The 72089-nt window shown below is 37.7% G+C and overlaps 1 protein-coding gene and 1 long non-coding RNA gene across 2 annotated transcripts; one reads left to right on the top strand and one right to left on the bottom strand.

The window, feature by feature from the left end:
* The first annotated feature begins 34511 nt into the window (after positions 1-34511).
* LOC148649400 (uncharacterized) lies at positions 34512-57945 on the top strand. The gene is made up of 3 exons (XR_015926549.1): positions 34512-34942; positions 37098-37268; positions 56735-57945. It is a non-coding gene; the product is annotated as an uncharacterized LOC148649400 (long non-coding RNA).
* A 4738-nt stretch (positions 57946-62683) lies between these two features.
* On the bottom strand, positions 62684-68617 carry en1a (engrailed homeobox 1a). Its single transcript, XM_088606010.1, has 2 exons — positions 67773-68617; positions 62684-64398 (listed from the first exon to the last, which is right to left on the bottom strand). Exons 1-2 carry the CDS (start codon positions 68281-68283, stop codon positions 64079-64081), a joined length of 831 nt encoding a protein of 276 aa, XP_088462136.1. The 5' UTR covers positions 68284-68617; the 3' UTR covers positions 62684-64078.
* Between the last annotated feature and the right edge of the window lie 3472 nt (positions 68618-72089).

Below are 72089 nucleotides of genomic sequence, written 5' to 3'. Positions count from 1 at the left end.
AACCAGTGCTGGCGCTGAATGAAATCACCGGCGTAAAGCGCTCGAAACATGCCGTGCCGACGTCAGTTCTAATTCAGTTCTGTCCTCGGACTGGAAGGTTTTATTTCACAGATGTCTTTTTATGTGGCTGGACGCATCAGTCGCTGAAAACGGGATATTATGAGATACGAAAATAATGAAGTGACTGCAGCACGCGGGGAATGTCTGTAAAGGGTATCTTTTTACGTGGCTTCGCGCGTCTTGATTTTTAAAAAGGAAGTCAACCGTGCCAGTGAGTGTATGAACAAAATAAATAGGTAAGTCACATCGGTTTCAGTGAGGGGCACAATTACCCAGAAGAGCCAGAAAAAAATGATCTCAGAACTACAGAAGTTTTTTTTATTATTATTATTATGTGGAGGGGGAGTGTGTGCTTTGAATGTAACCATCATATAAAATGTCAACATCTATTTGTTGATTAATGGAATATTGACTTTCAAAGACAAGAAAATGATGAGGCTCTTCACATTCACCAGGGGGCTGTGACTGCTTACAAACAATGCAGGGTTGCCGTGGCGACGGTCTCATGACTCCAACATTTCCGCATAATCAGTAGAACTAAACACCTTCCACTTGTCCCCTCTACAGCATCCCGCAGAAAGACCCTGACATTTTTTTGGTGTGTGTGTGTGTGTTTTTTCTATTAGGCTTTCGCTAACGCCTTATTTCGTTTAGGCTAAATACAGTATAATAACAGGATCACCATTTACTTCCTGTCTTTGTACCACTTTGTACGTTGTACTGGAACCATTGGACTGGAAATTATTTCTGACCAACAAAACAAACGAACAAGCACCGATCACTGAAGTGATGGGAGTTTGTGACGTCCAAAGGCCCACCGTTCAAAATCAGGCTTTCGTAGTACAAAGCACTGACGTGTAAACAAGGTGCTATTTCTTATATACTGTACTATTAATATAGAGCAGATCTTATTAGCTGTATTTTCCAGGCTGTAGTACTTGTTTCATTCTGTGCTCCCCTTGCACAGAAATGCTACCCTGGGCAGCTTCTTCATACAGTGACACTTTGATACTTGATCTCCCAGGCGTCCTCTCCAGCTATAATTCCACAATGCACGTTTTTTATTTACACCGCGCGTGTGTCTCGGCACTCTGTTCTCAGATGCTGAGCACATATCCAGATCGGAGGAATTTGCCATACAAACTGAACCGCTTGGCCCCCACTTGTCAGCAGTTCCCAGACCTCATTGAGATATAAGATATAATGTTCCATAATTTCTTCAGCTGTGTAATTATGACAGAGGCCTGTTTCCAGAATCTTTTTATAGAGATGAGCTGCTTATGAAGTCATTTAAAAAAAAAAAAAAAAGATCTCCTTCTCCTACACTCACTCAGGCCATCTCCTCCGTGTAAATGGACCTTCATCCCTTTAAAAAAAAGGCAGGTCTGAGGGACTGTCTCGGTTCTTTTCACATTAACTGCCCTCTCTCCTTTCGGGTTCATGGGATTGCGCATAAAATCTAAATTCTCTCGGATGCTATTACATTTAGCCTGTGTTCCACATTATACTTGTCCCATTAAAGGCATTAGTATTTATATTACAGCTTGTATTGAGGAAATAAAACATTGGATGAATATTGAAATGCTATATTCATGTTTCCTTTTTTTAGGCTAGTATCTTAAAAGAAACCAGAAAGCTCTGCAGTGTTTCTCAAGCTGTGGCCTCTACGCGGGTAGAGGACGGCCTATTTTCTGTCTTCGCTGTTTGCATTTATTCCCCTTCTGCTCTGGCTCAAGCTGTCGTTCCTGGGCTCCTCCTCGCCGCTGTCCCTTCTGCTCCTCTGCTTGCGAGGGGCGCAGTCTGACTCATTTGCATGAGAAAGTCCTGAGTGAATCATGTGGTGGGGGTGCCGCGACAGACAGCGAGCCCCCATTCAATTCTCATTTCCTCTCCAACAATCGCCATTGAATCAATCATGTTTACTTGCCCCTTCCATGACCACCTAGGAGAACCCTGATCACATTTTATTTGGAGTGTCACTCACACTTTGGCTGTGTCCACTTCTCATTAGCGGCTCTGCGGTCACGTGACGAGCCAATCTGTCATGTGGTGACAGTGGTTAGAGTGCTGATTGATCTAATTAGCAATCAATTAGCTTGTTACTACTGGATGTAATTACCTTTTATAGAGAAAAGGAGTGCAGCTGGTCAAAGTAATAAAACTGCCTCTACCAGTCCCTCCCCTCTTGCAGTGCCTAACAGGAGTGTCTGACAGAATTATAGGCAGAGGGCTGAAGAACAAATATGGTCTCAAGGGACTACTTTCCTTGTAATGTGCTAAAATCCCATTTTAATGAACATTAAATCACTGAAAAATCAGAGACAAGCACTTTAGGTGAAACCTCATGCTGGAATTTCTGATATTATGATTTACAGGGCTAGAATTATCCAGTAAGAAGGATTTGAATGTTGCTTGGAATAATGGCGTTAAACACTTGAAGTATAAATGTTGTACTTTACATGACCACTTTGGACAAAGGACAACGCTGGATACAGATGGAAATAATTGTATTTTGTAATAAACTAGACATTGTTGCACCATAAATGCTTCTAGATGGGTTTTTTTTGTTTAATAAATAAGAACTCTTTATTTGAAGAAATGTGCTTGCATGTTTTCAGCACTCTGCTGTGAAGTGCCAGCCCCTCTGGGGTGTGAAACAGAGGAAGCTTGGTTTCTAAGAGCCTCCTCCCTGCCTAATTGACATTCTTCACTCCAGTTTGGGATTTCAATAATCAGAAGCACATTTTGCTTCAGCATTTCTGTCTTTAGGTTTCATTTCTGCATTTGCTTTAAAAAAAACAACACTGTGTTGTCGTCTCATTCTGTCCCTGTTTTGCTCTCTTTTCTGGTCCTGATTTTTCCAAACCTTAGAAAGGCAAATACCATGATGTCCCCCCCAAAAAAAACACATGCAAAAGTGTTGCTCTTCTTCAATCCTATTCTAAATGCTACACTTATCCCAGGTACCAAAATAAATCATAAACCTAATATATACCAGTTATAAATATCTCTTTTCACCAGCCTGTTTACAAGCAATAGTATTTGGATAACAATAGTTTCAACTGACAACTAGGGTGAATCCTATATACTCACATTATGCAGGGTCAACCTCCATATCATATATTTTGTATGTCATTAATTCCAACCTGCAACATACTCCCTGAGCGCACAATGACTCGCAACATTAGCTAAATGGCGAGCAGTAGAGTCAGTAATGAGATGAGTTAGTAGAATTGTAGCCCATTCATCATCCTGTTTGCTCCAATATAAGTGTTCTTTTATCAGCCCACTTGGAACTGATGTCATCACAGTGGGCATAAATCACTTGTCAAGGAAGCCAGGGCAACTGATAATGCCCTATTAGTGATCATGTTCTAAAATCATTATTGACAAATGAACGACCATAGATAGCCTGGGTATACTCGCCATCTGTATTACAATTCATAGCCATTTTTTTTGCCTTATTACATACTGTAGCTGCAAGCCCGGCAAGAGTTTTTCAGACAGGCTGTACAGAATCTGGGTGTAAAGTGGCGTGGGGTTTATATACAGTAGCAATGCATCACTCGCATTCGGTTTGTGTGATATTAAATACCAGGATATGAAGCAAAGTTCTAAGGTTTGTAATACCCAAGCTCAGTTGTGTATGCAACTGATGAAAAATAGCTATAGGGTGTTTGCTTTTTAAATAGTCACTTTCACATCCTGGGGATATTTCCTAAGAACACATTTTCTACAGAGACAAGAGCAAAATCCAAACCCAGAAAAATATGACCATCTTGGTAAGAAAGCCAAACATGAGCAATTAATTTAACAATTTGAACAGAAGAAAATGATTTTGTAGCTTCTGAAAGATTTTCAGTATGGTCCTATGGGATACCAGTTAAAATGTAAAATATGTGTAATACATCTTTAGATTTTTATGAACTTTAAATAATAGTTCTTGAATAAGTTTGTGTTTCCTTGCTTCCTCTTTGAGGTCAGAAATGTTACTTCCTGCCTTTGATTATCAGGCTTCTGGGAGTTTAGAAAACATGTATAGTTTTATAAAGTCCCAGAAGCCAGGGTGTATTAAGACCATCAGAATCTGAGTTTCCCATCTACTCATGCTATGTAAAATATTAAAATGCCATTATTTTCTGAAATGCACATTCCCATGATATGAAGGGAGAGAAACTATGAATCTGATCATTCTGTTTTGATCTAGAACTTTGTTTTCAGGGGCTTAAAAAGTGACATCAGTGACATCATCAGCTTTAAACAGATTGCAGAGGAAGGGAATCCACAAGACTTTTTCACCTCCCACTGCTGGTGATCTCATATCAGCTGCAGGTGAGGGAACACTGTACTGCAGAAGCATAAAGCACAGCAACCTCACTCCTTTGTCAATGACTTCATGCTTTTGCAGATGGGCTGTGGTACATTAAAAAGCTGAGCTTCTCTGCAAGTTGTTGGTTTGGCATTTCATAAAAATGTAACCTGTGCCTGCAAAAAATACCAATATTATTCAGTCTCTTATGTGGAAACATTATGCTTGGCAGAGTGCATCATTTTTCGGTGTTCAGTGAATTCAGCTGCCTCTGTTCTTTTTTTCCATCAGTGGATCTGTTCCTTCTAGCATCACAATGAGTGAAAGAATCCCTCAAGCGCTTTAAAGATTGGACATTAAAAATCATGTACACCCTTCTTTTTCAAGGCGAAACTTTTGCATGGCCATTTCAGGAAAGATGTGAACCAAAGGAGATTAAAATAACATCAAGAATGTCCTTATTAATTTTACAGGTGAGAAGAGAACACTGACAGCACAGCATCTACCAAACAAATGACATGAAGTCCATTAATCCATTGATTTATCTCAGTCTAAGAAAAGACATTATGTAAGGATGCTATTGAGGCCATTAGAGCTCATCTGGTTCTTAGAAGGTTAGTAGTTGATTAATTAATTTGTGGGTCTTTCTGCCTGCCTTCCTATTTGACTGTATGCATGTCTGTGTTTCTCAGTAAAACAAATTATTTTAAACAATGAAAATTAATAGTGTAGACAATAGAAACTGCAGACAGTGTTGGACAGCCCTCAAAAATTCCCCACACACAAACATTTTTATATTCATCTTTTGTTTCTGCTGGTGCTGGATGTGAGGTTTTTATTTTAGTAATCGGCAGGAAGACAGAAATTATTTATATCGAGAAGGAAGGAAAAAACGTCAGCAGGTCACTAATACGAACAAGTTTTTTTTTTTGGCTGACATGAATTTTTATCTTAATTACGGGAAAAATTTCTACTCCCCCTATTTAATTCAATTTGCATGCATGAGTAGGCACTTATTAAAGGTAATATTACATCTGTCATTTCAAGACCTGAGAGAATTTTATCATGAAAGCTCTTTAAAATAGCCCTTGATGATATAGAGAAACAGAAGAAACACAGAGCGATTGGGAGGGAACACAGTGAGGACAATGTGTTCATTGAAGCAGCAGTATCAAGGTTTCATACTGACATGCTGTTATCGTTTTCTTTATGAATGTGTTGTACAGTATGTGAAGACATACAGATAGATAAATAGACAGAGAGATGTAATGTTATTTTTAGTGATTCTCCAATACTTATTGAAGTTGTTAACATGCTTATGTCATATACTGTATCTAACTAAGTTGTCACAAACTTACAATTTTCATTTTTACATTTGAAGGGACTATATGTTGCTTTTCAGGTTTTTTTTTTAAATTTACATTTGACTTTGTCTACAACAAATAAACACAATAGAATCACTCCACGTGAACACCTTTATGTTTATACCTTCTTTTCTGATTTTATCAAAATTAAAGGGCTATTTTGTCTGCAACTTCCTTTATAATGTTACAACATTTTTGGCCATGGGTTAACAGACCAATACTACCGTTCATCAACATTCTTGCATTAACATTAGCCTAAGGTGTCCTATAGTTAAACTAGTACAATAGAGCTGTTCATCATAAAACACAGACAAATGGAGAGCAAATGGAAGTCTCTTTTTATTCATGAGAGCTCAAATAAACTTGTCAAAATCTGAACTGCATTTAAATATACTTAAACGCAAGGAGGGCTCCAAACCCAGAGAACAGCAATCACCATGTCCAGCCTCTCTGCCTCTCTCTCTCTATGTACTCATTTACACCCGCATTGAGCCTGAATATCCTTAGCAAGAAGCTGTGTTCAAGGAGTGACTTTGCTATGCCGTGCATAGCAGTGCAACCATAAAAAGACAAGTAGCCACTTGGGAACTTAGGGAGGCATTGTAGCGAAGTACACAGGCACGTACCACTGAATGCTCTTTCTGCTGCAAGCCAATCACTAGTGGAGGACAAGTCGAAAAGAACAGGTTTTCCATTCTTACACTTTGGTACAAAGCCAAATGCATGTTGCCATTTGATGGTAAATGCACTGTACACCTGTTCCTACCAGCTGGCAAACATAACCTATGTCACAGGGATATGTCATAGCAATGCGAGTTCAGTCTACTACCCATGTCTGCGTGACAGTCAGAGCAGACAGGAAAGGAACCATGGGACTGAGTGGGGCGGGGCTTGCCGCTCGACTGCGGGGGCACAGATGTGTGGGGAGAGTGATAAAAGAAGGGAACATCTGAAGGAATAAGCTCAAACAAAAAAAAGCAAATGTCATTTGCATTATGTAATTATGGACAGCCAGTGAATGCTTTGTAATGAAACTCACTGGGGCGCTGTTGAAAAATTAACCTTCTGAGGGCCTGAATAGCTCTTGAAAAAAGGTCAGTAAGAATTAGACTATTTACTGATTAATTCTGAATTTGCCAGCATAAATTTCATTGGCGCAGAACATTGAGGAATTGTTGAAACCGAATGAATTTCAAGACCGGCTTAATCCTAAAATGCAAAGAGGGTGTGGAACAAAGAGACGGGTTTGACTTTCAGACTGATTTGGGATTTCCTCACAAGATGAACCTTCTCAAAAGACAGAGATAATTTCACTGACCACCCACTCCATACAGATGGTGGTTTGTGTGGAGCTACAGACTCCCCTGAGGAAGAAAATTAATAAGCCAAATGCCTGGTCCCGTAAGGAGAGCATCACTTTATTCTTCTAATGTCCTATTTGTGACCTAATATCCCCCGTTCAACAATACAAACTCTGTTGCATTTCAAAATACACAGAAGTGCAAAATGAATCATATGCCATAGCCTCTGCACTGTGAAGATAAAGGAAATGTGATGTCATGGCCTGACTCGTGTGTAGGGTGATGGACCATATTTTCGTTGGTGAGAAGATACGTTCTCTCCTGTCACTGCCTCTTGCAACTGAATGCTTGAAAAAGTATGTAGTGGGATTTTCTATCAGCTTGAGAAATATGTGAAGCTCACTACCACTCAGACATGACAATAGAAAAACATATCACTGCCCTCCACTGCTGTGCGCAGTAAGTTCTGTCAAGCAGAGTGCAGAGGATACCATCCAGTTTCACAATTTTTACATCAGGAGTAAAAGCCACCCCTGCTTGATCTAAAGTGAAACTGAAACCCCCTGTGAGAACACAATCAGCTGTACAATTTAAGTTTGGAGTCTTCGCATAAGTGATTGAAATCTAGAGACCTGGTGCTGCAGACTGATCAGTCTTAAGCTCCCATAAAAATAGAGACAACGACTTCACTCCTGACACAAAGCTCGGCAAATCAGGTTTCCTACCAGTTATTAACAAAAAAAGAGAATAGAAGAATATATTTACTTTCATTGACAATGTTTGTCTTAACAAAATTCTGTTTTATGGGTTTACATATTCATATATAATATTTTTTGCTTCGTTTCCTTTTTTAATATATAGTATATATTTCAGGCTCATTCAGAACCGCAATCTTCCCCTGCCAGGTAATTTTCCCTTACACAGCTTGAAATTGCTGTAGATAATATTACATACCAGTGTGTCTGCATGTCAGCATCATTGGTTGTTCTGCTGAATGGCTCTTCTGAGCTGACAACTGGATAATAGCTTTACGTTCAACCAAAAGTGAGACTCAGGAGCAGGAGACTGTAGAGATAATGTGATTATAATTCATTATTCAAATAGGCAAGTGATGAGCTGAAAACAAAAAAGAAAAGAGTGATTATGGTGTCATTTTTTTTTTTGCACGTCGTGTTTTGCAAACTTAGCACGATGCTGAAGTGGGGCTTGGAGAGGTTTTCTGCTCCACGGCTACACGTTTCTTTGAGTAACAGGAGAATGATAAACAGTGCAGATCTGACAAGCCATGGGGTGAGTCAGGGTATGTACAGGCAATAAAGCTGAGCAAAAGTTTCCAAGAAAGAAAGAGAGGAACTTTCCTTTGGGTCCCAGTACCTAAGCTTTGAGCTCTTTTTAGAACATCTTTACTGCAGTGCTTCAAGATTGCTCAGGGCTTATCATTTAGGATGGTCAAGATCTGGCTTACAGATTAAAACATTTACAGGGAAGAATTATGTGTCAAAACTAGCTTGTAAATTCTACACTGTACTTCTTCCTAGAAGAATTTCACATTTGTCCTCCAGCTGATCCTTTTTTTTTCCGAGGGGCTGGTCTGTAACTTTATTTTTGGCCATCCGTAAAGCAGTAGATTCTTCTTACCATATGTCAAGATTAACTCTTAGGAGCTAAAAATGCAGTTGGACTGACAAACCCCCCCAAAAAAGTGTGAGAATCACAGAGTAGTAGGACTGATATTAAACGAGCATCATTCATCTAACAGCATGGCAAAAAAACGATTGAAAATTATTTACTGAAACAAATACATTTTGAAGTGTGACATCCACAGCTTCAGACGGATATACTCAGACTTTGCAGATGCAGTGTTTTCATCCCAGAACCCCTCTCACTGCTTAGTTTTATCTAACCTGTGGTGGTTTGTTTGAATATCTCTTCTGCTTTAGCACATGGATTAAAATTGCAGATATGAAGCTAGTAATGGAGGAAATTAAAACTGAATTAACATTAGTTTGCATCTGGGTAAAGTATGTGGTCTTTGATAGTGATTTCCTTTGTCACCTCAATGGATTTCCTCATACAGTACATACAGTATGTGTCCTCAACTATCACCATCTGTTCAATGATAGCATTATTTGTTAAATCATTGCTAGCTTACTCAGTATTTTGGCTGAACACAAGGGCACTACTCACATGATGCTTTGCCTGGGTGTAGATGTGACAACACAACCTGAGTTAAGATTAAAGAGGTATGACCTCTACTGTGCTTTATGACATTTCCAAGCTTGTCGGTGTTAATTTTATCATTCAAAGTCTGTTCATAAGTTTGTGCTCAGTCCTTCACAATATTACACATCTGTTAGTGTCTTGTGATTTTCATCCACATTGCTACTTAATGCAGCTAAATTATCTCAGAGCAGTAGTTCGAACCCATCTTTTTAATTCTCTTAAAAGATGTACACCCCCCACAACCTGTTTTTTTTAGCTTTGAAAGGAAAACCTGCAAGAAAAAATTGTGATCTCATAAGTTAAAATCATTACCTGTGATTCTTTGGATGTAACTGCTTTGTATCTTAATGCCTGTTTGAAGAGACTTGAGATTATAATGTGATGCAATAGCCCACACACATGGGTTTATCTTTCTATTAATAATATTCATTGTTCTGTTAAATTTCACATCGCATTCATACCGCTTTACATAAAAATTAAAACCAATATAATAAAGATAGTTTTTAAAAAAATTTAAAAATAGGGTGTAGGCATTGGGTACACACATTTGGCTGAAAGTTTCAAACTTCAGGTTATTATTTATAGATTTACCGTTTGATTTTTTAAATATTGACTTTGCATACTGAGAATGAGACTTATATTTATGTAAATATGCACTGCTGTATGTACTGTAAATATGTACTCATGTAAATAGTTGAATGTAATTACTGTATTTCAAAAAAAAGTTTTTTTTCAATCAATGATTTCTGTATTTATGCCCATTATGATTAGTCATTTTGTTTACTAGGAATCAGGGATTTTGCAACATTTGTGGGAGATCTCCCATGCTCATGACATTAGTTGTTAGCACACTGATCGGAAATAATAAAACTCACCTGAGTTTACACCCATCTCTAGGGATGGAAGAAGAGACCTAAGGAATGTTTTGTGATCTTTACCATTTCTCTATGTAAAAAGACTGCATACTGTATATCAAAAATAATATATGCACAACAATAATAATTAGATGATAGCAAGTGGTGTCATGACATTTGTTTTATTTATTTTTGGGCTTTCTCAATGGCAAATACCAGCAAAAGATCTACTACAACTAGAAAAGAGAGGAAGAAAGAATGTCGTGACTTGCCTTTTTCAATATTTTCCATGCGGACTGTGAGCAATTTTCACAGCAATAGTCCTTAGTCCTTCTCAGAACACTGAACTTTTCAAATAAGCTAATACACATTAGCACATATGAAATGAAAAGTCACATTCAATGTTCTTTTAAAGTGAATCCAAATGATCATACCTCTAAGAAAGCAGCTACTGATATGTTCCCACTTCATATGATATTTGTGTATGAAAATAATGAAGAACAGATGTGCATGGTGTCCTAAAATGGCTTTGATCTCTGGAATCAGTATCCAGAGACAGCAGGGTAGAAGTATCATTATGAGATTGATGGCAGACAGCTTTGGGAAAAAAAGAGCTACTGTCTTGGAAGACTAGGAATGAGCCTTTTCATACTGTATTTTTATACTTTCCTATCTGTCAGAGACAAAAACACCTTACATTTAATTTTTGTCTTTACACTCAAACGTTTGTTTTGTGCTGCTGCAACACAGAGCAATGTCCCTAATTTGTTTTTTTGTTAATGGAAAAAGGTACTTGGTTAATACTGTGACTCCTAAAATTGTCTGAGACTTTTGCGTCTACTGTCAGAATGTAGTCTGGAAGTCTAGACCGAAAGAATTCTGTGACTGAAATTCAGTTCATCAGAATTTAAAACACTAAATTAATTCTGCTGATTTGACAGTCACCCTTGTATTACAGTAAGATACCATCTAGGGCTTGTGTATTAAGCCCTGTGGCAAAGATTCTAACATAGTCACAGGTCTAATTAGGTACCTGTAACAAAGTCCAGATATGCCTGCTCTAGGCCATTTGCTGAACTGCAGGTCGCACAAAGACACACCCAGTATTAATCATTATCTTGTTTTTTTGTACCTTTAGGACTGATCCTTTTTTATTTTTTCTGTCTTCCTTTATTTTTCTGAAGTCTGACTTCAACTTTTTTTTTGCTTTTGTAGGTTAACATAGCAAATGACATTACACACTGTAGTAACAGAAGAAAGGTCACAGACCAGAAGAGACCAGCTTTTTGGTGTGCTGGTTTCTGGTAGCTACACTACGTGATCTGAGGATCTCGTTCAGCTGTTTCCTGAAAGAAGCCGGTGTATGTGCTTTGATAGATGTGGTTGTTTTGTTCCAAGCTCCCACAACCCTTTGTGTAAAGAGGGCCTCCTGTGTTATATGTTCCAAATTCTGTTTCCACTTGTTTCCCAGCTGATTCATGTTTCGTTGCTAATTCTGAAGGAGCCCACTGGCTTTTCTTTGTCGACATCTTTTAGGATTTCGAACACCTGAATCAGATCCCCTTGAGTGGTCATTGCTCAAGACTATGCAAATTAAATTAATTTAGCCTTAGTTTTTTAGCCTGTAAAGTAACATCAAATTCATGTTAAAGTTTTGAATTTACATTCTGTTGTTTTATAAGACTGAACTGTCCAGGGGAAATATATTATAGAATTATATTTAAATATGAATGTAAAGTATTTACTTTAAAAAACATTTTATGTGCATGTGAACTAGAGAAGTCATTTAAAATGCTTCTGAGCTATTTAGTCTATCTGCACTTGCATTATTTATGCTAAAGCAGGTAAGCATGCTTTTTGTCCAATACCCAGGCTGTAAATGAAGCCTACAGTTATGGACAAGCCAGCGCAGTAAGAAAATATTTATTTTTACCTGCCTAAAAGAGGCATAATTAATACTGTTTGGAATGACTCTCTGCAAAAGCAACACGTTTTCACTCAAGGAGAAGGTTAGCTGAAAATAGATATAGATATAATTAGGCCAATGGGGGATTTTGCATGTCAATTCTTCAAGCATAAAACCCTCCAAACTTAGAACAAAAAGAAGGAAATGCGCCATGAAGCTGTGGCCTAAAGTTGATAACTTTTCAAGTGATGAGGAGGACTGTACTGTATCTCCTTTGACGGCTTTATGCTGTGAAGGAGGTCATTTGGTGCAGCACATTGATTCCACTGCGACCAGGCGTTTTCACTGGACCAGCAGGGCCTGTGGCTGAGGGTCAGCAGCAATTCCTACAAGAGCAGAAGAAAGGATACAAACGAGAGGAGGCTGCTGTCCATCCAGCCCGCTGGGTGATTAGTAGCCAGTTAATCCAAAGATTCCCTCCAGTTGCTTGCAAGAAGCGTGATGGCGGAGTGGTTTCTTTCAGGCTCCTGCAATTTGTTGTTGCCTCCTGCATATAGTGAATTTAGAGAACTAATATGGAGAGTTAATCACTTTCGAACTCAGCTCTTACCTCTTAGAGTTTGGCATACCTGGAATGGGTGGACAGCATATATGGGTGATGGTGATGATGATGATGATGATTATCATCATCAGTAGTATGTACTGTCTTTTACTTAAATACATATACTCTAAACACGGAAATGATTGTTTATTCTCAAAGGAAAAGAGTACTTACAATCAATTCGAGCAATGGGCAGAAGGCAGATACAGCAGCCTCCTGACAGCGTATCTTTAACAGCTGATTTATGAGAAAGAATTTCCGAAGGATGCCTCATTTTTCGCCTGGCGGAAACAGCAAGCGGTTTCCGTTCTGTGCAAAGCAAAGCTGGTATTTGCACATGTTCTAATGTGAAGATGCTGATAAGAATCCCGTGTAATTTCACATCACTGCCACCTATCAATCTCCACCCAGGTCCTCTGAAGGCTTTCAGACTACACTTTTGAACTGCGCATAATTCTTTCATTTGCAGACCAGTCTCTGTAATTTCTTGTAGCCACTGCAAATTGTCACTATCTACATTGGTACTAATGCTGATGGCATGATGAACTACAAAGATCTTGACCTTGTAGTACAGCAGAGAAACCCAGTGATTAACATGGCACCAGGAAGGCCATTATCCAGCCATGACACCCAGGTCTGTCCAGATAAAGGGTGAATGATGAGCTCTTCTGTCTTAAAGTTGAGCTGCAGTAGGAATACTAAATGCAAAGTGTCACTTCTACTGAGAGAAGTGCAAACACTCACAAGACATCACTGACAGCTGTACAAGGCATTAAATTGTCATGACGAAGACAAGATTTCACATTCCTCATCACTGTTTCCTCACAAATTACAGGTAAGGTAAGCGAACTGGCTCAGCAGTTGTACATGTGAAGGGTTTTCTTTTTTTTCCCCTCAAACGTTTTAGACCCTGACAGTCAGTCAGCCAGCCCGTTCGTCTTGCTCTTAAAGTAAGTTAAAGACACTAATGAAGCAGAAGACGGATTGCAGAAGATGATAAAATCTATTTTCAGGTGAGAACGGCCAACCTAAGCTCACAACACGAGCCATATTCCTGTGAGTGACAGCGGAAGCATCCAGACAGACGAGAACAGAGGCATCGCAAGAAAGGACTGATGCAAAGCAAACAAACAAACAAGAACCCAAAGGGGACTCACTCCCCAATTAAACTACTTAACCAACATGAATCAGTAAAACCTCAGATGACAGCGCTTAAGCGCAGTGCTCAGTATTAGTGCTCAAACAGAACAAGCAGGGAGCTTGAGCTTAATTTGTACATCTCAATGCTCTGCTGCTCCCTCTTCTTTCCCTGTTTGGTACAGAAAAAGGGAATAGCAGGAAAATGGTGGCTGCACTAGTTTAACTAATTAATAATTTTTCAGGTGAAATGAATTGCCGAGGGAGAAAACCGTTGCTGGAAGAAAGGTTTTTGCTTGGTGGTGATGCATCAAGCACACATCCTCGTGACACTGAATGAGCGTACAACATCCTGCTCCTGAGCTGTTGTTCTGTTCCCTGTCCTTATTATGCTATTAATAGGATGTGATTCAAGCACAGCATTTTAAAACCATGTGTCCCCCCAGCCAAACCTATAGCAAATGTGAGTTATGAATTATAGAGTTTCAAGAAAAGCTCAGTTTTACAGTTCAGTGTTCTGACCAAAAATCATTTTCTGTCAGTCCTGAGAACAGCATCTTACTTATGATGTTTCCCAGTTGTACTGTAATATATTCCTTTGACTAAAAAAAATATGCTGTATTCCAGAATAATGGTGATTTTTTTAAGCCACACAGGACAGGGTCATTCCTCACTGGTTCCTCTAACAAACATTTCAGGTGCAAGTAGTACTGGAAGATATTTCCACTACTTTCTGGCTCAGCTCTAATGCTGGTTTCAGGATTGAAAAGCCAAATGTCATCTTTGGGAGAATATCCAATATCTGTGATTGAAATCTACTGTGCGTGCAGGAATGATTTCTTCATTGCATTTTTTTTCACACTTTAAAGCATAATGTACCACATCAGAGATTAAACCTAATGCAGATATTTATTCACAGACAGCATATAAACTGTAACAGAACTTCAAAGTCATTTCACTGTTACAAATCAGCCCATCTGTGATAAAGATACATTAGAAATGAGGTGAAATGTAAATCCATGAAGCTGTGCTAATTGTTTTTAAATGAAAGTTTGTGCTTCCAAAAGTTCTGAAACATACCTATATTTTTAATTTCACAATAATGTCACATTAAAAGTGAAATTAATGCTGTTCAAAGATAAAGAAATAAAATTTAGCAGAATGCATGATGTGAAAAAAAAACACTTTGCATCTTCAGAAAAAACATTTGACACTGCTCAATTTTATTTTTATTTCTTGCAGAATAATTAGTGATTCAAATTTTCTCTATTCTTACATTTTCATAGTGTATGTATGGACAGTAATTCTCTCAGGATTCGGTCCAGAACTGAATTAGGAAGACCTGACTAAACGTCAGAAATCCTTGTTTTGAGTTAACTAGACTAGAAACAGCTTGTACAGCAAGGACAGTACTTCAGATAAATCAAATGGCATTCCCTAAGTGCTTCTGATATCATAATGCATTGTTAAAAGACTTACTGTAGCAATAGTTTTTTATGATTCCATGCTAAAGCTTCTTTATTGAAAAGAAGATTGTCAATGTTCTTTTCACACTTATATGTCTGCCAAAAATATAAGAAGATTTATTTATTCAATTTGCATTCGTTTTGACATCCAGCAGGCCAGTCGGTATGTCTTTACAAGCACAGCCAAAATACAATGAACAGGGTCCTTTTAAAGTAACCGCAGTCTTTCAAAAGATTCTACATTTTGTTCATTTTCCTTTCTGAAAAGTATTTTAAGGTCATGCATTTCTCAGAAGACAATTTCATGCATCTAATTTGACATGCACATGCAAATTACTGAAGGCAAACCTACAGCTAGGGCTTACTGATTTATCCTCCCTATCTTTATTAAGACTGGCTCAGATTTTTATGTGAAAAGAATTACGTGTAACTTTATTCAATATCAATTCAACATTTCCACACATCTACACTTCATATTGCATTCCAAAATTGATTTCAACCTACAGCTCACTTCTAAACTTAATAAACAGAAATGACACAGTGATCAAGGAGGTATGTAATTGTTGCTTTTGGCTCCTTTTAATACTTTGATCTGAAATCAGTACAAGGCCTTGGGTGCTAGACTAAATATATACAGTCTTCTAGTTTCATTCTTGTTTTGTGTTTGCGAACTCTTTTCAATCTGAGCTGCAGCTGAGCTCTCTAATATGAATCTGATGCCAGCACCTGATTGATTGCATGCACGACCAATTGGAACCCCACAACTTCTAAAATTGATTGCACGTAGACCAACACTGGTGGAGCAGTTTTTCATTATATGAAATGGAAAAGTGATTTAATAATTCTTTCTGTCTTAGATTGCTTTAAAAGAATTTTAGACAGTAAAAAATTGCATGGATTTTAAACCATATGTGCAAGAGTGTAAAAATAAGAGTTTCATTTCTCTGCGTTTTTTTTTTAATATGGGCCAGATGAATGAAAAAAGATTGCTTTCTTACAAACTATGGGTCATGTACCTAAAGAGGCTTTAAGATGCCTCTGTGAGTTATCATGTTATCATTCCTTCTTGTCAGTGCACTGTTATATGGACGATCATTGCAGCCTGTATTATATTTCATTCCTTTCCCTTTCTAGGCCTTCTGTCTAACCTGCCAGTTTTGCTCATAACTGAGTGTAGTTTTAGGACTTCATTAGTTTTCCTAGAAAAAACCACAGGCTGATTTACTGGTAATCTTATACAATGTCTTTATAGAAGCCAGATACCCCTAATTGGAAGTCAGAGTCAAAGCTATAAGCTCTTAAAATAAGAACCTTTTCTCTGAGTTACAGGACAGTGAATAACGCAGCCATTGTAACGCAAAGCAGCTAATGCAGGAGAGTAGCACTAAGCACTAATAAGTGAATGACGCTCAGCCATCACAGTTGGCTGTGTTAGATTGGACAGCTGCTCTGGACCAGAGGAGCTCACTGACTGGGGAAGTTTCCCTTTATAGAAAACAAACCCAGGATGCATCACTGGGTGCTATCAATAATGCCTGCAAGGCTAATTCATGAAGAAACAACAGGCCGATTGTTTACATAAACAGTATGGAGAGGAGTGGATTTCAAAGAGGAATCAAAAGCTGTTTGAGTTCTCGAACCTCAATATTATATTATATACTGTACTCCCCAGAGAGGCATTTTTTAGGTGAAACCCAAAGTTCACGTGCTTTTATTTTAAGCATAATTAAGATTCCTTCGCGTTCTCTCACAAGGTTAGGGACACAGTCATTGAATGTTTTCTGCTATGCTAAGTTAACCACAAATACAAAAAGTTACAAGATCATAAACATATATCTAGAGGCTCACAAAAACAACCCAAAATATTTGGGTTGGGACAGATTGGCATTTTGCTGGTTGGATGGTGTCATTTGTTGTTGTCTACCATTAGGAAAAAGAAGGACTGAACTTGGCGTGCTGGTAAATGGTTTTTGAATATGGCCATATGGCTTGTAACTCCAAAGGTATGGTACAGATCAGCAAAACTCTCTCTTAAATGAGAGAACCCTCCCTCTCTCTTTTGCGGTTTTACTACTATGTCCTTATTACTGGAGCTGAATACAGCAGCCCTCATATAAAGCTCCACTTTATCCAATCACTTCATTAGGAATTTCAAAGAGGTACAACTTGTCAGTCCTGGTAATTCCTTCTCTTCTGTTGTAAAGCAAAGAAATATTTCATTCATCAGACCGGGAGACAGGAGGATATAATCACAAAACCTCGTCTTGCAGTACTGCGCCTGTAGTCTAGTTCTAACTTCACATTTGCATTTTAAATAACAAGTAATCTTCCAGTGGCAGTGCTGTCTCACTCAAAGTAGGTCAATGATGTGTGCCTTAATTCCTGAAAGTTGTTTTAAGAGGAATGGCATACATCTGCAGAATATTTCCCAAACCAGAGCCCTGCGAAATGTGCTCTTGTTCCGACACGCTCTCACAGAGCAACACAGAAGACAGGCACACATACGCAAGAGGAAAAAAATAAGATCCCAAAGGCCCTTATTGATATAAAACTAAGATAAGCGTGTTGCCATTACTTTGTCCAGGTTCACTCAATCCTGGCAACTGATACATTAACCTTTATATCATAAAACCCACATGGCATGAATCCATTTTGAAGAAAAAACCACGCTGTATTGCATAATGTGAAAAAATATTCTGATCATTCTTCCAGTGCATTTTGCATAGTTTAAAGTGGAAAATGAACACATTTGAGTATGTGCCACAAATTTAGTAGATTCTGTTCCCCGGGTCCTTAAGCAACAAGTAATTTGTAACGGCCCGAAGCAGTTGGCTCTTTCTCACATAGTTAAGACGACTACTGTGAGTACCATGCACTGAGGGAGAGAGCTCTCACTTTAAGCATCGTGTGATTTTTCTTCAAACGATATCACAGTAATGCATCTCTATTTTTCAGATGAATGCTGTGGTTTGTAATATATTTTTCACTTTGTCAAAGTGTTTGCCTCAGGGAACCCCCACTTGATGAAAGTAGTGAATTAAGATGAGTAAACATGTTGTGAAGTGTGGTTGTGAAGTTCAGGACAGATCCATTTGTGTTTCTAAATAGTTTAAGCATTTGCTGAAAGTAGAACATCCCCACTCCTTGTACTTGCTGACTAGCGCCAAGAGATTTCTTCATATTAATTTACTCTGGATAAGTGTCATATAATACTGTTGCATTCCAAGGTATAATCATTTACTATCTCTCCTTAATCATAAAGGAATCCAATTATATTTTCCTTAGGAATAGGCCCAATGCTAATTATAAGTGTTGTAATTTGAGGTGAATGGGAGTGTTTTATATTTAACACAAGACACGCTACAGAAGATAAATCTGTTTGGCATTTGGAAAAAAAAAATTATTGTACAGTATGTTTAGAGAGCCCACACCACACTATGCATGTGCCAGAAACTAGCCATCTAAAGTACTACAATGTTCTGTTTGAAGTGAGACTCAACACGCCATAGTTATCTTTATAATGTATAGCAGACAAGCTAAGAACTGATATGAAACTGCTTAAAATAATTTTGGTTGTTATTAGTTTTTTTTAATCCTGTGAGTGTCAATATGGACATTGATATGCTGCTTATATTAAAAAAAATTACATTTGATTTTTAAAATTGAAAACATGTTTTATGATTGAGCACTGAACCCTGTAGAGTTAACTCTCTCAGGGGATAGACATACTCCTGTAACTGCTTTTCTTACTATGAAAATATGTGGGCAGGGTATTCCTTTCTTGTTTGAATCCAACACAGAACATTATGTGCTCTTTGCTCTACTGATATTTGCGTTGTGATGAGCTGTACATTTTTGTATTTGTATTCTTCCAATTCCCCAAAATAAATGAAATTTTTAATATTTATTTGCACAGAGAAATCACTGCTCGACAGTTCAGAACATAGGGTACAACTCAAAAGAAACATTAAAATATTTACTTTGACAGTAAAAAAAATGCAAAAACAAAACTTGGATAGTACATAAACTGTCTTATTCTTGTTTGATTCCTATGAATTTTAAACTTCTTCATGCTTTTTTCCATTAATTATTGGAGATCATCTTCCTAAAGCATTCCCTTGCTGGGTTTGTAAGCTGAGTCTAATGAAAATAACTGCAGTAATGAACAGAGTTACCCCTGTTGGCTGTAGGTTAAGCCTAGGCATTACACCAGAGACACCAACATCTTTAACAGTAGCAGCAAAACCCAAAGATTTTAGTAAGTACAAAAGACCAAAGATTTCCGTAAGTACACTAAAAGATTTAAAAAACGTAGGAATGCTGTTAAAGATGCATCTCCTCTCTCCTAATCTAAGATTAAATGGAATAAAAATTTGTGCCAGTTTGCTTCTTGCATGAGCATATTCCAAGACAATTATACAACTAAAACTGTAGCAATTTCAAGGAAACATTTGGCTAGCATTCTGGAGAATAGAGTACAGAGACAACTGTCTGACAACTGGCATTTAATTTGTTTAATATGTTCATGATGTATTGGAACAAACACTGTTTTCACATTATTCCCTCAGTATAGCAGTAGTAAAGTCAATATTATACTTCTTCACATGCAGATGCAGTATGTACACAAAGTTGCACCATTTACTATTCTGTTCGACTCCACATTCATAACACTACGCAGCAAACACAGAAGCAGCAATAAGACAAAGAGAATTATGCCCTACATTCTATAGCATAGACTTAACTCAGAGCTCCACTGAAAAGATCATTAATACGCACTTAGATTTCTTTAAATGACAACCCAAACGGTTCATTTAATCAAACAAACTTCCTGACTTTTAGCGTGTTTATGCTGTTGCGCAGAAAATTGAAAAACCCTTCTTGGAAATCATTTGATACTCTTTGTCAAACATTAAAAACAGACATCATTAATTAACACGCAGTTTGAAAGGAACATAGGAATATGTCCCTTTGTGACATAGGAGTGCTGTAGCTTAGTGTTTAAAGAAGCCAGATATGTGCAGTAAGCTGTGTAGATGAGATACCCTCTCACTGCACACTTTTTATGTTTTGTCTTTTAAAAGACACAAACAGCACAAGACACATCTGAAGGAATATTCAAACGCTGCATTTTTAATAATCCGCAAGAAAGAAAGATGTTTTGTTGTAGTAGCTCAATGAACTTTGGCTGAACCCTGGTGTTTGGCAGCCTCCATTAAGGACTGCATGGGATGAGGCATTTGGGTTTGAATCTGAGAAGCTGACATCAAGCAGACAGCAGGACATGATATCTTATTTTCCTGAGCTACACTGACACCAACTCGACTCCACTTATTATTTTCTTATGCCAGCAAAAGTTGCACTTGGAATTTAGGCATTTTGTGTGCAGATGTGAGCAGGCTGGTTGTTTTTAATTTAGATAATTTGCAGATTGTTTTTGTAATGGAAGATAGAGACATTCTTCATGTCATACTTCTTAGTTTATGACTGAAAAATCCTTGACCCTTAAGATTCTTAAAATTATGAGCTTGCTCATGCATATGACTGCAATTTAATCTGCCAGTCATGTTTTAGCCCTAGGTTTTATTTTGGGACCACGATTAGTCATTTATTTTAACGCCGAACCCAAAACGATCTACAGGTACTCTACCGCAGTGAAGAGAGCATCAACACAATTAGCATTACTACAGTACGTTACGTGTTCCTACAGACGAAAATGTAGAAACAGTAACTCACTTATATAAGACGTCTTCAATAATAACAAGGACACATATTTAATCATTTACAGAGCTATGTGACTGGAATAAAACATCCAGAACTTTTTACCTCGTTTTCCATATCTTAATAAAATGCTAAATATCTATAGTCCATACTGAGGAGAAATGCATATTTAAACATGTTTACATGATCACTGGAGAGGGTCAACAGCCCCACAATTGTGTTATATTGATCATGGATTTGAGCATTTTGTTCTCATAATAGGTTTTATATAGATTTAGTAGATTCTGTTCCTGCATAGATAATACCAAGCTCAGAATGATTGGCACTATAATTACTGATGAGGTTTAATTAACATGGATTATAACATTAAAAAATGCCATATCATTGCAGCTAACTACAGAGCATAACCCACAACATCCCTCAAACACTACTGTTTCAGATATTTTAAATAAAATCAAATCCAAATCGAATTCTGAAAGACCAGCAGCTCCTCTGATTTTTATATGTTGGAATGTTAAAAAAATCAAAGCAAGCTGATTACTGTGGGAAAGAAAGCTCATCCAAACTTCACGGTGCTGAAAAAATAAATATTTAGTGCGCATACTAGAAAATCTATCTTTGTTAAATATACAGTTTAATTGTGTATCAGATGGTGGCTTTATTATAATGTACCTCATGGCATTAAAGAAACAAAGTTAAAATTACAACATGCCTTTTATATGTGTATATGAACATTAAATTTGACATTTCTTTAATGTGAAATTATTTTATGCATTTAAGGATCAAAAGAAATTCTGTCATCGAGGTTGTGCATACTGTATATCCCGCTGCACAAAATGAAACACAGCACTCAGATCTAATGGTTTTAACCAAATAATTTAAACACAGGCATCATACAAAATCATGGAACAGAAACAAAAAGACCAATCAAGGAATCATAGGACGATTTCAGTATGATACGTGACACTCTCGCAAAATGAAAACAGAGTGTTGTGTACGACCTCTCCAGTCTCTGGGAGAACTGACTTGGGATATTCCACTGCTTTTCCTGCAAAGCTGCAGTCAGCTGCCCAAGGGTGTCTGTTCGCAGATGACTGGAAGAGCACAACCATCAGCATAACGCTCACCCCTGTGTCTTCACACTCCCACCAGCTCTTCGAGGTGCTGCAAGGTATTCACTCGCAAATTAAAACACTCCGCTGCCCCCCAGAATGTTGCAGGTCCATAGAAGATGGTCATTTTCCCTATCAGTTCTCATCAATCAGCATTAAGCTGTATACAGCAGATAGATTCAACTGTGGAGTTCTTCTCTCTCGACGGTGAAACAAGGACATTGGGTCAGAACTGGAATATTTAGGGGGGTTTGTTGAGGACCGAGAATAGGAAACACTTCTTAACACATAGAATGGTGGTGGCCGAGCAACTTCCCACAAAGACAGACAATCAATCACATCGATAGCAATCTGGTGACCAGCAGGACATTGGCCGTATCTTTCTGCTCTCGTGTTGCTTAAAACCATTTCTTTTTGAACAGTTTTTTAACTCATTTTGACAGATATAACACGATTTAAACACCAAACACCCAGCAGCTGGAGTTATATAGTTTACCTGGTATGGTATCACCGTCTGCCACCAGACTGCTCAGTATTGTGATACTGATACTGACAGTGATTGTGATCTTGAGCTCGACATTTTGTCCCCAATAACAATACTTGTGAAAGTATTAGCCAACCTGCTCACTTTTTTAAATGTAACAAACGTTGTGCGTGTGCCCAAATGAATTATTGATATCAACGCAGACTATTGCAAGTTCTTTGTCCGTCAGCTGTTTCACATTCATATAATTGTCTGCTTCCCATTCTGATATGGTGTTGCAAATCCATAATGGCTGACAGTGAGTTTTTTTTTTTATCACCAAAATATAGTTGTTGTCTTTGGTGAACATTCTTAAGAAAGCCATGAGCACCACTAGTTCAATTATTATAGCTCACTGTGAGCAAAATTATAAACCAAAGATCTTCTGTAATAGTGCATCTCTGCTTAAAAACCAAACCATAATCTTTCATTCTCAATCAGATCCAACCCCAAAGACATTCTGGAAGTCCTATCAATAGCAATGTGCTGATTTATGACCACATGGTACCACACATATCTTATTAGTTTAATATGGGACGTCATGTGTGTGTATCTTTGAAAATACACTTTATGGGGGTGAATGACTCAGCTGGAAAAGCCACTCGCCTGAGTGCAGGTTCGGCTCTATGATCACGGGTTTGAGTCTGTGACATGGCTGCTGTGGGTACAGTAAGATTAGGCAGCACAGTGCTCCCTATGGCCTCCTGGGCACCAGTGGGCATGTGGTACCATGGGTGAAGGGTGTGCCCTTCCTCCAGTCAGTCCTGAGCCAACCTGTGACTTGGTAAAAGATGAGCTAGAAGGTGGGCAAGGCAAAGGAGTGCTGTCACAGCCTAGAGGCGAAAAATACAATCGACTGTTCCTGATCAGGCGGGTGCAACAAAAATAAATCTTTTTTGCACTTTAGACTTGAGGTGTACATGCTGTACATTCATCTTTAAAATGGTCTTTGGTTTTAAAACATTTTTCAACAAATTTCAGCTTTGGAAATTATAGCTCAAATGCAAAAGCCTAAAGCAAGAACTGATGACCCTTGTTCTTGCTGGGCTGTGCACAAAAATTAAATAGATTCTGAAAAAAGTTTATGTGATTTATTTTTCCTGCTTGCAAAAGCGTAAGCATTCATTTTCAAAAGGAAACTTTTATTTTTAGTTTCCTTTCAGCTGATCAGAATGTTATAGTCTCTTGTTAGCAACTGTTCTTGCCCTAGATGGATAGCTCTGCTTGTTCAGAAATGTCTTATTGATTGAGATCCCCATGAATGTTCTTTTGATTGCCACAGAATTGGAATAGAGGCCATGTAACCAAAATCTATACGTAATGATTTTTCTCCCACTGTTTGTGTGAATTTAACTAGTCAAGTTATGTTTTTTGCATCTGGGATTGCCCAGTGATGGAATAAGGCATACCTCAATAAATAAAAGAGTACACAAGCTCTTTAAAACTTCAGCAACTGATCTCGATGTTTCTTACCAAAGATGTTCTGATTTCCCACAAAGTGAAGATATTTTGGGGTTACAAATTAGATGGTAACGTGAAATCTGTTTTACATGTAGCACAAATCATTTTCTTGATACATGTTGTGTTTAATGTGGTTTGCTTTATATCTCTAAGTTGTCTGTGTATTCTTCATGCTAAAACAGATGTGAGTTGTTTGCTGAAAACATTTCAGATAGTTTGAAATGATTTCAGAGTGGTAGTGCAGAGACAGACAGCACTTTGCTTTCCAAGCTATCTCTTATGTGTCCGCGCTTCAATTCAGATCTGACAATAATGCAGATATTTACATGTGCAAACATGACTGAAGCTGTGAAAAATATTTGACATGGACACTGTAGCCATAGCAATTGTTTTTTTATTACTTGCATTAAATAATGCTGCTGGTGAATTCATTTCTAATTGCCTGAGTCTTAATTGCGCTGGAAGACAAAATATTGTTCTTGTGTATCATAATGTACTAAGCTTGATTTTTTAGGTTGTGTTTAAATTGTCTACGATTAGTATTTTTTTGTTATAAAAGTGCATCTGATACTATGCAGGATGCAGACATGCAACAGAAGTCACTCACTGCCCAGTATCCATGAGTGGTTAAAGCATCTCAGGAGGAACTATCGTGAGTTCAGGAAAAGACCCTGAACCTGCTGGCTCCCCTGGGCAGACAAACGAAACACATGATCAGTCCATCTGTTACAATAACACCTTGCAATTATGATCTAAAAATCCATTAGAAACTGAAAACAAAGACCTTGACCATTTATAGATGACTGTAAATTCCAGTTTGGTGCTAGTAATGAAAAAAGAATCGTGATGGAGGCAAATCCTTGAAATATATAAATAGTGGGTATGTGCCTGGTGTAGCAGTACTGTACTCTAATGCACACTAAAACTGCTATGATCTTCCAAGTTTCTTTGGCATGGAGCTGTGCTGCAGTGTACAGCAATCCAGTCCAATCGCACAGTTCAGACTTGAAGGGGCCAGTGCCTATTTGACACTGATGACCCCTTTACATTTCGCAACAAAACATTCCAAGCAGATTGTGGGCAAGACAAAAATGCACAAAAGGCAACCAAACTGGATCAACTTAGCATAAATGCCATATTTAATCAATCAAAAGCAAACTTTAATTATTCTTGCTCCTCTATGCTTAGCCTTATACACGGAGAAAGTCATGAACCTTGGGAAAAGTAGGCAGCTTGTTCAAATTGCTCAAGCTTTGGAATAATTTAGAGCAGATTTTGGATAAAAAGCGCTCATCATAATTTTCTTTCATGCTCATCTTCAATCCTATAGGTCGCCCAGAACATAAACATAAGGAATCCAGATGGAAGCTGTGATTTGATGTTCCGTAATTGCTCAATTATTACATTTTTAGTATACACAAGCACAAAGCACTATGCTGCTCCTGGGCGTGCACGCTCTAAGATTTCATCGTCTGGCAGATTCTTCCCTAACATTTCTGAGTGAGCAGATTAAGTTTTGGAAGCCCATGGATTTGATTTTCAGCCTCAAAAGGTTCATTAAAACTTAACCTTATCTTCTGAGTTTGGAACACAGCAGAAATCTGCCCAGTTTTGCAAAGACATCTAAATAGGATCTTCAATAAAACCATGGAATACTTAATGGTGTCCCACACTAATTAAAATGCAAGATTTGTTGTTTCAGCTAAAAATTGCAAGCAATTTAAATAGCTTGTGCTGCCCACTCCTTAGGTCAAAAACCATGTGATTTCAGTTGATCAGCAAATCAGTACAATTATCACATTCAGGTTTGTTTATACATTATAAAAGTATGTATAAAAGTATAAAAACAAAAATATGTTTTTAGTATACCATGCAAAAGGACTGTGCCAGCTGGGTTATGGTCTGGCTGCTTATGGATGGGTTATGACCCTCTTATGATAAAGTGCTTTTTGAAGATGGATGGAAGGATGATTGAATAGATAGTAAAAATCCACACAATCATCCATTTTCTAACTGCTTTATCCAATAGAGGGTGGCAACAGGCACAAAGCAGGATACACCCTGGACTGGATCCAAGCCCATCACAGAGATAGTAATAATAAAGTAGGAAATATTTTGTTTTTCATCTCATGTGATATGAATATATGATATTCTAAAATATATCAGCAAATTAAAAAATAATGACAAAGAAACATATCGCCTATCACTCCTAAGGTTGTCAATACAGAATAAATGATTTATGACTATTCTAGGCCTGTCTGCCTCACAAAATGGTGTTGGAACAGGGACACCTACTGTGCAATATGTGCATCTCCCATAGGAGGAGTTCCTCAGGGGTCTGTGCTCAGAACAATGGTCTCCTCCCAGGGCTGGAGAGCATTACACATTGAGACACAGTAATAGTAACACTGCAAAATTATGGAGTTAGACATGGCATCAGATAAATAAAAATTATCACACATTCAATGAACAATCAACCAAAAAGAAACTGGTAATATGATGCTCAAAATCTAAAATTTGCTCTATAATATCAGAAAGTCATGTTTGCAACTGGCACAGAACTCAAGGTAGAGAACAGAAGAATCATTCAGTACAAAATGAAACTACTGATTTTATCATTACAATTGACAGGGTCTGATGGGCTCATGTAAAAACTTGCCAATGAGGTTTAAATAAATCTAATCAATCAATTTGCTTAACCTTTTATACTGTTAAAATTCTAGGGATATTTTTGTTATCCGGGCAGTTACAAAATATTAATATATTTTATTTCTGTAAGTAATTCAGACAAACCCTAATAAAAGCAGAGAAGAGGCACAAATAGTGATCTTTATTGGAGTAACTCACCTGGATGAAGAGAACTACAACACATCCAAAAGGAGGGAGTTGTTGGAATCCCCCCCCTTAAACAAGGATGAGGGATTGATATGTAGGCAGGTGGAAGACGGTGAGATTAGGGTCTGACCTCCTACCAGACTTATTTTAAACTCCATTTCTTTCAAATCCGAGCCAAGAAAAAGGTGTAACACAACAGAACTGTCAACACAACAGACTGTACTGAAACACCTTAAATACCGTGCTGTTGCACACTGTTATTAACCTTTTCTTGATTGTTTTTTACAACAAAAGAATTAAACAAGACTGATAGAGCAAGGAAGATAATTGAATTTGTTATACAGATTTACTGTCCCTGATTTTTCACTTGCTGGAAAGGAAGATCTGAATGACCAGAGACAGGATGTTTTTACAGACAAGAAATCCACAAAATTTGTATGCAATTAATAAAAATGAGTAAGAAATAGTCCGGCTTCCAACAGGATTTCCTAATAGTAGATCCTGAAATGCAAAGATGTTTAAAATATAACCACTTTTTGGTCCAGACAGTCTCCAGAAGGAAAATAAAATGTAGAGAATGTTGAAATGTAGGAATAAGTCAAATTGGTATTATATTGCGCACTTGAAAGATTCAGCTGGTAGTGATTTGTTTTGATTGTTAAAGTATATCTCATGAGTATCTTTCATCAGCTCATTACCTTTTTCCAAAACACCCTTTTTACATTTGTAATGATGAATACCGTGGCTGCCTGTCGCTCTTAAATTCATTGCATGTGCTTCGATAACGAGGCACATACAGATATGCTCAAATTCCACGGCTATATGCTAACTAAAATATAACCCTTTTGTGTTTTTTGTACTTCTTACTGTGAAAAACATCCTTTAAGGAAGATTACATTTCACTATTTTGTGGTGAAAATATATTCAATATATCTTACAAACCATACATTTTTCATTCTTTTTTTACAAAATTAGTATACAGTATTTGAAAATATTCCTGGATAGATAGCGCTTACTTAGAATACTGGAATGAATATGCTTTCACTAGTCTCCAGCTGACAAGTGTTATTGTTATTAAATGTCACCAGTTTGAACATTTGAGACACATCTTAGGTATCAAGTTTAAAATCCCACTGATCAGATTTAAATTAGGGCTGCAGATGAATTCTCTTGGCATGAAGAGTAACCCTTTGAAAGAGCTAATATTTGGATCACAAAAATCCTGCAAAGGATTTAATCACAAATCTGCATAATTGCATTGGACACCTTGTGGATGTATGCTCTAATTTGTGTTATGCCACTTTAAAATGAAAGGCAAAAGCTTTCCCTTAAAATACTCCTAGCGTATTGACTGTGTTGAAAAATGTGAAAATGTCCAATTCTTAATGACTTTAAGCAAGCGAAGGTACTGCAAATGTCAATCATGTGACGCTGAAATAAATTGAATAGACAAATGTCTATGAAACACCTGTAGTTGACCAGAAGGGGCACATCAGCACTGTGATTTGACATGCCGGCCTCAGCAGTGAGCTCAGCACGTCCTCTTAACCTCTTGTGACTTTCTTGAGCAATCCACCTGGAAAAGGGCTCTACTCAGACCGCAGACATACAACATAATCTGAGATCTTACAGAGCAGCCCGCGTTGGAGAAAAAAATTCCTGCTTAATCACACTTCACTTATTCCTGAACGCTACATGTGGTTTAACTTTGATCCCGCTTTTCCAGTTGAGGACTTAATGTTAACACCAAAAGACACCTGTGCTGCGTTAAAATGCCAGAAAAAGAAAGTCCAAAAGAAGAATTAGCGAGCTCATTTGAGGAACAGTTATTTGCAGTACATTGCTCACTTAAACGTTAACTGCAACATTATTTTTTCAAAAAGACCTTTCTTCAAGAGCCTCCCAGTCCTAGGAGGAAGGGCTCTATCTCAAGCACTATGCCTGGGATGACACAGCTTTGGAGCACCTGAATCTTTTCAGGCACATTGTTGCCATACCGCCGTGTCAAAACAAGTGCAAAAATTGAAGTGGTCTGCAGAAATGGACCAAGAGGGCAGGAAAGGTTTTGAGAAGTCATCTGTCCTAGCCTGGAAAAATTTCATGCTTCCAGCTGTCCAGATGATTTGTGCTGACCTCGAGCAATATGGTGCTACCTGCTGTGAAACTATCCCAGTAGGTTAAATTGAGGCAGCTGGACTGTAATCCCTTCAGATGCATACACAGGCACAGACGCAAATTCAAGGCAACATTGTACCAGCTCTGTTTACCTTAAGATTTCCTTTTTTCCACACTTGATTGACTTAAAGTAAATGATTAGCCCTTAATTTTTACTTAGAGTGTAAATAGGATTTTTGATGGAATTCACTAGCAATTAGAAAATACCATAAGAAAGGATCAATGTTGATTAGCTAGACAGGTATTTTGTTTTCTTCTTCCTGTGAGATCAATAGCTCTCACTTGCAGAGGTTTTAATGTCATGAAACATTCATAAAGATCCACATAAGGCTCAAAAGCACATGTCTGCACAACTTTTTTAAAAAGTACTTTACCGTCACATTTTTAATTCCACCTCTGACAAGGAATAAGCTGCAAGCATTTACTGTACTTAAGGTCTTTGTAAATTTATTGTCTTAACTCCATCTTCCATCTTGTGATTGACAGTTTAATGCATAACAAGATGAAGACAAACAATGGGTACTTTTCATAGTACAGATTTGATAGCTGGCAGCATTTTAAGGTTACTTGCACATTTAGTTTAGAAATGAAAAATTAAATTAGCTAGCAATTTCCCCCAGAACACATCGTAACTCATACGTACAGAATTGCTGGACAATTTAATAGTGCAGGACTATATTCTAATCAATTTCTAGATATGAATATGACTGGTACTTCATGTAGCTTGTGTCGAGTTCACTATCTTTGACAAGGGGCCATTTTCATTTAAATTGTATTAAACATATACATCATGTTCATATGACCTCCTTTTTTAAAACAAAAAGTACAGACTCTTAATAATACAAAATAAAAGTAAAAACAAACATTTAAATGTATTTAGTCGGTCTTTAATTGTCCTGAAAGATTTGCATCAGTTTTCAACGTTTACTGTTTTATTTTCTTTCAAGGAGAAAACAGGAGTTAATTAAATGCAAAAGCAAAAGTTTTAATCCTACAGCCAAACGTCTTTCTTTTAAACTTTTTTTTAATCTTTAAAACTTACATTTAAAACAAAATTCTATACCTATTGTGAACAAACAATTTCGTCTAAATTTACATTTTACACATTATAAATAACTCATATTTATGAAACCCTAGTAAAATGTCATATCTGACAAATTGATCTGTTTTTTCAGATATTTCAGTTGATAATTTTCAGGTATAATTCTCTCAAATTTAAATAACTTAATAATGTCTTTCTTTTCAATGCTGTGCCTCAGAGTTAGATTTGACATACAATCCCTGTGCCTGTTGAGGTTTCCATGGCAACAACCCACACAGACATGCCAAAAACAATATTCTTAATATTAATACTGAAATGTCTTGTGATCTATATAATTTAATCATATAAACAGCACATATATGTGGCATTACAAAGTCACTAGAGTTATTCATGGCAATTTAGAAAACTTTTCTGAATATGATCTTAAAGAAAACTTAACCCTGTCAGTTTTTAAAAATCTTTAATTTAAAGATTTCATGTTTGGATTTTATTTTTATTTCTGCATCTCAAGGACATTTTGTTAAAACTTTGAAATAAGACTATTTTCGTTTTTGATGTATTATATACATGTATCCTTGTATGAGGAGATGGCTGTTGCTATTTTATTTAACAGAAAGGGCATTATCATTAAACTTTACTGATTATGGAATTAATACACATAATTACAGGTTTTTTTTATTTTACATTCCAAAACAGAACATGTTTTTTTTCATAACAAGTAGTATTTAATTACTACATATTAATATGAATATTATAATACATATGTAGTGTCATTTTAAAAAACAGATTTTACAGTATTTCTGTAAAAATCATGCACATTCTACTTTACATCAAATAATAGACTTTAATGATGTATATAATTATCTAGGCAAGGTATCTATTTGATTTCATGTTTGACTAAGTAAACTTCTCTCTAATGTAAACAGGACAGACTGCACACATCTGGCTCAATGCTATAAAAACATGCCTAGTGTCTGTGAAAGAGCTCCTTAACATCTGTGTTTCGAGATCTCTACAAGGACTGGGGAATTGGCTATTTTTTACATGAGCTTTCTTTTATTCTTGAGAGATTATTCTAAAAAATATTTGCAACAAAACACACATGATTTTACAGCCTCAGTGGAATACATACAGATCAGGCTTTGTGTCTGTCATTTTCACAGTCTTCCCCTTATGAGATGAGCAAAGGCATAAAGCATGTCTCTTTTTTAAGGTTGGCTAGCCCTGCATACTAAGAACACAGAAACTGCCCCCCTTCCCCCTTTGCACTGATATGCAATCCATTCTGTAGTACTTCAGTGGCCAAATCACGCAGTTTAGACAAGGATTTCAAACATAAACCAGTTGACAGTAAACAAAATCATTATTAGGCAGTGGAGTGGCACAGCACTGGTAGTGCTGCCTCACATCTCTTAGGTTCAATTCCCAACAGGAGGCGCTGTCTGGGCGAAGTTTGCATGTTCTCTTGGTCTTGGCCTTGGCTTGTGCCAGATGCTCTGGCTCCTCCTCCCTTCCACAGACAAGCTGGGTAAGTTAATTGGGGTCTTGCTAAGCTGTACTTGTAAGTGTGTGCTCTGTGATAGACTGGCATCACTTGTAGGCTAGGCGTGACTTGCCTTGTGCCCTGTGCTTTCACATTACAGCACCCTGCAACAGGAATGAGCAGCTTTCTGATAATGAGAAGACAGATTACTATTAGACGTGCGCAACAATATGAAATGTATTGATGGCAGTGTGTTGGAAGATCTTGAACTTTTCAGAAATAAGATTTTTTGTAGCTTTCTGAATAACACAAATAAAATAATTGACTAACATGGTGTTTTTTTTTTAAGCTGTATTTCCAAATCACTTTCCTTTTTTTTCATTCTGGATGCCTGGGAGAATGTGCTGTTGCAGTAAACAGGCTTGACTGTATCAGCCAAGTTCACCAAAGATGATAGGCTACCTTTAAAAAAATGCGATTTAGCAAAAATGGTGTCCTTGTAGACTGCGAGGGTGTGGAAAACAGACTGCCTGGCTGCCCTCTTGTCCTGTGTGACTGGGACCAGCACAAGCCTCTCCGAAGCTCCAAGCCTCACACTCTGTGCATATTCATCTTTTCACAAATACAATAACCGGTTACAAACCATATACCAGACATTGGAAAAACTGGAAGAATGCCACTGAAATATGCATGAAGGTGGGGGCATTTGTAAAGGAATTCCATGTGTCGCTACAACTGCTCATACATCAGTTTCCATTCCTATGCATATGGTAACAATGTCTCTGTGTGGACCTGCAAGCCAGCAGTGACAGTCGAAGAAGCTACAGTACTTGCTTCTTCTCAGAAAACATACGTCTAGTGTTCTAATGAAAAGGAGCCTGAATCTCAAGCTGCACATCTTCACTGTTTATACGACCAGCCTGTACTGAGCAAAGTCCCACAACACCACTGTGTGACACTGCAGAGGAAACACCAGTTTGCTCTGATTGTTCTTCCTCTGTTAATTTGCAGGTTTCAACATCACTACAGTTGCAAAAAGTGCCTGCTTTGTGTGCAAAACTTTACTGTCTCCTAAGATTGCTTTCCACCCCGTACAAGTGGAAACACCATAAAAAAGCAGAACCCTGGAACTAGAAATGTGAAAGTGGTGTATTGGAGGCTTACCACCTAAGAAATTATGGAGAATGCCACCTCATTCTTTTCAATTGACTTGCTTGTTTTCAATGAGGACCAGTAGGGCTTTCACTTATTCTAACTGGTGCAGAAGTCACATAATTCAGGAAACATTCCCAAACCGTAGTATTCCTTATCCCATGAGGTCAAAGAAAAAGACAAAGACAACTCAGGACTCTTCCCTAAAGTGCTGTTTAAGTCAGTGAGATGATAGTAATTTACTCATAATTGTCAACAAAGAGTTTCAAAACTGAAAGGAAAATACAAAGAATATAAACATTCGAACGTTTCCTTAAGAAGCATGGGAATTAAGAAGAGAGTGGGAGAGATTAAAAAGAGATTACGAGATCTTCAGAAATCAAAAGTACTGTAGACACATTTTTTCTTGAAATTTAAATCATAGATCTGACACAATTTAAAGCAAGAAGAAATGTTTAATTAGTAATTAGATTCAAATGCATGTGAAGTGGCTCCTATGAAACTGTGCAGGAAAAATAGTCAATTTAATTTATATCATTCAATTAATCCATTAAACCCTCTGAACGCCTTGCTATCATGATCTATTATTAGCCCTTATACATAATTATAGAAAGTGATGGTTTTTCCACGCTCCTACCAGTCAGAGTGGTAGTAATATAATTCCTTTGACCGCTTCTACAACATCGTTCCCTGTCTGCTATGCTTTCCACAGGCACACAAACAGCACACAGTCAGAAGGTATACCTCTGCTTGAGAAGAGCTATGGTAATGGAATACTTATTTCTTTAGAAAAACAGAGAATCGACAAATAATAAAACAAAAACCTTAAAGGTAACTATTAGTTTTTCTAAACCATTATTGAATTAAACTCTGCCTAATTCCACCACTTTCTGAATGTTAATTTATGCAATGGTCGTAGCAGTAAGAGTTGTGTCACAGCAAACACTACTATCAAAATTTACCTTGAATTTGGTGAATAAACCTCTGGGATTATGCATTTTTTAGCTTTGATTTTCTCATTCATAATGTGAAACTTACTATCTATGCCCAAATATCTACTCCTGACGAGAGAAAATGACAGTTGCTGGGACCAGTATTGTCTCTTTTCACTACATATTCAAGGTATTAAAATGCCTGAATTTGAAGACAGGAAGAATGCACAGTCCTTTGCACTACTGAGGTATTATCAATACAGTATATTAGGTATAATATTTTTAAAGCAATTTCACCTTTTTAGTTTTATTGATAAATACCAACAATTAGAATGGCAATTAAGATGGTCTACTGAATTAACAAATTTCAGGTACAGGGTTTCAAAACTTTATTTGACAACTGTCTGTCCGAGACTACTTATCAGTAGAAATGAGTGCGTGGACCCTACAGTAAGTATAGTTCCTTTATTTTTTCTGATAAGTAGCCTATTAAACCCCTTTTATCTGAAGAGCTCCGAAGACCAATACTCCATTTTCAGATAAAACAAGTGGTACGAGAAGAAAATCAAAAATACAATTTTAATTCTCATTTTAAATAGCACCGTTCGGAAATGAGAGAAAATAATTTTAAAAAATATACTGGGCCACTTCGATTTTCTACTGTGCTCCTTAAAGTACAAGGGCGCAAAAACACTCAATCATTTGCTAACGGACATCCATACGGTCCTCGGAGTTTCGCAATACCAAAGTGCACCTAAAGTGTATTATTAATATCAGCAGTTTGATGCGAACCACATGCAAGGTGTTCAGCAGATCCTCTTTCCTCAGAAGACCACACATGTACCAGTCTCTTCAGAAGCTTCACGATGGCAGGGAGCCCGAGACAGAGACGCAATAACATACGGAAGAAGTCATTATTAATTACTGCCTTCACAGTCCTGAATTCTTTAAAGTTCAGTTCAGATTCCATCGAAATTAATAATAACAGTAATTAAATAATGATTCTATTCGTGGCGCTTCAATAATATAGAGCTGATTAATATAACTAAAAAGTTATTATCATACTGTTATATTAACAGTGAGGTTACTATTGCGTTTTCTGCGCGTTAAAGCAAAAAAAAAACTTTTAAACGCAGTTGTAAACTCAGGGCTGTCTCTCTCAATCTTTTCATAACCGATTGAAGCGTTTTAACAGCCAAGCTGTTTCCTGGAGCCTATTTAATTGTTTCCACCTGAGACCTCTGATCCAAAATAGCGCATCTCAAGGCGGATCCAAGAAACTACGAAGGTGCGTTTTTGTTAATTAATTTAGTGTGGACCCAAACGCTTTGGCTTGTAACGAGAGACGTATCGACCGGGGGAAAAGATGCAGAGAAGAAGTAATGGGATCAGATGTGTTTTCACAAGAAACGTTTTCTAAGGACTTGCAAAACAATGCAATGTCGAAAGGGATACATACATCCGCTTGATTCAGAGGGGGTGACTATTGGACTACGATAATAACGTGTATCAGACTTAGTGCTCCACGTAGTTCAGAAGGAAGTTTAAATGGAGCTGTTGACAAAAAAAGGCGATTGCAACTTTCAAAAACTTGTACAGGGGATGATTGGAGTCTCCATTTTTTGTGTCTTCGATCTTCCATGCCTTTTCTTATCCCAGATTTATATATCATGCTATAGTATATTACACAAAAAATATAAGTAACACTCTGCTAATGATGAGTTTTGTCCGTTTCTCTTTTGAAGTCGTCACCCATGTTCTTGCGCTGAATATTTAGACACAATCTCCCCACCACCCACACACACACACACCTGCTACCCCAAAACAAAGACCGCTTATTATTGCTATTCATCGGCGTCTTCAGTTCATTTCAGGAGATCACTACAGTGAGCGTTAAGAAAGATTAAGTCAAAAGTACGATTCCCTCACAAAGACTTTACTTGCGATTCGAAAATAAGTATGCAGCTACGCGATATTTGTATTTCTTGCTTTTGTCAAGAAAACATTTAAAATCTTTTTTTTTTCCTTGGGAAAATGAAGGGCTATTGTCGCTGAAGAGTCTTTTCAAAGGCAGTTTCCATTTTTATGCGTTTACTTTTAGACGGGGATTTGAAAATGCATGCTGTAGTAATTTGGAAACGATATTCAGTGACAAAATGTGCAATCCGTTTAACACGTTACCAGGGCTCATTCTCCATAAATATCGTGGATGTTCACACTTTCTCAAGCTGATAATAGCGATTACACAGGCGCTGGCTTTTGTTTTGTTAAACTTCACAGACCGGTTACCAATACTGTCAGTTTGTTCGCAGTTTTTTCAGTCTCGCTAACTACCTGTGATGATAACCTGGCATGGTAGCTTTTAGCATAAATGCCATTTTTTTTCTTGGGAATTGAAAGAGATTTGCAGAGGCCAGCCGTTTGTTTTTCTCTGTAGTCCTGCTACCTCAGGAGCAATAGATCCACAGATCGGTGTGATACCTGAATGGATCACCTACTGTACAGTATATTGTTTCAATAGGCCTCAACTGCACAGTGATCATATTGATTCAATCATGTAGTCCAAGTCCCCTATTTAACGAAATAATCATAATTAATATATTAATCCAACACAAATGTGAAAATGTATGGATATTGAATTGGGGACTTCTGAAGGTAAATGATTTATTGGAAATAAAAAGTTTTTCTTTTTCAGTTTCTTCCCATTTAAAAATAAAAACTCTTTAAGCATCTGTGCCATTTCAATCATATTCAATTTAAAGAATGTTTTAATATAATTATTGCAATAAAAAATAATCTCCTATAATTATCCCTTACCATCATTGCCCGTAATCCAGAAAAAAAAGTTTCTGCAGGTGTGCCTTTGTAGAGGCAGTAAATATACTTTTGATAAGACTAAGCCTGCAATAAACTGAGGGGATTTCAGCCTTCAGATATCTTTATACCAGGGATTTGCGTCACTGTCTAATTTACTGGCCTTTTTTAAAGGATATAGTCAGTTGTACCTGTGCTTTACAGAAATGAATAAAAAATAAAGCTAACAGTAATGAAAATGTATGTGCTTAAAAAGAAGACTGAACAAGTCAGCTTCATTCAAATTCTGAATAAAGAAAGGTAATGTTTGATCTGCTCATTTTATAATTACATACTGTACTTTACTAAGTTTATAATATTTCCCAAATCTAATTATACTGGCCTATATAAAGAAGAAGCTTCTACTTCTTTTCAATATTATGGAGGGGAATGTCCCCTTTCGACTTTTATCTTTCCACAAAATATCTGCTTTGTTTTTATTTATTAGCAGTCCGCCTACTCAATATTAATAGTAAGCCACTCTGACTGTGTCGCAAATCACTTTAATCCAAGTGTATTTTTTTTTAAAGTAAGGTCAGTGTGGAAACTTGGTTCCTATGATGTTTTCAATTTGTTTACGTGATTTCCAGAGCCATAGACCAGAAGAGCTGGCAGAGAGCGCTCCAGTTCGCTGGCACACCGCTCGACAGTCACGACTTACAGGGATTGACACCTCGCAGCTTCTGCATCGCTGAGAGGACAGCGAGCAGTACGGGAGTGGGACTCAGTACTGGCCCAGAGAAAGACGCTCTGCTAACGAGGTAAACTCTTCCCAACTTTTCTCCCCGTCTCTTGGCTTTTTCTCTGATTGATTTTAAATTATAATGTGCTCCTTCTTTATTTATCTGGCTTGGGACTCACTCGCTGTCATTCTGAAAGGAGTTTACATGCTTAATGCAATATGTTCACTCCTCAAAACAACAAGCTGTTATGTGATCAGAACAGTGAATGATTTTGGCAAAGTATGAGTCCAAAACCCTGTTGTGTAGCCTTCAGCTGTTTTCAAGTTGCAGGTACAGTAAGTGAACATGACTAATTTTGCAGCAAGGGATATACTATATGACCTTTTTAGTGGTGTTTTCCTGTTTTCGACTTTTTTCATCAGAGCTGTCCGATGAGTCACCACCACACTATGTTGGCTTGACATTTGTGTGACTGTCATGCCTGAAATCAATAATAAAGTACATGTGCAAGTTATCTCTGACGTGTGATTGTAAGGTCTGTGCATCATGGAATGGCTGAAAAATCTAAAAGAAATACATTGTTTAAATAAATAAAAACATATCTTAAAAAGCTCAGCAAATTGATCAGCAGGAAAATGCAAGACGATTGTTTGAAAATGTCTGGAAGATGCAATGTTCTGACCGGAGACCACTGCACCTTTAGGGCTATAATTTGTTCAGATTTCTTTTTTTTTGTAGTATTTTTATTTTCCCCTCATCGTAAATTAAAAACTTTTGGAATTGCTGGAACACAACAATGTTCACAATGTTTCCCCGGAGAACTATTACATATGAGCAGTAAAATGTTTGTTAAATTCACCTCATTCACCCAAAGACAACCTTATGTTACAATGTGATTCTAACCCTTTCCTACTGAAATTTGTCAAATATTAAACCAAATAATGAAACAGTCCAGATGTCTTAAAATCATCATGGTAACCTTTACAGTTTTCAGTATTTGTCTTTCCAGTACATGTTTTGGTACTACAACATTAAAAGACCTGATCTTTGACAAACATCTCCTCTATCTATACTATTACAACTAATTGCAGTAATAAAAGTAAGTCTGCAAATTCCTATCACTATCACTGTAAATGTTGATCTATTTTTATACATACAAATACAAAGATTAAACACCATAACACATGGGAATAAAAAGACATGTGGTCCAAAAAGCTTTTCTTCTCCCTGTGAAACAAAGTCACTCCCAAAACAGGATGCGTCTGTTTCTAACGGATCCCTGGGTATTCGAACTGACAACATAATGAATGTGACATATCTGGCCTCTCATGCACAAGATTAAGTGCAGCTGATAAAATGTGTTAACTTTCTAGAAATCTGGGTGATTTTGGGTTTAAAGGCAAGCATTCTTAGACAGAGACCTGTTTCCCTGAAGCCCTCAATGGCTTTGTCTGAGAACGTGCTGCAAAGTAGACATCACTGCAGCTCACCTAAATTTCAAAAGCATACAGCGAGATGTTTGAATGAATGTGGCCTTTACCATGTGGCCTTTTTCTAATTACTTTCCTAAAGTTTTATCGGTCCCTGGCAATCGTTTCAGAACCCAGTTCTCTCCACGAACATCTACAAATATAACGGAAACACTCTTCGATAAAAGGGCCAATTTTCTGTTAGGTCTTGGTACAGTTTTATGTGTGTGCTGGTACCAGTGCTAAAGGCAGGCTGCTGTGTGATAAGGTTTTATTAGAGCAAAGACACTTGACCTAGTGGGTTGGCTGTAATGAAAAGACAAGTAACATGAGAAAAGTGGACTGCACTCGGACGTATGGCTTCTAAAAATTCTCCACTATAAAACAAACAAACACATTGGAAATCAAGACACATATGAATTTTGTAGATCGATGTAAGGATAGAGGAAATAAGAGTCTCCCATTATGAGGGCGTTTGGCAGGACAAACACTATGCCCAGCATGCATTTCAGTTGCCTGATTGTCCTGTATTTCTTTTGTGGTTTCGTTCCCAGCTTCCCACACATGGATTAGAAGCTTGTGCTTCACAACACGTGTTGTCATGTCATTCCACCGCAGAACCAAATTGCAAAACTGGATTGAGCATAAAAAAACACATGAAAGCATCATCTAGCTCAAGTTTCTCCCCATCTCAGATCCGAGCTCCTGTGTGCATTGATGGCCTTGAGGAAAACCTAAGCTGTTTTTCTCCTTCAAAACAAAAGCAATAGGACTTGTAGGAACACAGTGATGTGGCTAATACAATTCTATCCTCATCACCACTGCCATTCGACTCTCCTCACTTAATAAAACAAAATTCACACACAATCAAGCTCAACTACTTCTGGCTAGCAAGAGATCAGCAATCAATTTTCAAGGCTTAGTCAGAGGAGCCTGTTATGCCAGATAACATAACACAAGCAGTCAGATCAATGTAGAGCAGCAGTTCTCTGGATGCTGTCGGGTTTCCTATAGAACTTTATTAAACATTCTTTCTTGTTAGTTAAGCTCAGGGGCACAAGAGATGACTTTCACATTGTTTACGGAAAGCTGTCCCTTTTGTGTGGCCTGGTCTCTCATGTAGTATTGCTGCTGTTTAAATAAGAAAACTAGACTTTCTTCGATAATTTCTGAATTTCTCTAAAGCCTCCATCAAGGTCCATGATGCGTTTCTTGAATACCTCTGTGATGACAAGTTAGATTAGCTCCAGACAGAGAGATGATACTTTTAACATGACGAAGTGATAGTATGAAGCACAGATATTTTACGAGTACCCTGCTTTATTCTTGTAGTTATATGGTCCTAGTCATTACAGAATTAATTTAAACCAGTGGGGGTCATTAGAACAAGTTATATGTTGGTGGGATTTTGTCTGATGTCCAGAATATTTCTGCCAGTTGTGTCTCACCTTTTATTCAAAGCAGGCTGCATGGACAGAAGCTAAGCAGGACAGCATCCACTTCCTTTTACACACTAAGCTGTTTCCTCTCTTCATGTGTCTTCTGCTCTCTTTTTGTACTTGAGGTGCAAGCAGATGCATGCAAAATCTATATCTCCGTTTCATACTTGCTTCTAAGATAATGCCATTGTGGCCCTACAAGCTGAAAAAAAGCTCTCTCTATATGCCTCTCAGTGCACATCATATTTCTCATTTCTCTATTCACCTCTATTGAATTGCAAATAGTGCTTCCTACAGCAAGAGGCTATTGTTCATACCGTGATGTCCAGAATGGAGAAACAACGTAATATTTAAAAGGACGCTCAAAGAGCAGTGGCCCAGCAAACCTTTATTTGCAATCTGCACATCTGGCAGGAAAAAACAAAAAAAAAAAGAACTTATGTCTTATTCTTAGTCTTTTTCTGCCATGTAGGAAATGCATGGATATGTGTGTGTTTTCATATTAGAACTGTCAGCAAATTGACAGATTTGTCACTAATGTATTGTAGCCTTCACAGTCACAAAGGGAAGGGGTGGAGACTAAGGGATCGTGGTGCAAGATCAGTAAATCACATCAGAATTTTGGATGACAATACACTGAAAGACGTGAAAAATAAGTTCTTAATGAAATGAAAACAGTGTTTAGAGCTGCTTGAAGATGAACAGTATTAATAAGGCATCTAGCTTTTGGGCAAATGTAAGGGACATTAAAGTGAGTTTAAGAGGAAGAAGCGGGGTTACGTTTTAAAAATATACAATATTAAGGTTGTAAGATAGCAATAATATAAATTAATAAAATATGAATAATATACAGTATCAATAATATATTAATATTCTCAATTAATAAGATAATAGAAGTGTAAGATAGCAATACAGGCAGGGCCTTTACAAAACAGGAAGATAACTTGACTTTTTCCAGTCTGATAATATTCTGAACTGCAAAATAAGGTCTAACACTGCTTGACACAAGGATCCAGACATCTCTATTCTTTAGGCAGATGTGTTTCAGCTAGGGACAAACTGACAAAACAATACTGGTGTCCTTTTGTCACACTGGGGCTGCTGTCCTGTCTCACTTGCCAACAAGACAGCAGTCAACAATGTGATGACTCTGTAGCAGAATGTGCTGTACAGTATGTGTATGAGGAGCATTTTTTTTAGTTTCTTTAGTACAGTTCTATTTTCATACACAAATATGTACATTACCTATATTCAGAGCCTTGCACAGTTTTCACATTTTTTTTGCTTTGTAACTTACAGTCATGACTCTTTGAAACAGCAATTGATATTTGTATAAATTTATATATAAAACCTACAGTATATCCACACATTCTATGCAAAACTCAAAAAGAAAGAGTAACTAAAGTGAAAGAAAAATGGAAAAGTCAAAGACAACCCTAAATTAAGCACAGATGGCTACCTTAACGAACCTCACAATCTGTTTCAGTGGTCTCTCTGTGTGCAGTAATTGTGATTGCCATGGTTTTAGAAGAAAAACACCTGTCTCTTTGAGGTTCCCTGATCAGGTTGTGAATTTTGAGCAAAGATTCAACCATGAAGTCTAAGGATCTTTTGAGCACTTCAAAAACATTGAAGTCTCTGAACATCCACCTGAGCAGTCTGTGGAATCATCAAGAAATGGAAGATACATCGTACCACACATCGTCCCTTCAGACTGATCAGCTGGGCAAAGAGGAAAAGTCTGGGCAGACGTCTGAGTAGCTACTGTGAGGACAACAACAACCAGTCTGGAAGAGCTACAGAGGTCAATGACTGAGATGGGAAAGATGTGCATTAGTCAACTGTATCACACAGATTCATGATCACTCCACCAAGCAGGTCTGTATGATATAGTGGAAGCCCTGGCTCATTTCCTGACTGGAATTTGCAACAGAGTGCTGGAGTCATCTTTCAAAAATTTGGCAAAAGGTATTTTGGTCAGAGGAGACCAAACTGGAAATTTTTGGTCTTAATGCTAAGAGTTAGTGCACAACCCAACACGGCAAACCTCCCAGTCTACACCATCCCTACACTCAATCATGGTGGTGGCAGCATCAGGCTATCGGTCTCCTCAGCAAGGACTGGAACTCTCGTTAGGACTGAAGGAGAAATGGACAGAGATACAGTGTAGGCAAGTACTAGAGGAAACCGTGTTTCAGTGATAAAGTCTTAAAATTGGGATGAGAATGGACTTTTCAGAAGGACAGTGACCCAAAGTACAAGGACAAAGATAAACTGGAGCGGCTTAAGAATAAGGGAGTAAGTGTCCCTGAGGGGCCCAGTCAAAGGTCTGCCTTGAATCATGTCGCAAATCTGTACAGTGACTTGAAAACTGCTCTTCGTGAGTGATCTCCAAGTGATTTAAGAAAGCTTGATCAAATTTGCCAAGATTAGGAGACAGAAATTGTACACAGCCAGTGTATAAAGTTGGTGGAGACTTATCTCGAAAGACTGCTGGCTGCAATTGCTGCCAAAGGCACTTCCACCAAATACCGAGTTCACAAGTCGTGTTCAAGAAGAAGTATGCAATCGACGCATTTCATTTTTTTTCCCTGCAGTTTTTGTTGACATTTACTGCAGTATAGAATTCCTCAGTTTAAGCATTCAGTTTTTGCACAGAATATTAATTTTAAAGCCATGTGTATACTGTATGTCATTTGGTAATTTCACAGAATGGGATACGGTAGGATGGGATTGAATGCTTTTGCAAGGCACTGTACTGTACATATGTCAGTTGTGATCAGTTTAACGTGCTTGCCTGTGAGAAAATTATGTAGTCAGCTTTTAAAAACTCGGGAAAAAAGCCTGCCGTTTCGCCCACTAAATATGTAGATGTTACTGCAAGTGTTGTTAATGGGGCTTTTGTCCTCAATAATTGTACAGCTATTTTAGGATTATATTCTGTGTGAAAGCCTTTCACCTTTCTTTACGCCAGTGTAAACAGCTGCTGATTGTAAACCGAGCATGAAAGAGCGAAGAAAATGGACGGAGACTCGACACTTGCTCTTTGTATCGCACATTCCTATCAGTAGAACCTTCCCCAGTCCACCATTTTGTAAGAAAATGTATTCAGTAATGAAATAACTCTTGCCATACAGACCATGCCAGTCCTTTGACTTTTAAATGTGATTTTCAATAGATGTATTTTCCATGCTGCTTATTAGTCGGTCATACCCGGTTATGCTTTGGGCTCATTTAACTGCAGGTGCAGATAAGAAAGCTATTAGCAGCACTACTGGAAACCATGTGGACAAAACTAGGGGAGTTTGGCAAGCATGTTGGTCTTATAACCTTAAAAAGATTGATGAGGAAATGTCATGGTACTAAAAGGTCTAGGTTTGTCTATGCAGAGACACACTGAAACGAGACATTACAGAAGTGTTTCTGTAGCTATCTCCTTTCCCTGGTCAAAAGAACTTTCTCCTATCTTAAATGTTGTATTTTTGGTTGGTGTAAAATATGAGTAACAGATTCAATTAATCATGCTGTGACATCTACTGGGGCCATCCGTGGACTGACATCAGCTTCATCAAAGTTCTGAAACCAGCTGCTTGTGTCAGCTCCTCTCATCCACAAACATCTGCACTTCATCTCATCTGTTTGAAGGAAATATATGATTTTATACATCCGTTTTTTCTGTTCTTTTGCAGCTTCTGCTGCTTGTTTTGTTTAAGGACCATCTGCTATGTATAAAATTTGGAATATTTTTAAAATATGCAGGCTGAGTTGGAATGCAAATCCCATTAGCTTTCTTATTCTAAAAATAATAATGCTTTTACAAGTTGGATTGAAAGTATAAGAGACTGAAAGATTGAAAGTATAAGAGTGGAAACATAAATATTTCTCTGCAACAATCCGATGAAGGAACCTGCACAGAATTAAGAATTCAGATACACTCTAAGTGAAAATATACTTCCTATTTCTTCCTTGACTGCTCATTTTGTGAAAACCCTGTATGATTGACACATGTAATCATCAAAATCAACAGTTTTATGATAAGAAGTATATATGACTGCAATTGCAGTATTTCAGAACTGGAAACAGTTAAATCCTTTTGGCAGTTAGTCAGGATTCTCTGCACAGAATTATTAATAGTGACCCCCTATTTGTATAATGGACTTGTCTTAGCTTTATGTCAGCTGATCTTTGGGATATGTGTTATAACCATTTACGTAAGAGTTAAACTGCAATGAAGTGAAACCTAATGTTCTTGGGAGGAAGGAATAGGCAAAGTATTTGTGTCTAGTGTTTAGAAGTGCTTATAATTGGCTGAGCAAATTTTGCTTCATAGAAACACTGCTAAAGAATAACTATTCACTTATGTGGACAGAAGGAAGTTCTAGAAAAGTTATTATTATTAACATTATTATTATATATAATTATTATTATTATTATTATTAACACTATATGAGTTTACTAATTCTGTAAAATTGTTTGTATTCTGCTGTTTCCTTACTCTCCTGTTTTTAAAACAACATAGTAACCCAGGTTTTTGGAATAAAAAATACAACCATCTAGGGAAATTAGATGCCTTTGGCTCTCCAGTGCTGTCCTTGTAACTAGTTCTTATGCAGCATGTCGTTTATTTAGATATATGTCAGAATTTATTCCCATCATGCTTAAGGATGGCACACATCTGCTCCTTCAGCAATGTTTTACAGACATCTTGGTCTTACACGTTTTATAGATCAGATTATGGTGGCACAGATGCACTCACTTGTGGATTTTATGGTTTCTATTCTGAAATTTTATTGCATTTTTTAAAATACATATTATCAGTATTTAATCACTATAATCAGCTAAAGCCTAAATCAACCACAAAGAAATAAAATTTGAATAACTGTGATATAAATATTGGCCATTAAATAGCTATCCTTAAAATGCACATAATCCAGGGTAAAATGAGTCACACTGTTTGTGAACTTGTATGTAATGCAAAAATAATCCACATGGTGGTGGGAGAAGTGTTCCTTTTATATCTGGACAGTCTCTTTGAAAAACAATTCAGTATGTGGTTTAGGGGGTAGGGGATAATACAGTTTACTCATTACATTACATAGCAGAGAAAAAGGAGATATCTGAAACTTTTCTTCAAGTAAAAAAAAAAAACAGAAGCAATGACTCTTTGTTTTACTGCCTACACGAAACCAAAACCTTCCTTCCAGAATCGGGTGCCACTGGGTGAAACTTCACATCAGTTTGCAAGTGTTAGTAAGATTTTCTGCTTTTACTGCATTCCACACAAGTGCATGTGGGCTCAAGCATTAAGTCTCTGTCAAGATGCCCTTTTTATTGCACATGTTTGAAAATGTCTAGCGTGTACAGAGCCTGTTCCATTCTGGACAGGATGAATAATTCCTGGGAATGATGGAAAATATAATTAAATATGCGTGGTGATGCTAAGGAAAACTTGTCAATTTGCATAGCATGATGTGCCATAATGTGAAACGTTATATAAAATCCTTAGTTTCCTTTGGAGCACTGTGATCAGATCACATTCCACGGACCACACATATAGCTGCCTGTGTTAAAACAGTTATCCATGGTCTACACAGCGCAGTATTCCAAAAATGTCTTGCAGTTGTAACTTGAACTTTCGGTCAAGGCATATGGGATGAACAGTACTTGTACAGTTACATCATTGAGAGCAAAGCGGCACTGCACTGCTCTCTAAAACGTGCATTTCCAGAACAACACTTCCCCCATTTCTTCATTTGTATACAGTTTGTAATACATGCATGAACACATTTACACACACCCATAAATGGATAAAATGCATAACGTAAATGTATAGTTGTGTGTCTGTGTTTGTGTCTAACTCACACCTGTCAGCCCACTTCATCTGAAATGGTAGTTTTCTGTTTAAGCATGAATATTTAGCAATAATAGGGTTTTTGTTCAGTTTTTACTAAACCAATTGCACAATTTTCTTAGGAAATAAACCTACCATAGAAATGATGGAGAAAGGACCACACTTTTGCAGTTTTGAAGATTTAAATCTCTGGGCTTTTGTGATTTTTTTTTTCAAAGGGCAATCCTAAAACCACATTTTTTGCCTCCAATAAGGGTTCCAGCTGTGTCGCCTTGAGTGATCCAGATGTTCTGAGCCAGGCAGCACCTTCCTGGTGCAGGCATTGAGCTCAAGTATTGTTTTCTTTGTATCACATCTATGTCTGTGACACATAAATTGCTTCAGTAGCTTCTTAACCCACAGAATACTAATAAGGAATAAATTGTGGTTCATTTTCTGTTCTTTTGCCTGGTATCAGGAACTTCAACCCAGGGATTTGTTTATGCAAATGTGTTTCAAATAGCCTGCATGTAATATTTGTCCGAAACAAGACATCAATAAATGTTTATTTTAACCTGAGCCCGTACTTACGATGTGAAAGTGCTATGAAGTGGAATAGCCTATAGGGATCCAGCAAAGGGAATGTTTTACACAAAGGGTTGTGTGAGTATGGAACAAAGTATGTTCCATAGTATGGCATGTTAAAATACCGCAGACTGTGCTCTGCCTCGATCTGTGTCCTTGATTAGTGATTAGAGCTGTCCGTGGCAGTCAAGCAGGTGAGAGTCTAGTTAAACCTGCAACATCTCTTAGGAATGAAAACTTGACACAAGCTAGGTTACTGCTTTACAACCACGGCCCTTAACTTCTTTCCACTGTCATTCTGAAAATGACTACCAGCTCTTGACCCTTATCACTATTCTGAGCCATATCTGAGCTTATGTTTCCATGGGTGAAAGGCAATGCCTCAGACCACCCCTTTAGTCCAGCACTCCATCTAGCTCCAGTACATATTAATGTTATTTTCGGGTCATTTAACTTACCCTCAGCAAAGGGTAGAGGGTGACACATGGCTGTAAATCATCTGACAGTGGAATGGATTGGTGCCACAACAGATTATCATGAGAATTCCTGTGTTGCTTGACCATGTACAACTGCCCCCTCCCCATTCACACACACACGTGCACACATACCCTCCATTAATATCAAAGTTAAGGTCAAGATGTGCATTTTGCGGCCCTGTGATTTTCAAACCAGTCACACAGTGGAGCATCATGATTAAGGAATATGCATGCTATTTTATACTCACCCTAATCATTTTTTAATGATACCTTTTCAGGTCTTTATAACTCTCACTCTTGACTGTCCTTAAAGTTTATTTACAAAACTTAACCTATTCATTTAAAAAAATATTTTAAAAAGGAATCATAGTTCTATATTAAATTAGATGGAAAGGCTAATAGCTTTACAGAAATTGCGTTGAAAAGATATTTGGTTTTAGAGCATTTTATCTGAAAGGCGTTATTTCACAGATGGTTTATTTATATTTAAAAGTATTTCTATTGTAGATACATCATTCTGTATAAACTGGTTTGTTGCATTACAAAATGTGTAAGTACTGAGAAATGTATCCAATTGACAGGAAAGAAAAACAGATTCCTGTTTTATTAACAGCATTGTAACTGCAGAAGATAAGCAACAATTCACAATATTCTGTGCAAATGCCCCCTTTTTAGCTAAGGTTTTGGAAATGTGCAAAGAAACATGTTCATAAAGACAGATACATTGTTGTAACAATTGTATAGCCACAACACTGACAATCAGGGAGCAGAAATGTATAGTTAATTGTAAATATAACTGAATTAAATATGCATCTTACAAAATATGGTGTAGTACAGTTACAGTAACCAAAGTTATTATCACATTATGGAATCTTCATCAAAATTATTTAAAGTAACTCTGTAGTAAGTCATTGAATATACTGCTTATGTCTAAATTTAATTTCCAATGCACAGATTGGAATCATTAATATTTCTCGTAAGACGCTCTAACAGAAATTGACATTGAATGTCCTAGTTTAGTGGATTAAGTGCGTCAGTTGTGTCTCATTTTTGTCCTGGATCTCAAACCTGAAAGAGTTGAATGTGTTGTGCTATCTCTCTGCCATGCCTTGTCGAGAACAACAGCTGCACACCTTGTCTTGAAAGTGAACTTGGTTTGGGATCCGTAAGTGTGTGAACTCTTTTAGCTTGAATCTGCCGCAAGCTGCTGTAACTGTGGCTTCAATCAATATGCCATTCCTTACCTTAACGCCAACATGACGTCGGGTCATCTTTAGTTTTCTTTCTTGTGTGGAATCTTTTGCAAACGAAGAGGAATCATGGTAAACTGCGTGTGGGCATGTAGAAAGTGTGTGTTAGCCGTGTGAAATGAGGTGCCCGGATTGTAAAACTCTCCTGGTGTATTTCACTCTGTTTAGTGCTCAAAAGAGAGAGAGCGAGACTCTCTCTAAACTCTGTGCTTTGCAACAGAACTGCATGACTCTGACTGAAGAAATATGCAGCAAGTAGACTCATACTTAAAAAGACAGGTCCAGGTGGTGGTATTTGTATACTTTCTTTACATGGTCACAGTGTGAAAACATTTACCAGCCCGAAGAAGCCTGTTTCACAGATGTTAGCGTGAACTGTAATGATACGCACTGACATCACAAAATCTGTAGCTCACGATTAATTATAGATTTCATCACTACTGCTTCCTTTAGTGGTTCTTTCTTTCAGTCAGCTAAGACCTCAAAGATTATCTGTATTTTAAAATGTCCTAGAACTTGATTGTGTGGTTTTGGCTCAACATGTTTCTGATTTTGTTGCTTTGTCTGTTCTGTGGTTGGTTTCTTGGATTTGGTGTCTCACGTTCTTTGTTAACAGACTGAGTTATATCAAGGTGGTTTGTAAAGCCCTTAATTTGCAGTTTTCCTAAAAGAGTTGTGTCCAATTATATGCACAATACTGATAACATCCTGCAAATAATTCTGTCCCTGTATTGGAGGTTTGCTTTAGTTTTATAGCCGTGTGTGTAAAAGCAGAAGATTTGTCAGTTGAGGTTGCCAGACACATGCACAGGGTGGTGAGCACGCAGGCAGAGGTGTAAACCCAAGTTATTGTCCACTGCTTAGGCACAAAGCACTTAGATTCTATCATAGTTTCTTCACAAACACCAGCTTTAAACATCAGCGTTTGCTGATGAAGCTGTTTGTGCAGTGAAGTGTTCAGGCTCTGTGTTAGTGGGTGAGTAAACTATGCTATAGACTGGGAGCATATGAGAATGTGCATGTGGTGGTCTTCCTCTGTTTTTACAATGGTCACTAATATTTCCAATTCGCACTATGCTCTTAAAATGTATCTTTAGAATTGGATAAAGTTGTTAGAAAATGGATGGATGGACAAAAAAAAACATTTTATACATTTTCCAGTTTTGCCAATAGCCAGATTCAACTGAAAAGACTTCTGTCCAGTTACAGACTAACACAAATTTATATTCAAATGTTCAAAAAGAGGTTAATTGCACTCTGAAATGTTAAAAGAAAGAAGAAAAGGTTTTAACTGTGGTGCCTCCTTCAAATGTATAATACTAAAACATTGTTAGTTTATGATATCACAATTTCGTCAATCATATGGTCATCTCTATGAAATACACATATACATTCAATAGCTCTGAAAGTATCTATAACTTACATACATAACTTATTGTATTTATCTCACCGCTGGCATATTTGTTTGCATTTTAGGATCATTTATACATCATACACATTATCCATAATTACATTATATTAAACAAAGCAGATGTGTAGGAAGTCTACTGTGTCATGTTTGATATAATAAAACCTACAAAACATGCTTACATCCAACAGCTCAACTAACAATTAAGTTTTTCTTTGAGTATCTTAAACCGAGGAATTGAAAATAAAAGGAAAGGGTAAAATCAATCGTTTTTGTTCTGATGAGGATCCTTCTGAAATGTTGCACATTAAATTATTAAATTATTGTTATTCATTTCCTTACCAAGTATTCATTTGAAGTTTGTTTTCTATTTTTTCTAACAGGGCTTCTATCACATGACACTAACTGTTCTTGTTCAGATTTATTTTTATTATTTTGATGTATTATTTTGTTATTTTAGTTGTAAATCTTATATAAGGGCTTATATAGAATATACATATACAGTATATTCATTAGAAAAATTTTAAAAATATAACCAATATACTTCAAAACTAAAATCATTTTCTATTTTGTAGCAATGTAAAACTTAATGGAATTTTACTATTGTAGTAATAAGCTATATATTTTATACTTACTAATAAGCTATATATATTATACTTACTAACTTTTTATGTTAATTTTTTATTCTGTTAAAAGCAGTTGTTTTTTTTTCAAATACCAGAAGCATTTCATTTCTATATTATGACAATATGAAGCAGATTATATGTTGTTACATGACTCTCATTTTAAATCACGCCCTCATTAATTAAAGATATCAAAACCCAAAACTATCCAACAGTTGCCTTAGCACGCACACTGGAGGATATAGCTGTTCTGCAAATTATACCCTATGAAATGTGCTATAAATCATATTTATATTTAAATAAGCTTGAGAACAGGAATACTCTTGAAAAAAGAGAAATGTTTTTAATGCAGATGTCACTTGTACAAACAATTTTTTGTAAGGCTCGTAACGGGAAAAATCTAAAGCCATTATTGTATCAGAACTTACAGAATAGCATTTCTATTGTTCCATCATTTGAGCCAGTGATACATAGTGCATGTATTCTGTATAGCTTTATATATACTTTATGAAGCTTTCAGGTTTCTGCAAGCCCAACCAACAGTAATGTGAAGTACACTTTGTTTTTATACATTTTCATGACTAATTTTAGTCAGTATCTGTTTGTTGCAACTTTAAAATTGCTATTTGCTTTTTTGAAGTACGTTCAAATCCAGCACACAGCAAGCGAGTTGACAAGCTGGGCACCACATGCCTCTCTGCACTAATGTGTTTAAAACCATTTCTGCAGTTTGACTGGGAGAGCATGCTCGTATTTGATTTACAGAACAAACCAGTACCGCCAAATATATCCACTATGTAATTTGTACTTAACTCTGTGATATTTATGGCCATTTGCCTTATCCCATCCCACCATCAGCTGCGCTGTGGGAGGTTCATTCTCAATGCGACCTTTGTTATTTACCCCACAGAGTATGGCCATTGTCTAGCCCTAAAATGACATCAGTTGTCTTTGCATCTTGACAGTACGATATTCCAGGTAATACCTCTAAATCAATATATGCCGCATACGTGTTATTTAAATCATTGTTCAATGCATACTGTGCAAAGTGCAACATATTTAAGAAAATGCAAAGAACAAAAACTATGCATTAGACTTCAAGGAATAAAACTTTGCAAGACCCGCCCCCTTCGTTAAACAATGCTGTAATTATTATTGGAGAACGATTCGTTCAAACAGTGGACATTACATAACAGTATTTCAAGGGACTAACGAAGCCTGGGCTGGGGTCTGGGCACAGAGGGTATTAAATTGTTGCCTAGTGTTTCGCTAAGCTCTGCCTTCCCTTAAAAAAAAAAAAAATCCCTCATAATTCAAGCAACAGCTGGAAAGCTTACTCTTATGTCTGTACTTAAATGTGGGAAGGTCACAGGGCGCTGATCTAAAGAGCAGGGGAGGCTCGCTCACCCGAATGGCGATGCTCAGTAAACGAAGGAGGAGGGACCTCTGTGTGCATCTTAAAAAGTCTGACCCAGCCTTCAAGAGAAAAGGGAAGTGAGACCCCATGGAGGATTTGCAGGGGTTCTTTAGAATCAAGGAGTGAAAGGCAACGAGTCTCCTAACTGCCTACCCACTACCTTGTATTCTAACAGGATTAAAGTACATTTAGCTCCCGTATTAGCATACTTTAGCCCCATTCAGGCTTACTTGATGTTTCCGATGGCCTTTGATCAGCCTTGCATGCTGCTGGTCAGCACCATGGTCGAAGGAGTCAGAAAGCGAAACTGTGAAATGTCCCTGTTGTTGAGTCTCTCAGGAGATATCGCTGCCTGAAAAAACACCCCGCCTTAAAAGAACTCTTATTTCTCCTGCTTCAGAAGTGGGCTCAGACCAAACAAAAAAAGGGGGTCGGTGGGGGGGGGGGAGAATGGGGGATCACGCTATATAAGCCAATTGGCCAATAGGTACCTGAAAGTCATAAACGTATTGCGTTTTATTACCATCTCCTAAAATTGAGTAATTTCCAGAGAGTGTCTTCCTTTATTGCTTTAATTTGCATATAAATTAAAGCCATATTGTAGCTGTAAGGCAGGCTATGCGACGAACACACTGCATCCCAGGTTTTCTTTGTTTTATATATACACCCTATGCACCAGTTAAATGACTAGGTGGGGAATGTGAAGTTAGTGTTGTTATTTTTAATTGCCTGATTGCTCTCTTCACGCTGGGATCCAGCCTTGAAGAGGAGCTGTCAATCTCTAACTTCCCAACTCAAGAGCCCTTACTTCTGAGATGGCTTGCATTCAATTTTAATAGTGAAGGATTTCATTTCTTTTTCTTTTTCTCTTTATTCGGATTTCAGACATAAACTGTCCTATTTAGCACATTTGTCAGAGAGGTACGATACATGCCACTGATAACGTTTGTTGACAACTGATTGAATGTCGAGCTAAACTGAAAATTAAGCCTTTGCATCAAAAGGAAAAACAAGCTCTGCTTGAGTCCACTTTGAAAATGAAAACATTTTATTAGTCTTGACACCACGCTCCATATTGAAAGGTTAAACTGAATACATATGGAGTAGTCTATGGTTCTGTTTAGAAAAGTATGCAACAGCAGCAGCCTCAAAAGCAACATTTTCATGAGAAGAGTGAGTCTGGATCACCTTTAGAAAAGGGCATATTGGCACCATTTATCCTAATTACCATTTGTCTGCTGTTCTGAAGAGCCTCAATCCAGCCTTTCTTTATGACTGATCAGGTCATAATCAGTACTTTGCATCTCACTATTGTTTCTGCTTGGGACGTATTTGGGATGTAAACAGACTCTTTCATTGTAATACTTTTACGATTGTGACTGTAATATTTCACAACACACAAAAAGAGTAGATGTAGAAAAATACAGTCTCGTGATGAGCAAGTGCCTCATAAAAATAAGTGAACAGCTAAAAGCAAATGGCGTCTGAAAGTCTCCATGAAAATGGAGTTTAATAAGATGCAGTGCATTTTTTGTAACTTCTTCTTGGGTTGTTGCCTAGTATGTACCAACCACTGGGCCACAATTTGGGAAATATCTAGATCAAACATCAGCAGATTATGGGAGTGAATGCAAAATTTAATGTCCCTGTCTATAGATACCTATAATTTACTATTGGATACATTTGTAGTGGGACACAGTGTTATAGAGATCTTAGAATTTATTCCATGTGTCAAAAACATTTAAGTATTAACAGATGATATTATGTTAATGTTCTAGTCAAACTTTAATGCAGAAATTGCCTAAAGAATCAGCATAAAATAAGAGGTAATTCTGTTCATTTAGAATAGAAGAACAAGCCTGGGAGAAATTTGACATCATCTTCATTTAGGACACATTTTGCTCTTACTCCCCCTAAAGCTTCTTTGTACAACCAGCATATCTGATCTAGCTGCTAAGATGAGTGTTATGCTTTATAAAACTAGACCTCCTGCACAATCATCACTGGTCAAGGCTGCCCTTACACACTCATCAGATCACCTGATCGGTAATTAGACAGTAAGACAACTCTGGAGGCTGTTTTGGGGCAGATTAATACATTCCGTTTTCCATTGCTTGATATAGTTTTGGTTAATGGTCAAGAAAAGAATATAATGTCTACCTTCTATTAAAGAGCAACTCGCAACTCTGTTTACTCCGTGCACAATGAGTTATGATTTAAAGTCGGCAGGCCTGCTTAAATTAGCAGTAAGGGCAGGGCTGCTGTGATTCTCCTGTCTCAGCCCCCAAACCAGACTTAATTGTGGAGAAAGCTCTACAACCCTTGCACGATTTGGAAGGTGGGGTTGTTTTTCAAAAACAGAACTTGGGGAGAGCGTGTTTAATTTCCTACAGTTTCAGTTTTCTTTTTTTCCCGGTTTTCTTAAAGTGCCTCTCTCGCTATTGGCAGATGAAGCTCTTAAAACCTACAGTATGTGAGACAAGAATGGTTAGCAGACTGCAGTCTTGCCATAACCGAAAGCCTTCGCTAACAGTGCGATTTTTTTACCTTAATGAGACGAAGCATAGCGATTGGCATCTTCATTTATATCATATGATAATGAGTGGCTCTTTGGTAAAACTTTAAGTGTAAGTGCAGCGACATGTTGTTTTCTTTGCCTGTTTCAATGTACAGTATACTGTTCCATGAGTTGAAAGACTTTGCCGGATCTTCCGAACATCTTTCAACGAGATCTAAAAAGCATATAGTAAGGGTAATTTATAGATGCAGTGATCATGTGATCATATGAAACAAAAAAGTTTAAATATAGGATGGAAGAGAAAAAATATCCCGAAAGAAACTTTTGATTTTAATGTATGATTAATTCCGCAACGTTTCCAGAAAACTGATTCTGCCTCTTCTTCATCTATACGTAAATCTGCTGGGTGTTTAATACCTTAAAATTAATTTTAGATCATAAATTTTATATTAAATATCTTACAGTAATGCGAGTAAAATTAAATAAATAATGTAAATAGGTTAATTAAAATTAATTATTTATTTGTACTTTGTGTTTAATAAACCCATTTATTTAATTGAGCATCAGTACCCAAAGCAGTCTGAACAACTGTGGGAAATAATTAAAAACAACAAGAACGACAGCCTCTGGGCGTCAGCAATGGTTGGGGTCTCCTCTTGAGGAAAGTATATTTAATTAAAATTGAGCTAATTTTTCTGAACCACTTAATAAGCATTTTCAAACACAAGTCATAATTCACGGACGTACACGGTTTGCGTTCAGGATCTGAAATTGCATTCAATATTTAACAAGATGAAGTTTTTTTTTTTTCACTGCTTTTAAACTGGCTCAAGCGGATCACTAGGAAAGAACTTTGTGAGTAAAGTCTGTAAGGTCTGTAAATCTTTTGCTCTGCAAACACAAGTTCTTCTGCTTTTCCCTGGAAAACTGGCGAGACGGAGGAACATATTCCTCTATAATGCAGATAGTCCGCAGTCTGGAGGCGCACTTATAGGAAACATAACCCAGAAGATAAAATATAACCCAATGCTGAATATTTTTGCAGTGGACTTTTGAGGCATTGTTGTACTGTATAACCCCAAAGCCCTGACCTTCACTGCCCAGATGAAGAACAGACTGTCGTGCTTCAGAGAGGTAGCTGGAGCAAGGAATTATGACAGATTCAGCAGCTGAACATCGCTGTATTCTTCATGGATAAGGAAATTATTGTGTTTACAGATAGCATCATGATGATTTTTTAATACGCAACTAAAAATGTATCTGTTCACTCACGTCGGCGCTACACAACAGAAACTGAAATGTGTGACCGTTTTTGAAGCTAGCATTTTTCTGCCGAGAAGGAATTGACCGATTTCGGTGTTTTCTTAACCACCACGTTTAAATCTTAAAGATACTGTTTTTATCCTCACACGAGATTTTAACTCTTCTTGTGTTTGTATTATTACCGTTATCATAAAAGAAAAGCGGTGCACTATTAGAAATGCTTAAAACATTACTGAATGTGTATAAATATATACGTTTATTACTTTTGGAGGAAAACTTCCCTCATCTCTGAATCAGCGCGATGTACCGCGACCCCACCCTCATCTCCTCCCCCTCGTTACCAGAGCATCTGATACCCTGTCCTTCCTGCTGTAGACCCTTCATTTTTAAAAGTGATCCATGACAACAGTGGCAAACGAAGTGGTGTTCACCACTTAAGTAGTTATGGCAACACGTACCAGCGGTGGTTTCTGCGGGTTATAGTTAAAATGACAGATGATGAGCTTGTAGCGGTAATGGAAGAAGACATGGAGAAGGAATCTTGCTGGTCTAGTGTTCAGCACCGCCTGAATCAAACTCCCCACTGGCTATTGAAAGAGCCGCAGACAGTTAAAAACACACATACAGCGAGACGGTGATCTGGATTTAACCCCTTGAACGAACAACACTGCGTGTTAAACGCAGTCAATCAGGAAAATTAAATAGTTTCTAATGTGGCCAGCAGTGCGGGCGGCTGAGACGACTTCGGTTAACCCTCTCGCGTGATTTGAAATGTTTTGCGTGTGAAGAATTTAAAGATTTAATTCTTGTTGGTGGTGTTGTTGAGGATCCTGAAGTACGCATTTTGATTCTGACAAAATCTATGGTCTCCGCTGGACAATTCACATGTCCGGGTTATAACACCATTTCTATCTAGAGAATGACCTCATTAACCCCCTACTCCGCCTACACCCCTGACACACACCTCCAGCCCTGTGCCGGCGCAGCACAAAGGAGAGAAAGATGGTTCTCTTTGTACATATCTGAATTTCTGCGAGGCCGGGTTATCTCTGATTTATCTCATCACGCGTACGTCTACTGTCTGTTGACACTGCGTTCCATTGTATTGAAATTAAAAAAAGCTTTCCTTTTTGGATTTCTTACATATATAATGATACGAGGAAGCTATATTGTGAAATAATAAATAACGTGATAAATAGCCCTTACAGTGTTACTTCTGTTTACTTCTTACTCTTTTACATTTGCCTTTTATCTTGTATTTTAAAGGGACTTTGAAAACGACAGTTTCATACAAACCCTTGGGAATAAGGAGGAGTCTGATGTGCCCTGCTACACATAAGAATGCCGTCTAAACCAGGAGTTTTCAAAACTGAAAACCATTTTCATGAATGCTGACATCCTGACTCAAAAACCGGCAGGACTGCTACAACAAAGTTTGCGACGAAAGGGGATGTACTGTACAGGACAGGGTGTCTTTTTATAGGCCTGCGCTGCTAAAATGAAAACTATTGAACATTTGCTTCTAAAAGTTCATATTCATAAAGGGAAACCTTTGGTGCTGAGTGCCATAAATGTTTATTTCCAGCTATGCAGCTGCTGTCAGAACAAGTTTAAATTAATAATTCAGTTGCTTTTCAGTGAACATTTGCATACGTAAGGTGGTTAGAACAAGCGCAATTAGAGGTCTCACAAATTACAGGAATGTTACAAGTTCACGGTCAAAAGAAATATAAAATGCAAAATCTGTCCACAGCCATTTCAAATAGATTCAAAGGAGAGCAAGGAGGTTGGTGCATTTGAAAGACACTGACATTTTGGATTGAATTGGTGGTATTTGTGTATTGCGGAGCACGTGCGTTGTTTTTCATTCTTTTAAAACTAATACGTTAAGATTCTACCAGCCGAACGCCTTTGAAGATCGATTATTTTTAACACGTATGGTTTTGGTAACATTCCAAAGCCTCTTCTGTATAAAGTAACGAAGTCATATATTACACAATTATGACGAATGCCAGTTACACCTAATGTGGTTGAAAACAAAATGTGGAAATGACCATTCCTAAATAAAGGGGCTGTTAAGTTCTGTCTGCTCCAGGCGTCTATATTTTCAGATTTAATACTCTTAGTTTTCAGAAGAGTCTTGCTCTGCATAATGTTTGCGTTATATTTCTGAGTGATTTATTAACAGAATTTTGTCAGCTGTAGCCTAAAGCTTTTTCACGTCTACAGTAACAGATTGACAGATGTTTACTGGTTAATTGTGAGAGCAGTATTATAACATAGCGTGTATTTGTTAAACTAGAGGCTAAGTGTTTTCCCCCATTTTCCCCAATTCAAACACATCTTGTTTCTTTTGTGTGTACCTGAAACTTTTAAAAGTTGCTCCGAGTTGTTAATCGTCGATGAATGATTGTATCCGTTAATAATTGTCTGAAAGTCGATGGTGGTATTTGTAATAAACTTGAATTTGATGATAATTTTTGTAGCCAGTGTCATATTTCTGAATAGAATTATTTTGAATGTATGATATATTGTTTTGTGATCTATTGTTGATTGTAACACAAAACTGTTTTCTCTAGATGAATCCATTCTTACGGTGTCAAGACGGATAATCCAGTTTGTGTTTGTTGGTCCACAAAGCAGTTTACTCTTCATTTTCAAAATATCTGTTTTCGGATATTTTAACCCATATACACACACCACACACACACGATTCGACATAACCCTATGAATTATTCCAGATGCACATAAACCCGCTCTTTTGTAATGCAACAGTAAATATGACAACAATTCCATATTCAACTTAAGCCTTAATAGACTTTTATGAAGTACACAGAGAATGATCTTCCCATTTCAGAGGTTAGTAATTTCAACGTGTTTATTCTTGTGCAGGTTTAAAACGTATGAGGTGATCTTAGCTTGTGCACAACTTCAAAGTGCGCAGCAACGTAGGACGTCTGTACAAGTAGAGGGGTATCTTCAGTGAACCGACTTCCAAATTTTTAAAAAACAAAATAATCAACGTCTTGTTCACCCAAAGTCTGTGTTTGCAATGGTCGACAAAAATGTGTATGGGAATATCTAGTTGCGTTCTTTCTTCAAAAGGTCACTTTTATTGGAAAAACTGGGAAGCACAAGATTCCTTAATAACGATGCCTAAACTGCGTTAGTTTTAGCAATAATATTAGTCTACCTGCCCCCCCTCCTATCTTAATAAGAAGAAATAGGTATTTCAGATTTTGTCATTTTCGAGAAACTTTTTATTGTTTTTTTTTTGTATTTACCGTAACTTATATTTACTCATTTGTTTCGCTTATATCAAGTTTCATAAAGTGCAAGGTTTAACATTTGTTCCAATACACATAAAACTGTCTGAGTGGAACATGGAAATCTTCCGCCGTCATTTACATTGTTTTACAACAATATTCATATTAATTCGGGGCTGTTAAATGTTATTTTACATTCTCGTTGTTGCTGAAAATAGTTTATTTTAGCAAAGTAACTTCAACTATCAGATAAGTTCAAATCACGTAATATGTGTATACGTTTCGACTCTATGCAAAGGTATAATGCATAGAAACATTAGCTGTGCTTTTAATTTAAGAGGAATTGAAATATTGCAACGTTAGAAATAAGTTGTATTTTCTTTAAATTAAATTAACCCAGTGTTAATACGATTTAAACCTCGTTGCTTTTGTTTTCATATTTTAAACACTTCTGCGTCGATACAAATCTGTTATCCTTTTGAGGAAGGTTGTATGGTCATCAAAATGTTCAGCAGGTTTTAAGTCTAATTTCCTGCCACAAAAGGAATCATTTGAGATGCAGTCAGCGTTAATTTCTCAGATTTCGTTGCTAAAGAAGACGCCCTTAGAAAAGTGTGAATTACTATCAATATTTTAAAAGGCATTGTCAGCTGATCTTATATCATTTAACAAATGTAACAAATTAATGTAGCCATCTTCAAGTACACTTCAAATTAATACACCCCAAACAACATTATTGGGCTATTGTCACTGACAGACAAGGAAACAGATGAGGAATGGGTGGTTGTATACGTCAATAAGTAGGTGTAAGTTCAAGCAATAGAAATAGTTTTGTAAGTCCCTTAATTCTGTACTTCAGTGCTTTTATGCATGAACGCCTGCATTTTGACAAAATCGTTGCAAACCTATACGCTTTGTAATACGTATGCATTTTCAGATTACATTTTCAAAACCTTCTGCTTCAGTTTGAAATCTTTATTCGTTATTCACAGATACAAATAGATATTTCTGTAGATTGAAAAATGGCAGACCGTCTCAGCAGTGTGAACAATCTCGTGGATTTCTTATATGGTAGATGAGAACATGTTTGTTATCCGCGTATCGACAAGCCGATCACACACGTTTTTGCACGCTGTTCTGTAAATGTCTCGACAAGAAACAGCCTTCTATTACTTTTAAAAAAAATGTTGCAAATGTAAGAAAAAATAATTATTGTTACTATCAAATCCCATGGGAAAAAAATTGTTGTATTATTCTTGGTGTTACTATGAAGTCCAAATCTAAGAAAAATAATTATTATTAATAGTTTTATAACCCATTAAAAATTACGATCAATCAAAACGTATGGGGTTTAAACAAAAGCTCCTATATAAATCTTCCTCTTTTGATTGAAGGATTTAGTGAAGAACATCATGAGCAAGGATTTAGTCTGTGGAAGGGAATAATTTAAACGATAATCAGACTACATCTACACACACTGCAAAAATACCTACAATCGGGTGCAATTTGCATATACTGTATCTCCGCATTCTAATGTTAACTATGGAAGCGTCAGGCGGTGTAACATAAAGGTTTTTCCAAATATATTTGTGATGTTCTCCATCCTGCTTCCTATCTCTAAATTATTGGTTCGGTAACCTGTCTTTTGTGGCAACAGCAAGCTAATAATTCAACATAAACTCTGTCATGCAAAACCCGATCAGCAAGTTTCGCTCTAACTTCAGGCTGAATCAAGATGTCATTCCCAGATATATGGATCTTGAACATATATACGCACACTGGTTATAGATTTCAACGTCTGTTGCGTTATAGCCTATATTACAGCTATCCGAGCTTTCAAACAGACACGCTGTGGCTCATTTAGCACCAGCACGGATTTTTTTTTTGTCTTCGAGCAATTTCACAACAACTCGTTTCGCCGTAGTTTTAACAATGAGATGCGGGCCCCGGGAAAGGTTAACAACTAAAGTGTTAAAAATCTTAAATCGTCAGTTTTGACGGCGATGCGTGACCTTTGACCCAGAGGGGTAGGTCTCCCTTTTAGGTCTGCTTTGATTCCGGGACAGAGGCACAAAAGAGCGCGCTGCCCCGACACAGGCCGTCGGGAAATATAGTCCAATGAGGTTTGCGTCATAGCCGTGCCAACGCGTGTCCCCGAGCAGAGAGAACGAGTCATTTAAGTCACGCAAGCCGGGGTCCGGACATAAACGTCGTGGAAGCGGCTTTCTGGCGTATTTTCTCTTGTTATTGCATTTCAGGAGCTGGGCGTTTTTAATATCCACCCGGCGTGTGAGACTCTCGGTTGAGCACAGACTCAAAGGGATTTGCGCAGGGAGTCCGATCTGGGTGTGCTCCTGGGAGAGAGGGAGAGAGGGAGGGAGGGAAGGAGGAGGTGTGAGAGGGACGGTGGAGTAACAGTGAAGGCTCAGACTATACCCATAATTTACACCCTCGGAATTTCCTCACTTTTTTCTTAACGTGGTTTTTAAAAATGCCGTTTGATCTTGCTCTTGCTGACTATATTTTTGGCGTCCCTCCACGCTGTCTTCATAAATTTACCCTACAATCGTAACAAATGCTGAGGACATTAGAAACATTAGAACATTAGAAAGTTCGCGCAGTATGGGAAAATGCCTCATGTAGTGATATTTTGATAACTCAATAAAAATAGTGATGCTAATTCAACTGTTCAATCATCAGAAATGTTTGGAGAGCTCCCAACACTGAAAGGGATAAACGGTTTACGCAATATGATCACAAAATGGGGGGGGAACGTCATGGAAAAAACAGTGATGTTTTAGCCTAGCGGCGCGGAACGCAGGTTGCATTTTGTATTTTGAAAAGGGAAATTTAATGTGGATCCACTAGGCCTACTCGGTCTAAAAAAAAGGATTCAGGATTATGGCTTTTTGGGGGAAAAAATCGATACAATTCAAAACGAAAATATACTATTATATTTTCTACCCTTATCCAAAGAACGTCAACAAGGCCTAACGTCGTGGAACATACGAGGCTACACACAATTGTGTATTAGTTTTCATGCAGAACTACATCACATAAGAATGCACATTTGGTAACCTTGCAAAGACTAGGCTGTAGACACGGGGAACGATCTCTCCTTCAGGCGCTGGTTTTACCTGTTAGAATATCGCCGATAAAAGTGCATCCCGGGGGATACTAAAGTCTTCAACAAGCAATAATAAGTACAATTATTTATACACAATGAATTAAAACATCAGAAAGCAAAAAATAGATACTGAGGACATGAAACAGAGTCGACTTTAACGTGTACGGAGAGCACGAAACTGCCCGGAGTCTCCTCTACCGCCTGCCGTCGACTTCAACCCGCTACGAACCTGGAACTAGAAGGTTTCTCTGCAGACCGCTTTCCAAACGTGGCATTTTATCGCTTTAACATATTTTATAGCATGACAAAACGTTGAATGACTAAAAAGCCATCGGCAGCACGAAACTTTATTTTGTCGTTTCATTTTGTGTCATAGACAATCGCTAATACATTGCACGGGGCTAAGCAATTGATCTCCCTAAGCTTGCATCGTATCTACTAATGATTATTTAATGTCTTTACTTAGTGTTTAAACAGCTATTGGCTCCCTACTGCGTTTGCCGATTTTACTGTCCTTACTTTGCATCGTTATGAGCATTAATCTCTGGACGCATTGCAAGACTAATAGCGAATACCCTATTCCAGTAATTAATTAACAGTGTAAATAAGTAAATATCAAAATCGTATATCCAAAGACATTTCTATATAATGTGTTGAATGGATGCTGTACAGCACAGTATATAAATGTAGACTTCTGTACTGACAAAATACACTTACAAGGAACATTGTAAAAAAACACACAAAAATACAAACAGATAATACATAATGCAGGTCCGTTGCAAGCTTGGATATAAATTGAAATACAAGTCAGAAATACACACAGTGGTAACAAATGCCATTTAATAAACGAAAGTGTTCCATCATTTTGCCGCGACACAAACAGTGGATTCTGCTTTGTTTTTTTTCTTAAGTGATAGTCGGCCTTAGACTTACTGAGCGACCTTGAAGACACTCATTTGACCTCACAAGCTCTCCTTGTATCGATTCCTTCAACCAGAAACGTTAGACATTTGTGCTTGCAGCTAAACCACATTATCCTAGACATCACTAAATAACACCAATCCGCAGAACACGGGAGCCTACTCTTAAGGAAACTCTTCTTTGTTTACATCGTAGAGAGAGCTCCCCCATAGACCTGGAATAACTTTTGGTTCAATATACCTGAATGACAAAACAGATTGAAACGTAACATTTCCCCCTTCACATTTATTACAGAGTTATATTAATTAAAATCGATGCGACGGAGGATTTAAAACGTGCATTTGATTTAAGCATTATCATAATTGTCTGCAAACCATGATATATATAGTCTGTGTACATGTATTGTACGTAATGTCTTAATTCATATACGGGGGAAAAGCCTCACGTAAGCGTGATTATAGGAATCCTCTTGTAATCAATTAATCTCTCCTGAAGCCTCCCCCTGTTCACCCCCACCCCTTCCCTGCGAAAAAGGCTTGTTTAAGAAAGTGTAATAGGACGGAAAAACAACCATCGTTCACATAGAACAGTTAAAAAAAAAAAAGTTTATTTTCCATTTTTCCTGCATTATCGAATCAAATCGATGGGCGCGTTTGGACATACTTTGACCTGGTATAAACTCCGACATTACAAGAACTGCCTTGTGCGCCCTCCCAGCTTCAAGATCTCCCGCAGACTTGAGGTGGCTCGGTTTAGTCTCAAGGTGTATTTAAAACAATAAACGTTAAGGAATAGTGATGAACTGCAGCCAAGAAAAAAAAAGGAATCGAGAGCACATTCTACACTTTATTTCAGACTACATATTTCTGAACATATTAAAATCTTTGGCTTGTAGCGACGGTTCAGGAGCGCAGTCTGTATAGAACTGTGAGTTAAGAAGAGTGAGACAAAAACACGTAAGAACCCCTATTGAGTCAGACACGTACTAAAACAGTGAGCAACAACATCATAAAGAAAAAGATAAAATCTCCAGCAAGTAGGGATCGCTATAGACACATCCTTACCTGAAATCAAATATATACAACGTCTTATGGTGTTTGGCTATATATAGACTTTTTATATCGTTCGTTATTTATATAGTTTAGTCCATATACTATGAGATAGACATAGATCTGATTTAAATAGCACCTGTCCCACTCCATTCGCTGTGTTAATTTTTTTTTTGTCTTCGAAAGCTTCGTTTCTGGCCCTCCAGCCAGCGCCCGGCAGTACATGGAAAAGAAAAGTGTGCTGGGATCATTCGCTGTCGTCTTTGTCTTCCTGAACTGTGGTGGTCGAGTGATTGTAAAGTCCCTGGGCCATGAGCTGCAGGGCCAGACCGTTCTTGAAGCCATTGGCTTTCTTGATCTTAGCCCTCTTGTTCTGGAACCAGATCTTGATCTGTGACTCGTTGAGGTTGAGTTCCTGGGCCAGAGACTGTCTCCTCTGCTCTGTGATGTACCGATTGGCTTGAAACTCCGCTTTAAGTCTTTGCAGCTGCTCGGCTGTAAAAGCGGTTCTAGGTCGCTTGTCTTCCTTCTCATTTTTCTTCTTTTTCAATTTTCGTGTCCTTGGGCCTAGTGTAGAAACAACAATAAAACGCATACGTAAATATCAGTAAGCCCTGGGTATCTGTTCCACAGGCTATAGATAGGAGATGACGGGATCTACGAATTCCGAAGTCGTGAATAAATCCATGTCATTTACCAACCCGATAATAATTTTGTCTGCAGTGGTAGGAAACGATATATGTTTTCTGCTAGGTGAGAGAATTTTGATGACGCGCCACGAAATCACTACATTACAATAAGTGATTAGATTATACCTTTGCGTTGCACGAGCAGTTTTGGGTTTTATGTGAAAGGGATTCCCAATGTTTTGCTCCATGCTGCGGCAAACCTATTTCCCTAACAAAAGAATATTTCTTACAGTTAGGTTGCGTGTTGAGAGTATATTCTGGCAAATTACGGCTAACAAAATATGACCGTTACAGCAGTTGCTGGGGTTAGTCTGAAATAAACTGTACACTAGTATGTACATTAAAATACATTTTGTTTCGCTCAGAACCGCTTATTTAAAAGCATAATATACAAGATAACGTTTTCATAATATACTAAATTTAAGTTTTAAAGAACGTTTCCGATCTGTTTCAACATTTTTCTGAATTTCAAAATGTGCACAGAAATATACATATACAATATGAAAAAAAAAATATTTTTTAACATCCTGCGTTTTTGAAGACATTTCAAAAACATCCCAGAATTCCGGCCTAAACATACACTATTCCTGATACGGTAGGATTTTTAGAAGGATCGTTTACGAGCGATCTTCGTTGTCACTACATAGTTTAGTGCCATTTTCGGGGGCATTTCAATATTACAATAATCATTTTGTTATTATTGATTTGGTTGTAAGGTTGTTTTTTTGTCAGCGATCACTGTGTGCCGAGGTGTGAGGGTGTTCATCAAAAAGAAAAATAATTTATGACATTTAAAATATTTCAGAAGTTCCTATAACGATATAATAATAGTTGGCATATTAATAATGTCTTAAATACGAAGATAAAGACCGCCATGTTTATTATGATCATACTAGGTCTGCCCGAGGAGAGAGCCACGAGTTTTGTATCTTTATGCGGGCGATCTATTAGACTATATTATGGTACTTTTGTCACGCCGAGAAAGACAAAAATGATCCATTCTCTCCTGACTGAGAGTTCAACCATCCGACTACAGTGTAAGGCCCCACTAAACAAAGTATATTTCAAAACACAACCTCACATAACTAATTTTACATGCAAGGAATGCGGGCTAAAGATTTTAAGAGTAAGCCACGCCTTTTTTATTTGGAAAATTGTGAACACGCTGCAGTATTATTATCACATTTCCAGGAGTCCTCGGTGTTTATCAAACAGATAACAGCACAGGCCAATTTTTTCCTAGTGGAAATCCAGTAGATATAGTGTTATAGGTAGGTATTTCCACGCCGAACGAAAAATGTAACACTTGCAGCGTTTTGCAGTTATTTTCCACAAATAAATTTACACTTATTTTTGAGAGGCTAGAAAATTGCGCAATCTTCAGAAATGTGTACTATTTTTACTTGTTCCTTTTTCGAAAGCCGCAAGAGAACATGGTTGCTCCAGATGACTGCGGTTAGAGACCTAAGAGAAACCACTATAAAGTTTACTTCTACTTATAAAAGTACTCTTTCCAGTATTATGGATAATAATAATAAGTTTTACATGCATTCTATATATTTCTATAATTCTATAACGCAAGAGGCTTTGTTCAAGTTCGTTTAATAAATGTCAACGAAACATAACAACGGATAGTGCACTCAACACAAGCAGTACAGCCCTAAATGAATGGCCCAATTTATCAGGGGAAGGTGTGAGTGTTTGCGTGTGAACTCCGGGGTCTGTAGTTAAATCTGATCGTTGTTGTAAAAGAATTAATGCAGAAGATTACCCCATCCAGGCCTAAAATCGATGCGCCCGAGAGTGAAATCAAGCCAAATGAACTGACAGAGCTTCTGTATAAGTGTACGGGGTAGTCTTGTCAATGTGTCATTTCTATTAAATTCACCGTAGGGTTCAGCAGTGCCAGGAGTAAACTAGAAATATCATAGTTCACAGGGAACGTAACACAGACCTAGTAAATCAGCAAATTCCAATATTGTATTTTAACTTCACTGAGCTTAAGAACAAGCAGTGTCGTGTCGGTGAACTGTTCGCACTGACAGCTTAATCAGTCTATCAATCAGCTCGGTCAATGCAACTTTCCTTTCTCTGTGGAGAAGGACCTCCAAATTGATCACTTTCAGAAGTGGAGGTACAGCAGGCTGCTAGGATTGAGAGTACGCGCAGAACCCGTTTTAGAAAGCGGTATCCTAGCGCTGTCCTGTCCCGCGGGTGTACTGCAGTACCTCAGTGTTATGGGGGGAAAAAAAGAAAACATAATTTGCAGTGCAGGTCACAAAAAGTAAAGAAAAATATTTATATTATCACACTACAACCCTTTTTCTTCTTATTTTTTCCTCTTGAAAAAATATCCATTGATCGATTTTGTAACGTCGTGAAACGTGAATCTTGCATAAACGTTCAAATGTAGCCGATTATCTCAAAGGCTTGTGAATGCAGTGTCGTTAAAGTTATTAATGCATTTCGTTATTATTATTTCCTTTTATGTTACTGGTGACTGTCTATCGTGCTTTATTTTTCCTGCACTCATGTTTATATATGGTTTCATAAAAGAAATTCTCATTAGCGCGCTTAGCCACACAAAGGCAGGCTACAGTAACGTGTTTGTAAAGGCAGTGCGATATACGGAATGCTCAATTAACTTCAGTGCCTAGTGTTTTTGTATCAGATGTGCCCGATTGCCTTGTTAGAATATTCATCGCCTAAAATGCATATTTTAAATTATTTTTTACACACAAAGGCTGATTTTCGTACTTGCCCAAGTTGAGAAGAGATCTTCACGTCCACCTACAATTTTACAGTTGCATGCGAAACGAAACAGCCACTGTTTTCTAAACCGGCAACAATTTACTGGTTCCAAAACACAAAATGTGCTCTTAAACCGCGGCCTTTAGGCCTCCAATTATTATTTTGTTTGAAAGGCCCTGAATTTAGCATATTGACAGACTGAGATTTAGTTATCCTAAAAGGACCAAGAGTTCTAGCATCTAAATTAATTTGCTGTGAACTGCGAGTCAACATTCAGCGGGTCTAACGGCCTTCGAAACTTTTTTTTTTCCCTCGCTCGCCTCGCTATTCTGTCGCCCAGCTGAATGTGAATGTATGTATATCTAGTATTGTGACTGTGTGTACAAATATCGTGCACAGGCTGTGTTCAAGCGTGATCCATTTTCTGTTACTCTTTTTTTTTTCCCCGACGCAAGCAATATATATATATATTATTTCATAAAAAAGAAACTATTGCCTTACCAGATGATGGTCTGTCTGAATACCTTGTGCAATATACCCAGGCAGGCCATAGTAGCGGCTGAGATTCTTTAGTCGCCGCCGTTCCTCCATTATTCGCGCTCATAACCATAAGAGAGGGGTTATTCTCGCCGTATTTGGCCGTGTTAGTTCCATTTCCTTCGCCCGGCTTCGACGGGCTCTGTTTCGACGCCGGCGAGGGCGAGGAGGACGAGGAAGAGGTGCTGTCACTGCTGCAGTTTGAATCCTGGCACAGCGTGCTCGGGTGAGACGGCCTGATGACCAAAGGGTTCACGTTCTCCCTGCCGGAGGTCTGCGCTCGGTCCCTGTTCCCGAGCTCCTTCTTGCACCCAAAGTCCGGCCGCAGGATGTTGTCAATGAAAAAGTTGGTGGTTCGGTGAGCCTGCTGCGCTGCCGGGTGAGGCAGGATCGGCGGAGAGGGCAGATTCGGGGACAGCGAGACGCTCTCCCCTTCGCTAGAATCCCGGCTACTTGAATCCTTGTGCTCTTCCATATCTGGATCCAATTCGCTTCGCCTCCTCTTTCCGAACCCAACTCCACTTGTTGGCGAATATTTATTTGTATCCCGTTTCTTTAAAAAAAAAAGCCTGGCAATATAGTCGGTCAATATTTAAAAAAAAATACAATAAACACCTCTTTTTCTTTTTTTTTTAAATGGAACCAACCTTGTCTAAATTCGCGGCATCCTACAAGTGTGTAGGATTTTAGCTCCAAGTGTCATAATCTGCCCGCCTGGCGAAGCTGACAACACATTGCGCGCCGGTTTGAAGTCCCTGCGTTTCTCTTATCTATGACAGTTCGATCTTTGCAAACTCTCCTAAAATCGCTCAGCCTCTCCACACTTTTTTTTTCCACACCAACCGGAAGCACGTGAGCCTGCACACACGTGCAATGAACCAATCGACGGGAGCGAGGCGCTCTGACACCAGCCCCGGTGCCCAATTGCCTCTTGCGATTCTTCGCAAATAAATAATAAATGGACTTTAGAAAACCAAGCAAGGGTTCACAGCGGTACTCTGTACATCCGTGCAGATGCTTATTGTATGTGCAGTGCCGACTACCGAGAATTTAAAATCAGCCCCAGTGCCGATGCTCAGTGTTCTTGTCATGCAGGTTCCTTAAGGTTTTCCAAAACTTTGTATTCTGGATTCAAAACCGCATGATTCTTATTATTGTTCATAGCAAATATGCCCAACAACACAAGCGCACGCGACCCATAACCCATAATAACCAGGCAATTAAATGAAACACAAGACTCTTGCGGTCGTAGGTAAATTAGCATTATGCCGTAAGGTAAGTTGTAGGTAATACTAAAAGCGCACAAAAAGTTTTATTGCTGTATGTCCGGTTTTACAGCGACTTACATTGTGGAGTTGAGGTTGCAGCAGTTCTGACAATACAGGTGAAGCTAACTATATAATTGCTTTTGATCACATTCTCGGTTTTTGTGTCCAGTGTTTAAAACACTTGGATTAGACCTTGTCAGGAAAACACAAAGGACAAGATTACAATTAGCTGCTTTTCGCTTTACTTTTTTAAAAAAGATTATGATAGTCAAAAGCAGTTAGAAACATTTTTACTTTATATCATTGACCACATCTTTTAATATTGGTATAGTTAACGTTTTTATTTATTAATAATTAACATAGCGGACTTCAACTGTACATTCTACAGTATATGTTTCTGTCTGGAGCGACTTTCTTGAACAAGTCTACGTTATTTCAAACTATGCTTCCAGACCCGCAATTGTAAGGGGCTTCATGATTGTTACCTGGATATAATTTGCTTTTAATTGAATACAACCTCTTGCAGACACCTAACGTGTGTTACCGGCCTCTACCCTTGGTGTACAACACTTTGCAAAATAATTAAAAATACTCATAAAAAATAGGTAAAATTTACATTGAGAAACTTCTTTATTTTTTATTTAAAAAAAAACACAATTTGTGGCGTAAAGACTGATCGCTCGCGATGAGTTATAGAGGCTGGAAAGCTGAATGTAAAATGTTCGCCGGCTTTTAAAACCTGCTTGACCCCGGACACGTGCGTGGCTTTTTCGACAAACTTCAAACCGAATATCCGAAACAACTCGGTGGTGTTTCGTTTTATAGAAATTGTGCGGCCGCTTTCACTTATATTTCTTTAACGCAAGAAAGTTCCGAGGCAAACCTATGTCTATAACTTAAAAGGGCAACGAAACAAATGTAAAACTACAAACATCACCCAACAGCCTTCAGACACCCGGTACCTTCCAATCACTATGTGCACACATACAAATTCAAGAAATAAGTTGCTGCACGATATCTACTCGTTTACTCGTCGTTTATGTAAAGAAACACGGGCCTAATGCATAACATCAGACGGTCCTGCATTAATAAGTTATCCCTGTAATTTTCTTTTAAAAATAGCACTGTTATTTTAACAGAAATGATGAGGGAAATATTAAAGTAGTTATTTGCAACTCGTTTGAGTTTATTTATATTTAAGGTTCCAAAATTGAAATCTTTATCCCAAAAGCTAGTGTGGGTACTTAATTAAATTCTAATTAGGACACTATCAATATCCTATTTAGCCACGTAGCCATTGTGAGCTCCGGTCCCTTTCAGTCGGTAAATAGGGGCTCGCAGCCTTATCTTGCCTGCAAGAGACGCCTTGAGAAGGACTGCAAAAGATAATTTATAGGTTTTAATTACTCTTCATTCCGCCTGATCAGCTTGGCGTTCATCACAGGAGAGTGAATAAAATCTGGTCAAAAGCACTGTCACTATTCCCTGGCAAGACGCTTAATCAAAGTAAGCAGGGCCATATTACACGCTGCGAGCTTCTCAACGTAATTTCCAAGCTGCTGATAAAGCTGGTTGAATAATGCTGGAGCCTTTGGAGACACCATTTACAGAAATGACTTTATTGACGGCTTAACGTCGGTAATTCATTTTACCTTTCATGTACTGGAGCCTGGATTTGTTACAGTAATGGGATGATAAATGCACTAGCGGCCTATAGCTTGTATTATTGAATATAATACACACACCCTTTGCTAAATGTCTCGAAAATCGTTTAGAAATCGATGTAGCAACTGTTTTAATTTCATTATGGTCAGGTTGAAATTAATAATCTCAATTTTTATATCCTGTGCATGTTCATAAAGCCAACACAGGGAGCTAGACAATTCCAGACAACTGCACATTTCACACAGCAGCGGGGATTGTTTCATTTACAGAACAAAACACAAACAAAATAACGGGCTTCGTGCTATTTAATTGCAGGACTGAAATAGGTTGTGCAAAATGCAGGGCATCACTGTACTTGTGTGTACAGTGTGTTCGTGTGTGTGGTGCCAGTCTGTGAGCATGCCTTTGTGTATGTACACAGACATACTACCGCTCAGCACTGGCCATAACCCGCAGTAAGAAGGAACATATAGCATAGGAAATGAAATCTGCGTACGCCTGTGCAAGTTACCCCGCGATTCAATTTGAAAACAAAGGCTGCCGTTATCTAAAAAAAAAAATTCCAAATGACGATCAAGGCAGTAGCGTGAATTTTCTTTCTTTGGCCTCCGTTTGAAGCAAACTCTCCGTTTATTTTTGAAGTTATATATAAACATAGGCTTTGGAAAGCGCTGTTTTAAAGCATATTTTTTTGAATACACGGGCTACGGGTTTATTTCTAATATTAATTTTTAAAAGAGCTTCCTCTGGAAACAACCCACGTTTGGAATTAAATGCAGCCTTTGGCTCCATGGTTATTATTATTATTTTTGTTTGTTTGTTTACAGCCTTCAAAAGAACGTATACGTTAGCGACTTTACCTGTTCCGGGTGTTGCCTCTCGCTGAAACAGTAAATCCATGAGTATCGTGTGATAAGATCAGAGCAGAGTCCTTGCAGAAGGACATAAATGAGTTGTTTTAATACAATGGATTTCACCCTTCCTACTGGGACTGAGTGACCACAGGTTTTGTTTGAATTCAATGCGAATAGATTTCTGCTACAAGTGCACCATTATAATTATGAGCTGTAAGGTCAAACTATACATTCTGGGTCCCCAAAGCCTATAGACCCAGGGAAATGTGCCGAGTATAGCACGTCATTGTACCTGACAGTCCTTTCAATAGACTAATTCAATTATCGCTAAGGGATTTTGCAGTCACTTGAAAGCTGTAATTCACAGGAGAAAGTATAAAATGTTTATTTTGTTCTTTTCTGGTGTTTTAAAGCGAGAAAGTGCCCGAAAGCGGTTCGGAACGAAAACGATAAAGTATTACAATTGTGCAAAAAAGTAGAAGTGACTTTGTGCG

This window comes from Lepisosteus platostomus, chromosome 14, assembly GCF_059453375.1.
Source record: "Lepisosteus platostomus isolate fLepPlt1 chromosome 14, fLepPlt1.hap1, whole genome shotgun sequence".
NCBI lineage: Eukaryota > Metazoa > Chordata > Actinopteri > Semionotiformes > Lepisosteidae > Lepisosteus > Lepisosteus platostomus.
Note: the sequence above shows the minus strand (reverse complement) of the source record. Positions and strands in the feature narration are given on the sequence as shown.

Excerpts from the sequence above, each read along its gene's own strand:
- en1a (XM_088606010.1), bottom strand. The coding sequence starts at position 68,283 with ATGGAAGAGCACAAGGATTCAAGTAGCCGGGATTCTAGCGAAGGGGAG. Across the intron at positions 64,399-67,772 it reads TTCAGACAGACCATCATCTG|GCCCAAGGACACGAAAATTG; the intron begins GTAAGGCAATAG and ends TTTCTACACTAG.